The following is a 72,089-nucleotide window of genomic DNA, read 5'->3' on the forward strand; positions in this document are numbered from 1 at the left end:
TGTACGCAAGCCATTTACGCCAGTTCTACGCAAAGCTTTATAAATGAGGCCCCAGTGCTTTGTGGTAGAGGTTGGATTGTCTGAATTACTGTGGAGTCACTGTGTGTGTGTAAGTGTACATTTGTGATATAATGCCATTGAATTCTTGGCTGGATTTGAGCCAACCATTTCCGAGCCCCGTCAATGTCAAGTTGTTCTAAATCAATGAATACGTACAAACCCATCTGACCAGGGCTGTGTACTGCTGCTCTATGACTCAGTGCAGTTTTTTTTTGTGGTCTGGAACACTCACTCACACACACACACACACACACACACACACACACACACACACACACGCACACGCACACGCACACGCGCATGCACATGCACGCGTGCACACACACACGGAAGCACACACAGACACACACACACGCACACACTCATGCACGCTCACGCACACACACAGGAGGAGAGAGAGAGAGAAAGAGAGAGTGAGAGAGAGAGAGAGAGAGAGAGAGAGAGAGAGAGAGAGAGAGAGAGAGAGAGGGAGAGAGAGAGGTGACAGTCACAGACAGACACAGCAGAGTCACCGCTCGACAAAACAGACCCACAACAACCACACTTCTACCCACAATGCTTTGCAAGGTTCACTGCAGAGAATCGCTGAATACAATATGCAGAGAGAGAGAGGGGGGGGGGGGCAAGAGAGAGAGAGGGATAGAGAGGGGAAAAGAGGAAGAGATAGACAGACAGAGAGAGAGAGAGATAGAGAGAGAGAGAGATAGAGAGAGAGGAAGAGAGTGGTAGTGTTAGGGGGTGGTAAAGAGATAGAGAGAAGAAGGAGAGATAAGTAAGGAGGTTAAGAAAAAAAGAAAGAAACAAAGAGGCAGAAAGAGACATAGCAGAGAAGTTTGCAGCCGGGGGAAAGAGAAGGACAGACAGTGGGGGAAGTGTTAAATCTAGATTATGAAAATAAACATAAGCTTCTTCATTACCATAATCCCTCCCCTTCCATTCATAATACATATTTAATGATTCCCTGTTCAGAGAAAACTACTGAACACAGACAGACAGACAGACAGACAGACAGACACACACAGACAGGCAGACACACAGACATACAGACAGATAGACAGACAGACAGACAGGCACCCACACACACACATACAGACAGACAGACAGACACACAGATAGGCAATCAGACAGACAGACAGGCAGGCAGGCATACAGACATACAGACATACATAAATACAGACAGACAGACACACACATACACACACACACACACACACACACACACACACACACAGACAGACAGACAGACAGGCAAACAGACAGAGAGACAGACAGACAGGCAGACAGACACACAGACAGACACAACACATGATTGGTTTACTTTTGGTAGATTTTTTTGTGGGGGCGGGTGCTTCCAATCCACCAACCCCCCCCTGCCCCCTTCCCACCGCTCTCTTTTCATCCTCCAGGTTGCCATAGAAACCAGTGTGTCTTTGTTGTGGAAGGCATTTTGTGACCTATATTATTGCCACATAAAAAAAGACACATTTTGAAATTACATCATGACATCCATGAACTTGAACTGGTATGATAGGGGTTGAACTGGTATGATTTACTGAGTCATATAATCCATTCTTGAGCTTTCTTTGGCTGGCTCCAGGGCTAGCATTTAGCCATGCTGCTGTAAGGCTAGCATTTAGCCATGCTGCTGTAAATGGGGCAGGCTCCTTAAGAACATCCTTGTTCTATCCTATCCTATCTTGAACCTGTGGCTATCTTGTACCTGTGGTATCTTGAACAGCCTGACAGCTTGTTGATAGTCCTGACAGATTCCTGGGATGACTGTACCATCTGCCCTGGGTCATTCTGAACAGGTTCATCTAGCTTCCACCAGACTGTACCATCTGGGTTGATAAAGGGAGGGGGGAGGGGGTGGGGGGCTGTGATCAGAGACATCAAATCAGAGACACCATCTGGTGTCTTTTTCCATACATTGAAAACTGAGTAAATGGATGGTAAATGGTCAATTTGTGTGTGTGTTTGTTTTTGTGTGTGTGTGTGTGTGTGTGTGTGTGTGTGTTTGTGTGTGTGTGTGTGTGTGTGTGTGTGTGTGTGTGTGTGTGTGTGTGTGTTTGTGTGTGTGTGTGTGTGTGTGTGTTTGTGTGTGTGTGTGTGTGTGTGTGTGTGTGATAATCACATTGATTATCTCTCTGACCCTCTCCCCTCTCCTGTCTCTCCCTGTAGGGCACAGATGATTCTCTCGTCCTCCAGAGGTGAAGCCACATCTACAGAGTAACACAGAGACTCCACCTTCCCTCCACCTCTACTGCACCTCTACTCCTCCACTGAGGAAGAAGAGGATCCTCTCTCGTGTGTCTGTACGTGTGCCCCTCCCCTGGTCTGCAGAAAGGGGCGTGTCCCCTGCCCCTAGTCTACAGGAAGGGGCGTGTCTGTACGTGTGGCCCCTGCCCCTGGTCTACAGAAAGGGGTGTGTTTGTATAAGTGGCCCCTCCCCCTGCTCTGCAGAAAGGGGCGTGTCTGTACGTGTGGCCCCTACCCCTGGTCTGCAGAAAGGGGTGTGTCTGTACGTGTGGCCCCTACCCCTGGTCTGCAGAAAGGGGTGTGTCTGTACGTGTGGGCCCACCCCCTGGTCTGCAGATGGAAGGACAGCCGTCACCTGACACCAGCAGTGAGGAGTGTACCGTATTGGAGGCTCCGCCCAGCAAGGAAGTGGCCTGTCCCATTCACACAGGCAAGGTAGGGATAGGCTTACACACACATACACACACACGTACATATGCATACAAACACATACACACCACACACACCGATGCAGATTCCGGATGAGACCCCATTTTATGTTACGCCCCCTGGTGACTCGGGGTAGCAGTGTGCAACATAAAGCAACAGAATGGATGTGAGGGTGCAGTCACACAAAAACCAGGAAACCAAATATGCAATTGTTGAGAATATTTCTGGTTTCTTCTCAGTTGATATTGAAGCACAAGGAGATTGATCAAATAGCTTGAAGCCTTTTATTAATATTATTACAGAGAGTTCAAATCTACAGCATTTGCAAAGGCCATAGAGATAACAGAATGATCACGATCTAAACATTTTCCAAGTACAGTGGGTTTTATATCCCATAGCCCCCTCCTCCCAGGTCACACTAACCTTGGCACACGCATAGGGCTTTCACACCGCCAAAGAACCGTTCCAGTTGTTTTTATGGATAGAATATGACACACCCACTGATGACATCACGGTTCGTGTTTTTGGTTTGCGCTGAGAACCAACTTTACAGTCTTCGAACCAATTGAGTTTCGGTCTGAATGCGCCGGCCGGTCCAGACTTGGTTCGCGAACGCAAACGGTTCTTTGGCGGTGTGAAAGCCTTAAGAGTGATGACAGTTCAACAAAGTTTTATCAACTGCGACACTGAGAATTTAGGAGAATGACAACAGCAGGGGGAGACAAAAAACAACACACACGACAAGACACAAAACCAACCAGTAGGCCTACTTCAACATAAACATAACACAGAAGACCAACACTGTATGTAACACACACACACACACACACACACACACACACATACACACAAACACACACACACACACACACACACAACCACACACACACACACACACACACACACACACACACACACACACACACATACACACTCACAGTGACAAAGTCCCTCTGTGTGTAGGTAGCGGAGCTGTACTGCTCGGGGTGTGAGGGAGCGGTGTGTGAGGCGTGTGTGTCGGGGGAGCATGCAGGACACCCCACCCTGGCCCTCCCTAAGGCCCTGGAGACACACAGGACCGCGCTACAGGACAGGCTGGGGGCAGCACACAACAGGTGGGTCACACACACACACACAGATGCTGACACACACACGCACGAACATATGCATACAAACACATACTCACCCCCACACACCCCCACATATACACACACACACACACACACACACACACACACACACATTTTAATCATTTATTTATGTCCACATAGAGACAAGTATACAGGGACACAAATACTGAAGGCACAGATGGGATGCATTCACAAACAGACATGGACAATGTCTTTCACATACAACAGGACAAGACTCACGGGTACAAGTAACACCGTCTCCGCCATATATGGCGGCTGCCAATAATCGCAGAGACAGAGCAATACTTGCTGAGCCTTTTTGCTTCTCCCTTGGACATTCCCAGTAGACGTAGTCCTCTGACAACCAATCTGTGCACATGTCCAAGGCTGCCAAATATAAAGACTAATAGCGTACACCTATAGCCTAGCTCTGAGATGGTATCTACAAGCTGCTGGTATTTCATGACCTTAGTCATGAAGGCTTCCTCTAGGCTTATATCAAAGGTGCACGCTACCTCTAATACAGACACCTCTCTGGACTCTTCATCAACAACAATAACATCTGGTGTGTTAGCAGACAACTGTGAAAAGTGACATTGGTCATTACAGAAATTGAACATAGATGCATTGACACAAGCATGTGTATACATTTTCACTGTGACTGGGAAGTGGAGTGATATGTCCTTTACTATAAGGCTCACAATTCTGTCATGACGTGCTATATACATTCCTTTGTAAACATAACAGCCATTCAAGATATGTGATAGTGTTTCTGTAACCTGTTCTGTGGTGTGGTGCAAGCAATGAGGAACCTGAGTGGAAGGAAACCAAATAGAGAGGTTGAGTCTGGTAGGAAGGACTTGTAATCTGGCCTTGGTTGTGAATATGACAATGTCCTCATCGAGTGCAGTGTTTTTTAGAAAAGAGTGGGAAACAGAGTGATCAGCTGTGGGAAGATATGCCAGTTTTCCCTGGAGTTTCAGACCAGTCCAGTGTTGTTGTTGTTGATGTTGATGAAGGTCCATGAGAGTCCGTCTGGCCCCTCTAGATGTTAGCTGGTGGCTCTGTCCAGCAAAGGAGGCTGTTGCCCTGACCTGTGTGAGAGGGTCAGATATACAGTTCTCTGAGACCCGAACAGTCTCAGAGTCAGACCGCACCCACTCCAGGGACACCCCGGCTCGGACACAGAGGTCATTCAGGTCTGGCCACACACACACACACACACACACACACAGATGCAGACATGCATACACACACACACACACACACAGATGCAGAAACACACACACACACACACACACACACACACACACACACACACAGATGCAGACACACGCACATACATATGCATACAATCACATATACACCCACCCACACACACACACCCACACACACATACTGCAGGACAGAGCCCTAGGGCTCAACTTAACCCCTACACACCACCCCTCCCTCCCCCCAACCTCCCCCCATCCCCTTCTTCTCCCCTTCCAGACTGCCCCAGATCGTGGAGGCGCTGGCCTCGCTGAGGGAGATCCTCCAGCAGCTGACCAATCAGAGGGTCTCGATCGAGGAGGACGTCCACTGCAGCTTCCAGGAGCTCCACAAGACCCTCGACATCCGCAAGAGTGTCCTGCTGATGGAGCTGGAGGTCACCTATGGTCTCAAACACCAGGTAGGAGTGAGGGAGGGAAGGAGGGGAGGGAGGGAGATCGGCTGTGCCTCAGGAAGTAGAGTGGTTCGCTCCCCGGCTGGCCATGTGTCGAGGAGTCCTTTGGCGACAAGACACTGAACACCACAGTGCTCCCAATGAGCGGGTGTGTGAATGTGCATGTGAATGGGGGAATGAGAGGCCATTGTAAAGCGCTTTGGAATAAGACGTTATATAAGTCAGTCCATTTACCATTTAGATCACCTATGGACTCAAACACCAGGTAGGAGGGAGGGGGGGAGAGAACGAGAGAGAGAGAGAGACAGAGAGAAAGTGTGGGACAGCAGGTGACCTCACTGTCTCTCTCTTCCTGCTTCTCCTCTTCTCCCAGGTGCTTCAGGCCCAGTTGGACACCCTGCTCCGGGGCCAGGAGGGCATCTCCAGCAGCTGTGCCCAGGCAGAGGAGGCCCTGGGCGGGGAGGCGTGCGCCGCGAGCCTGCAGGCTGAGCGAGGCCTAGGGGAGAGGCTGGGGGAGATGGCCAGCCAGGGCCTGCCCTTCCAGCCAGAGGAGAACGACCAGCTGGACCTGGTGGTGGAGACTGAGGGGCTGAAGAAGTCCATCCACAACCTGGGGTCCATCGTCACCACCAGGTGGGGGGGTACACACACACACACACACACACACACACACAGACAGACAGACAGACACACACACACACACACAGATGAACACACACACACAAACACACAAACACACAGACACACACACCGTCATGAACATCACACACATGTATGGTATGCACACACACACACACACACACACACACACACACACACACACCTTTAGGGGGATGGAGACTAGCTCGCCCCGCTTCTGACATCCTGCGCCCCCAGAATGAGACAGACAGATATGACTGGTTTACGTTAATATGACATCACTTCCTCCCCAGCGCGGTGGCGAGCCAGAGCGAGGCAACAGGGACAGGGCTGGAGCAGTGCATCGTGGGTCTGCCGTCCTCCGTTACCATAACGACTAGAGACAAGGCTGGGGGACCCTGTAGGAGCGGCAACGCCATCCTGTCTGCCGAGGTACACACATACACAGACACTCGCACATGCACACACACACACAGACACACACAGACACTCGCACATGCACACACACACACAGACACTTGCACATGCACACACACACACACAGACACACGCACATACGAACACACAGTTGTACATGCACACACACACACTCGCACATGCACACTCACTCACACACAGCAGCTATGTAGCTATGTAGCTAGCTAACTGTAGTGTGTGTGTGTGTGTGTGTTTTTCAGGTGTTCACCCCAGACGGCAGTGTGGGGGATGGGGAGATCCTGGACCACAAGGACGGAACCTACCAGTTTGTTTACACGGTGCAGAAGGAAGGAGCCTTCTCATTGGCTCTGAGGCTGTATGACCAGCACATCAAAGGAAGTCCGTTCAGACTGCTAGTCACCAGATCCTCTGAGCCTGAGCTAACAGAGGTAATCTGTCTGTCTGTCTGTCTGTTTATCTATCTATCTATCTATCTGTCTGTCTGTCTGTCTGTCTGTCTGTCTATCTATCTATCTATCTATCTGTCTGTCTGTTTGTCTGTCTATCTATCTATCTATCTATCTATCTATCTATCTATCTATCTATCTGTCTGTTTGTCTGTCTGTCTGTCTGTCTGCCTGCCTGTCTATCTATCTACGGGTGCGCGCGAGTGTGTGTGTCTGAGGGGGAGGGATTTGACTGGCCGACCCTCCCTGCTGAAGAAGGCGCAATGTCAGAGGTCTGGTCGTGTTTTACTGTGTCGAAAGATGACACTCGAGTTGCAGTATGTAGTACGTGCACCGGTGAAGTAATGCGAGGAGGATGCCGTGTCAAATCTTACAACACCACTAATTTCATCACTCATTTAAGGAACAAACATCCAGAGGTTTACAAAGAATATGAGAAAAAAACTAACGTTAAGAAGCAGTGGACAACACCAACCGTGGCAGCTGCAGTTGGGAGCCCAATACAACAAGCACTCGATAAAACAAAGCCATTTTCCAAGTGTAAAGTTTTGAAATAAATCATCCAACACATTGATCTCAGTTTGATTGTTTAGTGAACGTTTCCACCAGGCCACCAGGCTATCATGGCTCTGCTTCTCTATGGCTCTGCTTCTCTATCATAACAAGTGTGTCTTGCTCTAGAGGAGTAAAACATATAGCGCCCTCTGTAGGTCGGAACTAAACATTACCAACTCACTGAATAGAATGAACATAATGTCGACTGTGAACCATAGACATTACACCAAAGACAGCGCAAAGGCTAAGTAAATTTCAAGCAAGATAATGGAGATGATCGCTCTTGATGACACTCAAATAAATAAATTTCAGTAAACACTGTATTATAGGGCTTTTCCAAATATGTTGTAATAAAGAAATTACTTTAAAATTACTTAAAATGTGCAGTGTTTGTTATGTATTTTTCAGTATGTACAAATTAATATTATCATAGAATTGTTTTTATACCGAATATCGATATTGGTAAATATCGGTCATCGGCCATAACAGCAATATTAATATCGGATATCGATATCGGCCACAATTTCCACATCGGTGCATCCCTACTACCTACCTACCTACCTACCTTTCTCTCTATCTATTCCCGCCCCCTCCCTCCCTCCAGGTGTCCCCCCCCACCACCACAGCCACCTCCTCAGTGACGGCCACCGCCACCCCGTCTACGGGCTCGTCTGAGGGGGCTAGGAGGCGGGGGAAGTCCCCGGGCAGCGGCAGCAGGGTGAGGAAGGGCAGGAGGACAGCCAGCGCCCTGGGGACCCCCAGACGCAGGGAGAACCCCATAGAGGACGACCTCATATTCAGGATCGGTGAGAGGGGGGGGCGGGGAAGGGCGGGGACTTCTCCTATCGTTCTTTCTCCTTCTCCCTCTCTCTCTCTGCCCCCCCTCTCTCTTTCTCTCTCTCCCTCTCTCTCTTTCTCTCTTTACCCCTCTCTCTCTTTTTCTCTCTCTTTTGCCCTCTCTCTTTTTCTCTCTCTTTCTCTCTCTCTCTCTCTCTCTCTCTCTCTCTCTCTCTCTCTACATGTTTCTTTCTCTATCATCCTCTCTTTCATTCTCTCTCTACTCTCACACTGTGTACTATTTACGGTATATAGATATCCAAAATTGTGTTTGTGTGTGTGTCTGTGTGTGTGTGTGTGTGTGTGTGTGTGTGCGTGTGTTTTGCAGGTACCAAGGGGAGGAATAAAGGAGAGTTCACTAACGTCCAGGGAGTAGCAGCGTCCTCTGGTGGCAGGATTCTGATAGCAGACAGCAACAACCAATGTGTCCAGGTGAGACCAGACACCACACACACACACACACACACACACACACACACACACACACACACACACACACACACACACACACACACACACACACACACACACACACGTACATTCAAATGTTTGGCATTTAGCAGAGGCCTTTATCCAAAGTGACTTACAACAAATACATTTGTCTAAGTAAGTGAGTCATCTATCCATCAGTCATAGCAAGAACAAGTAACCTCAGGGCTCAGGGCCATTGACAGTCATAATGCTAGAAGCAGGAAACATATTTTTACCTTCCACATGCATGCATGCATGCACACACTCACACACACACAGACAGACACACAAACACACAATGTGTTTTCACGCATGATTGTCTGTCTGTGTGTGTGTGTGTGTGTGTGTGTGTGTGTGCGTGTGTGTGCGTGCTCCGGCAGATCTTCTCAAACGAGGGTGAGTTTAAGAGCCGTTTCGGAGTCAGGGGTCGGTTGCCCGGGCAACTGCAGCGCCCCACAGGTGTGGCCGTCCATCCCAACGGTGACATCATCATCGCCGACTATGACAACAAGTGGGTCAGCGTCTTCTCCAGCGACGGCAAGTTCAAGGTGCGTGACATAGAGGTGACACACAGGTGACATACAGGTGACACACAGGTGACATACAGGTGACATACAGGTGACATAGAGGTGACATACAGGTGACACACAGGTGACATACAGGTGACATACAGGTGACATAGAGGTGACAAAGAGGTGACATACAGGTGACATAGTGGTGACATACAGGTGACATAGAGGTGGCATAGAGGTGACAAAGAGGTGACATACAGGTGACATAGTGGTGACATACAGGTGACATAGAGGGGACATAGAGGTGACATACAGGTGACACATAGGTGACATACAGGTGACATACAGGTGACATAGAGGTGACATAGAGGTGACAAAGAGGTGACGTACAGATGACACATAGGTGACACACAGGTGACATAGAGGTGACATACACGTGACATACAGGTGACATAGAGGGGACATACATAGACAACAAGTGGGTCAATGTCTTCTCAAGTTAAACGTGAGTGACATACAGGTGCTTGTCTTAGCTAGGGAGAAGACCAGGAAGTCATTCAGGTCACCCACTGTCTGATTGGTTCTGTCTCCCGTCTGTCAGGCCAAGCTGGGCTCTGGTAGACTGATGGGTCCGAAGGGCGTGTCTGTGGACCAGAACGGTCATGTGATCGTCGTTGACAACAAGGCCTGCACTGTCTTCATCTTCCAGCCAACCGGCAAGCTCGTCAGCAAGTTCGGGAGTCGTGGCAACGGCGACAAGCAGTTCGCAGGTGTGTGTGTGTGTGTGTGTGTGTGTGTGTGTCTGCGTATCTGGACTGTAGTGCCCTGAAAATAGAGGGATTGATGATGATGATGATAAGGAGGAGGAGGAGGAGGAGGAGGAGGTGGAGGAGGAGGATAGTGTTGCTGTTATTGAAGGATGTGATGATCCTTTGTTCTCTCCTGGTGATGATGATGATGATGATGATGATGATGATGATGAAGGATGTGATCCTCTGTTCTCTCCTGGTCAGGACCTCACTTTGCTGCTGTCAACAACAACAATGAAATCATAGTGACAGACTTCCATAACCACTCTGTCAAGGTAAGGTACACACACACACGCACACACACACACACACGCACACACACACACCCACACCACTGGTGTATTATGTTGTAGTATTAGGCATCTTAATCCTCCCCCTCACCATCGTATTCAAATCAAGAGCTGTTTGTAAGGAGAACCAACAGGACATCATCCTATCAATACTAGCCACGCGACACCATAGCACACATTCCAGGGGATTGTAGAGAACACAGTGTGGTCATTCTGACCATCGGGGAAGGGATCTCAAGATGGGGCGCGGAATTGATGTCTCCGCTTTCAAACTCATCCTCATAGAACTAACAACTTCATGCAGAAACTCTATTTTCCGCTTTAACCCCTTCTCTCGCTCCCTCCCCCCCTCCACTCCCATCCCCTTCCCTTCCCCCCTCCCCCTCTGTCTAAGGTGTTCACCCTGGACGGGGAGTTGGTGATGAAGTTCGGTTCTAATGGGGAAGGTAACGGTCAGTTCAACGCTCCCACCGGCGTGGCCGTGGATGTTAACGGGAACATCATCGTGGCGGACTGGGGCAACAGCCGCATACAGGTAGGGGTCAAAGGTCAGCTGCATACAGGTAGAGGTCAGAGGTCAGTTTAATACAGGTAGAGGTCAGAGGTCAGAGACAGTTTAATACAGGTAGGGATATTCCCCCCCAGAAAAATAAAACATAAACTAAACTCATCATCACTCCTCCTTTCTCTCACCCCCCTCTATTCACTCCCCTTTTTTTAACCCCCTCCCCTCTCCCCTCCCCTCCCCTCCTGCCCCCCCAGGTGTTTGATGGCAGCGGTTCCTTCCTGTCCTACATCAACACGTCAGCGGACCCCCTGTACGGCCCCCAGGGGCTCGCGCTCACCGCCGACGGACACGTGGTGGTCGCTGACTCAGGCAACCACTGCTTCAAGGTCTACCGCTACCTCCAGTGAGGAGGGGAGGGAGGAAGGGAGGACGGAGGTGGAGAAGGATGGAGGGAGGGAGGGAGGAACGGAGGGATGAAGAGGTATGATGATGGAGGGATGTGGAGGGAGGGAATGGATCGACGGAAGGATTGGGGGCGTAGAAGGACGGACGAAAAAAGGCGGTTGGATGAAAGGATGGATGGAGAGGCGGAGGACGGGACGGATGGACAGACAGACAGACAGACGGAAGGATGGACAAGTGTGAATTGAGCGATGGAAGGTTGGATTATCGGCCCCCTTCACCACACACCCCTCTGCCCCCCAAATGGGATGATGGGGTCACAGCACCCACTGTTCAGGCATGCTTGAACTTTGAACTGGAATGGGTTCACTCCTTCAATAGATGCCCTCAAACACAGGACGTGATTGGCCAATCAAATACTGTCCTCTCCCGTCACCAGAATGATGTCACTGTTTATTACAGCAGATCCTACTACGGGTGCATCTAATGGTGGGAAGAGGCTTCCTCTCCCCTTCTCCTCTCCTCTCCTCCTCTCCGAGTCTTCTCTTCTTGTCTACTCTCCTCGTCTCCTCTCCTTCTCTCCTCCTATCCTCTCCTAGTCTCCTCCTCTCCTCTTCTTGTCTCCTTTCCTTCTCTCCTCTCCTTCTCTCCTCCCCTGCTCTCCTCTCCTTCTCCTCTCCTCATCTCCTCTTCTTGTCTCCTCTCATGTCCTCTCCTCCTCTCCTTGTCTCCTCTCCTCTTCTCCTCTCCTCATCTCCTCTTCTCCTCTTCTCTTTCTCCTCTCTTTCTCCTCTCCTCTCCTCTCCTCTCCTCTCCTCTCCTCTCCTCTCCTTATCTCCTATCCTCATCTTCTCCTCTCCTCTCCTCGTCTCCTCTCTTCCTATCCTCTCCTCCTCTCCTCCTCTTTCTCCTCTCCTCTCCTCTCCTCTCCACTCCTCTCCTCTCCTCTCTTCTCTTCTCTTCTCTTCTCCTCTCCTCTCCTCTCCTCTGCTTTATTTGTGAGAGAGCTAGAGAGGTAGACAGCTCCCATGGTGGGTGAAGGACTGGTGAATGGGAGAGGACACTCAGAGAGGAAGCCACGACACACTATGGAGATGCACCCCTCGCTCAAATCTCTTAGGCCTTCTGTAAACACTAAGCTGTTTCTCATTCCTGGTCCAATGTGTGTGTGTGTGTGTGTGTGTGTGTGTGTGTGTGTGTGTGTGTGAGAGTGTGTGTGTGCGTGCATGCGAGTGCATGTGTGTGTGTGTGTGTGTGTGTGTGTGTGTGTGTGTGAGGGACCTGGATGTTGTACTCCCTCCCCTCTTCTCCATCGACTTCAGACAACAAGAATCATCTAGAAGGTTTGGATGAGAAGTTGTCTGCAAAATCAAAACTGTTCAGTTCAGTATATGGACGTGACTATGGCTGTTCTACTAACCTATACATACACGTCTTAATCAATCAATCAATCAATCAATTGATCAATCAACATATTGATTGACTGATTGACTGATTGATTGATTGAGTGATTGATTGATCGCTAGTGTTGTTCATGCTTGGACGAGGTATCAACTATCTATTTTTGCCGAGAAATTTACTGTTGCCAGACAAATGTAAGAGTATACAGTATATATATAAACATATATATATATATATATACATATATATTTGTGAAATTATCTTTAATAATTGCGTAAATAATGTTTGAAGAAGATGAATGATCATCAACTGCATCAGTGATGTCCGTTTCTTACCCCGTCTTGTCCATCTCGATAGGAAACGAAAAAAAGGAAAAAAAGACAAAAGACCAAAAAAAAAACTAGATACTAGACTTAAAGGTTGACTTGTAATTTTCTTGCCAAGGATTCAGATCCATCTGTTTCTCTGTGTGCTGTTGCCTGTCAGTACCAAGCGTTCGCCGCATCTGTCACCATCAGATAACAGAATACCAGATACTTCTAGAAGCATGATTCTGTGTGTCGTATTCACAACTTTAGCGCTCAACAAGCAGTGTTATGTGTCTCAAATCACACTCTCTCTCACTCTCTCACACTCTCTCTCACTCTCTCACTCTCCTTCACACTCTCTCTCACTCTCTCACACTCCCTCACCAGGGCAGGACGCTACCATAGCACTCCACAGTCACTCTAAGGGACTCTCGTCTAAAGTCTATTGACAATATCGATTAATGATTGCATTTATATAGAGAGCTTTTCTAGACATCCAAAGTGATCCCATTGTATGAGGGGGAATACCCACCTCATCATCACTATGGATGTGTAGCACCAAACCTAATGCACTACCAGGAGGGGGTGGCTGTGGCTCAGGAGGTAGAGCCGGCGTCTAATGATCGCAAGGTCGGCGGTTCGGCGGTTCAATCCCTGGCTGGCCACGTGTCGAGGTGTCCTTGGGCAAGACACTGAACCCCAAATTGCTCCCCTTGAGCGGGCCGGCGCCTTACGTGGTAGCTTGCCGCCATTGGTGTGTGAATGTGTGTGTGAATGGGTGAATGAGAGGCCAGTGTAAAGCGCTTTGGAATAAGGCGCTATATACTGTAAGTGCAGTCCATTTACCAGGAGGCTGACGAAGGTAGAAATCGGGCTCATTGTAATGCATGGGACGGAATGTCTACCTCCAGCAGCCTCCTCTGTGCACTGTGTAGGGGGTAGGGTGTGATTGGAGCCTCTCTGTTTAACCATACCGTACCACATCCATACTAACATTCTCGGTCGGGAAGCACAGGAAGAGGAAGTGGAGTTTCAGTTCAATACAGGAAGTAAACAAACCAATACTCATGAAAACAGGAGAGGCTGGTGGAGGTAGAAATCGGAGGACGGGATCAGTGAAATGCATGGAACATAATGAGGAATGGTATCAAATACGTTCCTCCGATTTCTACCTCCACCAGCCTCCCCTGTCACAAAACCAATATGACGGAAACAATATGTTAATAAGTTATTTCTCATGGTTTTAATTTATTTGTATACTATGTAGGCTAAGTTATCTCTAATTAATGTATTTGTGTCATTCATTTATTTATTTATCTTCACATTGTACATTATCTGTATGTATGTTATCTATCATGCTATGTGTTTAAGTTGACTGTGTGTACAGCCCCACTAAGGGAAAGCCAAGTGCCCATTATGAGCCTTAGTATCTTATCTATCTGAATGTCGATTCGTTTTTTTACGTCACAATATTGTGTCATTTCAAAACCCAGTTGTTCATCAGCGATGAACGGCTTCTCTAAGGATTGTTTTAAGCATCTTCTGTGCCGATACCTTGTTGAGATATTTAGTTAGGGGTGGGTGAGGTTGTACGGGACGGGTTTCTTATGTACAACTGAATGTTGATCTCCTGACCGAGACTCAGCCTTGCATTGTAGCCATTTCATACGAATGTTGGTTTAAAGTTATTTTAATCATGTTAATTCTAATGTTGTTTTAGCGGTTACGCAGTAGATCGCCTTCCCCCGTAAATCTGGATTTAGATTCACATGTTTTCTCCTCTGTAACCTACACACCAAGACACCAAGGTAGGATCTGCAAGGTAGGATCTTACCCTCTCCCAACTCAATGGTAACCATTACCATTTAGGAGACGGGAGACACAACTGACCTCAAACCAGTGTCTAACTGAAAGGTTAATATGCACTCATCGACAGCTTCCTCTGTCTCTCTGCAGAACATCCATAGAGGTAAAGGCCTAGAGGAGTCACATGCCATCTGGCCCATGCATTGCATTTAGGGAAGTGCGCCCTCTAGTGCTTCTAACTCTATGAGAACTGTAGCTGTACATCTCCTCATTGTCCCACCACGTTTCCTGACTCTTATACACAACACAGAATAAAAGCATTGATTCAAAACTGAGAATCTTGGTTGGCGTTCTGTGGCCTCTGTACTACCTGTGCACCTTTGGGGCGTCCTGGTGAAATCTACCTGTATTAGGATGTATGGGGGGGGGGGACTCTGCATCAGGGGACATTTACATTACATTTACATTTTAGTTACTATCTAACTACGATGCGACTGGCACCACCGCCTCTACGGGGATGTAGCAGTCACGCTACCCGGTCACGACTTTTCACCGTTCTGGCACCCCGCTGCTGGGAGGAGCTTCCCACTGCTGTCAGGACTGCAGATTCACTACCTACGTATGTTCCACCACGGATTGAAGACCCATGTCTACAGGCTACACCTTAACTGTCCCTCCTGAAACCTCTCTGTCCCCTCTACCCTCCTGTACAGTTTCTCTACTGTAAAAAATAAATAATAATAATCCTTCTTCTAGCTCAGCTCAGCTCAGCCCAGTACAGCTCAGCCCAGTACAGGGGGGGGGGGGGGGGGGGGGGGGTTGGGTGGAGTTAAGGGGGGGGGGGGGGAGTTGGGTAGACTTTAGGTGGAGTTGGTTCTTGTTTTGTCTTAGGATCTGGTAAGTAGCTCACCGAAAACTATCACTTCCTGTTTTTCACGCACTAGTAACAAAGAGGTACACACACACACACACACACACACACACACGCACACACACACACACACACACACACACACGCACGACACACACACACACACACGCACACACACACACAAACGCACACACAAACGCGCACACACACACACACACACACACACAAACGCACACACACACACACACACACACACACACACACACACACACACACACACACACACACACACACACAAAATCAAGGACCCCAATTGAAATAAGCCAGTGGCTTTCTTGGGTTTTTATCCTGTTAGTTGACCTTGTATGTAATATGTACTTTCATGTACCTACTTCTGCAAATCTTCTAATAAAGTTTTCAATCAATCAAAAAAAACACAGACACATGCACAGACACACACACACACACACACACAGACACATGCACAGACACACAGGGGAAATGCTAGAGCTGAGAACGGGACGGTTCAAAGCACTGTGTCTGTGTGTGTGGGTGGGGGGTGGTAGAGGGGGCTGTGTTTGTGTATGTGTTTGCACTTGCATCACTTTTATCTTTATTAGAATTTTGAATTTCACAACTTTACAATATGCTGGGATAATCATTTATGGAGGTTATTGAAAAGTAGTTTGGATATTATATATAAGTTGGAATGTCCAGGGAATGAGGAAACTGGCCAAACTGAAACAAGTATTAGACAGGATAAAATATCTCAGATCTAAAATAGTCTTTCTACAGGAATCCCATTTGGTTGCTTCAGACATGCACTATTTGAATAGAAGATGGCCAGGCCAAGTGTTTCATGCTTGCTATAATACTCATACAAGGGGAGTAGTTATCCTCATACACAAATCAATACCATTTCAAGTCACAAAAACTACCTAAGTTGAAAGATATATTATTGTTCAAGGTAATATTCAGTCACAAAAACGTAATCTTATAAATATCTATGGCCCTAATGAGGACAACGCATTTTTTTTTTTTTATGATCCAAGTTTAATTGAAGTGTGGAGAACGCAGAATCCAAACTCCCTCCCTCCCTCCATCTGGGTCCTGGACCTCTGCAGGTTCACCTCCCTCCTCCAGCTCTTCTCCCTCCCTCCCTCCCTCCCTCCATCCCTGGACCTCTGCAGGTTCTCCTCCCTCCTCCAGCTCTTCTCCCTCCCTCCCTCCCTCCCTCTCTCCATCCCAGGACCTCTACAGGTTCATCTCCCTCCCTCCCTCCCTCCCTTCCTCCCTACCTCCCTCCATCCCTGGACCTCTACAGGTTCTCCTCCCTCCTCCAGCTCTGCTGACGCCTGATGATTCACTTACTTAGTCAGATGTATTTGTTGTAACCGGTAAGTTGCTTTGGATAAAGGCGTCTGATAAATGCCAAAAAAAGTCAAATGTAAATGTAATGAACAACCCTTCCCTACCTGCAATCGATGGTCAGTCCCCAAACCCACGTCCCGATCACTCTGTTCTTCCACCTCTACTGACCATTTTACTGATGATGACTGTGTTGTATAGTTGATTGACTTACTTACTAGACAAATGTATTCATTTTAGACACTGATGTAGATTCTAGATTCCTAGATCACTGCACACTTTATCTGGAAGCAGGACGGCCATCTTTAACTCTAAGACAATACATGTTTGTGTATGTTGTATCATTCTAGGGCAGATGCTGTCTTACACAAGCACCATACTCCCCCTCCTAGGCTTGCTCAGTACAGACTGACATCACACAACCATGTCCTATTGCAGCAATGTCCTAAACGTCATACAGTAACGTCCTGAACACACAAACAGACTAATCATTTTATTATTATTATTAGAATCTTCAGGAGTTCTCAGATTCATCAACATCTCATCTCATCTCAGGTATGTGGCTGAAGGTACAACCTCAGCTGCAGAGTTCAACTAGTCAACAACCAATATATCACACCTGTTCTCTACCTGAGGAGGTTGGGCTGGCTTTCGTATTTGCATCTCTCTCTCTCACACACACACACACACACACACACACACACACACACACACACACACGCGCACACACACACACACACACACACACACACACACACACACACACACACACACACACACACATTGTTTGTGTAATAACATTTGCATTTTCTGCTGCTATTGTTATTGTCTTTTTTCTTTTCTCTTCTTCTTCTTCTTCTTCTTCTTATTGAATTGTACTGTTAATTGTCGATTTTTGCATTGTTGAGGAGTTGCTTGCCCTAAAGCATTTAATTACGCTCTGTCTTGTATATTGTGTACTTGACCACTAACATTTGATTTGGGTACCAGTCACACCTGAAAAAATGTCAATCACTGTCAGGGTGAGGCAGTCTCAGTCACACCTGCATATTCAAAGTTATAGAGAGACATGAGATGTTACCTTGTCACAAACCCTCCTCTGGCTGAAAGGTAGGTGCTCTGTGTCTGCTTCTCCTGTTGTGCGGAACTATAATATATAGAGTTAATATACTGTGTAATACCTATATTCAGTTTATATATAATACATATATACAATTCATACAATAACTCTAATAAAATTAACTCTAAAGTATTTCCAGTTATTCACAATTGATGATGTATTGTAGAAGTTTCATTTATGTGGACTCTTTACCCTAAAAAATAGACATATTTCATCTTATTTCACTTTCTGGAAAGATAGTTAGATTAATACAATTATTATAATTATTTCAGATTTCTCAGGTTCATCAACTATCTTGTTCTTATCAGCATCTCATCTCAACTATGTGGCTGAATATACAACCTCAACTGCAGAATACAACTCTGAACTCTACTAACTCCACTGTCTCTGGGGACCCAGGCTTATTTAATGTTTGTGGTGACATGAATGAAGGTAGTATAATCTGGGCTGTTGTCGGTGCCGTCTGTTTCCTGTTTGGGGTCCCTGCATGTGTCACCGTCCTTTGGGAGCTGTTGCAGAAACTCAGGAAAGGCACCCCCATCACCCCCAACCACGTCTTCATGCTAAACCTCACAGTCATGGACTTGGTCTTCTTGAGTTTCATCCCCCTTAACATCTGTAACTATCTCGTCTGGCACAACATGACCATGGAAAATACATTTTATTTCATCCAAGCTCTGAGTATAAGTGGAAGACCTCTCTTCATGACCTGTATCTGTCTGGACTGCTACCTGGCTGTGGTGCATCCAATCACGTACTGCGTCAGAAAGGGCCTGACCTCCAGGGCTCTGATGTGTGTTGGTGTCTGGGTCGTCACGGTAACCTACGGGATATCCTTTACAATGACAGGACCGCATAACTATATCCTCGTCATCATCCTCTGCGCTGTAACTATCCCGACCATCAGCCTCTGTGACTTCGTCATCCTCAGGGCTCTGAAGAGATCTGACCCTGGAGGGCGAGGCCTCCACCCTCAGAAGAAGAAGGCTCTTCAGATCATCGTCAACAGCCTGGTCATGGCGTTTTTTTCCTACCCATGTTGGTGTTCTTTTTCACCACCCTGATGCCCATCAGTGTCAAAGTGATCAAATGCATCTTGCTCATCCCTGTTATGATCCCCCCCACAGTAGGTAGTGCTGTCATGCCTGTTCTCTACCTGAACAACCTGGGGAGGCTGGGCTGGCTCAGGTGTGGGAGGGGGGCGTGATTCATGTTTCATCGATTCAGTTCGATTGGTTGTCTTTGCAAGTTATGAGGTTGTTGTGATCCATTGAATTACCTTGAGTAAGATTACAGGCTTTTATGTTACTAAAGGGATTCAAATCGTGAGCTTAGAATTATAGGGTTCTATCTCCGTTTAGGGCAGTTCAGAGATATTGAGCGTCAAAGTTTTTACATTCCATTATGTTTTCTGAGATGGAACCTTTGTATTTTATTAATTACTAACAAAAAAAAATCAACATTTAAAAAAATAAATAACACCACACAGGCATTAATAAACACCTAATGGATCAGATTATGTAAAAAACTCAATTTTGACCAGAAATGGATGGAACCTTATAATTCTAACGTCACGAAATACTTTCAATACAACATTCAAATTCATAGCGACTTCTGTTGGTTTCAAATGAGTGTAACTAAAGTAGAACAAACATAGATTTGACCCTATATGCTTGATTTGTTTATGTATGTCCCTAGCTCATTCTTAGATGTTATGTTTGTGAAGGGGGAGGGGGGGTGGTGTCAATGAAAATATTTGATCTGTCTTATCATGTGCATTGACGAGTCATTAGGCTACTGATTAGGCTATAATTCTATATTCATAGAAACATTTCCATTACAATGTGCTTTTAAAGTGTGGAGAAACTAATAAAGGATTATTTCCATCATTGCTGATGTATGCTGTTCTTCTGAACATGTGGACAAATGTGGAAAAATATCACTGGTACAGACTGATAGAAAGGTTCATTATCTGTGTGATTAAAAGTTAATCATAATTAGGATTGTGAGTGACAAATTTCTGTATTATTGTAAAACACAGTATGTCTGTATATCATAAACTTAAATCCTTTGTCCTCTGATCTTAAATCTACTATTGACAATAACACTGTTAGCATTGTCCTTTGACCTTCCATTCTAGAACACCACCATAAAGCTGTAGGCTGTGTTCGTAAATTCCCTCTGGAAAATCTGATCAGCACTCATGGAATGCCTCTTGTCCAATGAAATTACTTGGTCCCTTTATGACATAACCTTCCATTCTAGAATACCACCATGAAGACCAGCGTTTAGCTCAGGAATAAGATATGATCTTCTCAGTGACACACTATTTTGCCAAAAGCCTAATTCGTAAACAAACAAATCAAACACTAAGATCTTGGCTCTTAATTTTCTTTAATCAACATTGGGATGAACAGAAGGATGACACAACAGCAGTTTCCCAGTGATACCACCCTCCCGTGCACAGACACACAGACACAGACACAGACACACTCACACTCACACTCACACTCACACTCACACTCACACTCACACTCACACTCACACTCACACTCACACTCACACTCACACTCACACTCTCACACACACACACACACACACACACACACATATTTGGCAACAACACAACGTTTTCTTGTGTTTTGGAGTGCTGAGGCATAATGTGAACATCATCATCATCGACAAACTCCCAATGTTCATCTGTTGACTATAAAAAGACAAAGGTTATGACTTGATCATTATGACAACCTAAATGCAGCATACATGTGATTTGGCTGATGGGTCAAACCCAGTTGCGGTGTGAATTCAACTCATGTCATCTGGTACACAGACCAGTCATCTGGTACACAGACCAGTCATCTGGTACACAGACCAGTCACCTGGTACACAGACCAGTTACCTGATACACAGACCAGTCATCTGGTACACAGACCAGTCACCTGGTACACAGACAAGTCATCTGGTACACAAACCAGTCATCTGGTACACAGACCAGTCATCTGGTACACAGACCTGGTCACCTGCTACACAAACCAGTCATCTGGTACACAGACCAGTCACCTGGTACACAGACCAGTCATCTGGTACACAGACCAGTCATCTGGTACACAGACCAGTCACCTGGTACACAGACCAGTCATCTGGTCATTTTGGCTAAAGCATTGACAGCAATGACAGTCAGGAACAGTCAACGCCCGGTGGACATAATCCCTCGTATATCCAAGGCCCCAGGAATTCAAAATGTTTAGTTTTTTTGCTATTCAGGAACAGATCGAGCTGGCTGATTTCCCCAATATTTACTCCTCCAAATCTGTTAGATCTGGATCCTGGATCTCAAATAAAAGAAGCAGCATCATTCTGACCTCAATTCGGTTTTGAACTCCTGGGGCCCAGATGACCACAGCCCAGTATCTCAACAGATTGAGCACATTATCTTTTACTCTGCAGGATCAGATAGAGCTGGCTGATGTCCCCTATACTACTGCTCTGATCCTCGAAAAAAAAAAAAAAAAAAAAACTGGATCACTCTAATCTAGATACGTGTTTGAAATACTGGGCCGTGTGACTTCCCTGTGAAGTGGGACATGTGCTCTTTTAAACACACAGGCACAAGTTGTTCTGTGGTATGTGCTAACTATGGTAAGTGTTCTGTGGTAACTATGGTAAGTGTTCTGTAGCATGTGGTAACTATGGTAACTGTTCTGTGGCAGATAACACAACAATCTGAATATCAAAAGATTGAGACAGGACGAAAATGGCTGTTTCTACTTCTGCATGGTCCTCATCGCTGTGAGGGACACTCCACCCTGGTACAGAGTACAGACCAGTCACCTGGTACACAGACCAGTCACCTGGTAGACAGACCAGTCATCTGATACACAGACCAGTCATCTGGTAGACAGACCAGTCATCTGATACACAGACCAGTCACCTGGTACACAGACCAGTCACCTGGTACACAGACCAGTCACCTGATACACAGACCAGTCACCTGATACACAGACCAGTCACCTGGTACACAGACCAGTCATCTGGTAGACAGACCAGTCACCTGGTACACAGACCAGTCACCTGGTACACAGACACGTCCATACTAGAGCTTGGAGGTTTCAGCCACATGATTAATGGTAACATAGATGTCGTAGCATTGATTGTACCCCATACAGGCTGTTATAACAATAAACAATAAAAAAAAGTGTGCTAAAAGTATTTCTAAAGCAGCATCTGTGTGTCGGAGTTGACTACTGGTGCACTATGGAGGCGGCAGTCTTGGCGGAGCGCAAACCGCTAAACAAAACAAAAAAACGTACAAAAACCGCCATCAATTATCATCCGCTCTTTTTTATAATAAAGTACAGAATTTACAAGTAATAAATACAATAGTACATAAATACATGCATTGGGTGTTCTAGAACACACACAGCGAGGTTCCGTTCGGTTCTAGAACACACGCACAGAGTTACAGTTATGTTCTAGAACACAAGGTTCCGGAACGTAACAGGGCGTGTTCCATGGTTCCATTGTCTCCGGGGGTTCTATTCCAGGCCCAAGGAGAAGTTGATGCCATGGACGACGCCGATGATGATGGGTTGCCAAGCAACGAGGTACCTGAGCCAGTCCAGCAGCTGTCCGTACAAAACATGTGTCCTCTCCCACCTGGGGAAGACATTAAGGAGCACACCAGTCAGAGGACAAGCCGGTCTTGGTCATGAAACAACCTCCAGGGAAGGTGTTAGGAAACGTGAAAATTGCTTTAGGCAGCTTAGCTTCCTCAAAACTGAGGAGAGGAAAGAGAGGAGAGGAGAGAGAGGGGAGGAGAGAGGAGAGGAGGGGAGGAGAGGAGGGGAGGAGAGAGAGGAAGGAGAGGAGAGGAAAGAGAGGAGAGGAGAGAGAGGGGAGGAGAGAGGAGAGGAGGGGAGGAGAGAGGAAGGAGAGGAGAGGAAAGAGAGGAGAGGAGAGAGAGGGGAGGAGAGAGGAGAGGAGGGGAGGAGAGAGAGGAAGGAGAGCAGAGGAAAGAGAGGAGGAGACGAGCGGAGGGGAGGAAAGAAGAGAAAAGAGGAGGGAGAGGAGACAAGGCGAGGAGAGGAGACGAGGAGAGGAAAGAGAGGAGGGCAGGAGACAAAGAGAGGAGACGAGGAGAGGAGACGAGGAGATATGACGAGGAGACTAGGAGAGGAGACAAGTAGAGGAGACGAGGAGAGGAGACTAGGAGAGGAAACTAGGAGAGGAAACTAGGAGAGGAGACGAGGAGAGGAGACTAGGAGAGGAAACTAGGAGAGGAAACTAGGAGAGGAGACGAGGAGATGAGACTAGGAGAGGAGACTAGGAGAGGAGACAAGGAGAGGAGACAAGTAGAGGAGACGAGGAGAGGAGACTAGGAGAGGAGAAGAGGAGAGGAGACGAGGAGAGGAGACTAGGAGAGGAGACTAGGAGAGGAGAAGAGGAGAGGAGAAGGTCTGCAGCACAAAGCTCAGCCAAAGGAAGGATACGGATTGTTCATCATCCTCTTGAGGTCAACCTTCTCGTTGCAGTATGGACACGTCTGCTTCTTACCCACAATGCACCAGCCTCGGATACAGAACTCATGGAATCTGTAGTCAGGTCAAGGCACAACCTTGGAGGAGTTGACAGTTTCCACTAACTAAGTAACTAAAACACGCACTCGCGCACGCGCACTTGCACTCGCACACACGGTTGAGGAGCCGACAGATGCCAGTATATTTGATTTACTCTAACAAGTGTTAGTTAGCATTACATATTACATTAAAAGTCAGTTGGGTGCATTCAAATCAAACACACTTCAGTACACTGAATGAAGGTGATTGGACGATCCAGGACAGACACATTTACATTACATTTTAGGCAGTTAGCAGCCTTATTCCAAAGCGACTTACAATCTATACATTTGACTAAGTAAGTGAATCATCAATCCACCAGTCGTAGCAGGAAAAGTAATCAAGTTCAGGCCAGCAGCCATTGGCAGTCATCGTGATAGAAGAATTATTATTATTATTATAGATTTTTTTCAGTCAGTTGTTTAGATGCAGCACGTTCAAGGGTTTTAGAAGGGATACCGGTCTGTAGTTGTGAACAGAGGATGGATCAAGGGTTGGTTTCTTGAGGAGAGGATTGACTCTGGCCATCTTAAAGGCAGCCGGGACAGATATTGTAGATAAGGAGGAGTTGATTATAGTGGTAAAGAAAGGAAGGATGTCAGGGGAAATGGATTGGAGAAGAGGATCGAGAGGACAGAAGGTTGCCCGCTTAGATGTGATCAGTGTAAGAATCTCATCAGGGGAGAGGGGGGGGAAAAGGATGATAAGCCACAGACAGACGGTAGTGCAGAGGGTCTGAAGGGCTGTTAGCTGCGTTGGTGGGAGGAGGGGAAATGTTATCAACCTTTTTTTCGAAGTAGGTGACAGACAGGGAGGAAGGAAGATGGGGAGGAGGTGAGTTGAGGAGTGTGGAGAATGTGGAGAACAGTTTCCTAGGATTAGAGGCAGAAGAATGTATTTTGGAATGATAGTAGGTTGCTTTAGCAGCTGATGCAGAGGAGGCGTAGTTGGAGAGGAGAGAGTGATAAAGATTCAGGTCATCAGGGAGGCCGGAGACACTGATTGGACGATCCAAGACTACAGACTGCAAAGCAACTTACAAGACAACAGACACTGATTGGACGATCCAAGACAAGAGACACTGATCGGACGATCCAAGACAAGAGACTGCAAAGCCACTGACAATAAGTACCTTATTTCCCTAAATTAAGTGAATCAACTACATGTCAAGTATAAGTAAGTAAAACCTCCGATAAGCACAAGTGCCGTGGGCAGTCGCAGTGCTGGAGGCAGGACATTCGCTCCACAATGACGATGTCCTCTCTTGAATGGTGGTATTATGTTTGACGCCCCGGCCGAGGAAATTCTTTGCCACCCCATTTAAAACATCCTAGAACCGCCCCGGCTCTCAATGGAGACTCTCTCCTCAGAGTGATGCATCTTGATCTGGGAAACTTTCCCAGAGCCAGGGTAAGTATATTTAGCCTTGTCACCTCACACCCCCCCCCCCCCCCCCCGGCACCGATCTGAGATCAGCCGTCGCCATTTCTGGCAGAGCCACTGGGGGGCTGTATCCAGGTCAGACGGGGGGGGCGGGGGGGGGGAGACAGAGGGGGGATTTCGCTAATTCCATTCCACACCTTCATTATCACACACACAGTGTGTAGCAGGATACATGTGGTTGCAGGAGAGCTGGTAGGTGTCCTCTATGATGCCCTCCTCATCCACGTCCACCAGGATCCTCTGGCCGCACACAGCACAGATGTCATCAGTCAGGCTCCTGGACGGCATACCACCTACATTATAGTACTGGGACACACACACACACACACACACACACACACACACACACACACACACACACACACACACACATCAGTCAGGCTCCTGGACGGCATACCACCTACGTTATGGGACGGGAACGGACAGACGGACGGGCACACACGCATGCACTATAACAACAGTTAATAAACAGCATAGTGAGTTCTACCCCGATGGTAGAGGCCATGTAGTCAGAGCAGATCTCAGCGAAGTCTCTTCCCATGACGCCGTAGTAGAGACCATAGAACAACATGACCACACCCACATCCATAGAGTCCTCTGCCTTGATCCTGGGGGGTGGGGGGGAGGGACAGAGAGAGAGAGAGAAAGAGAGAGAGAGAGAGAGAGAGAGAGAGGGGCAGAGAGAGAGCGAGAGACAGAGAGAGAGAGACAGAGAGAGAGAGAGAGAGAGAGAGAGAGAGAGAGAGGGGCAGAGAGAGAGCGAGACAGAAGCAGAGACAGAGAGAGGGAGAGACATAAAGGTTAAATCCTGCAAAAATCAATAGTCAACTCTGTCAGACATGTTTTTTTCGACCTGATTGTTTTGAAGATAAGGCAAATGTATTAGTATAGCAGATATTCCTACAACTGAATTCATAGTGCTTTACAGAAAGATAAATACAGTACAGGCCAAAAGTTTGGACACACCTTCTCATTCAATGCGTTTCCTTTATTTTCATGACTATTTGGTACATTGTAGATTCTCACTGAAGGCATCAAAACTATGAATGAACACATAGGAATTATGTATTTAACAATAAAGTGTGAAATAACTCTAAATATGTCTTTAGATTCCTCAAAGTAGCCACCCTTTGCTTTTTTGTTGTTAATAAAATATATAATAATAATATTAAATATAATATGCGTTAATAATAATATGTTATTATATATATATTTTATATTATTATTATATATTTTATTAACAACAACAAAAAATATTTTATTAACAACAAAAAAGCGAAGGGTGGCTACTTTAAAGAATCTAAAATACAAGACATATTTAGAGTTATTTCACACTTTTTTGTTAAGTACATCATTCCACATTTGTTCATTCATAGTTTTGATGCCTTCAGTGAGAATCTACAATGTAAATAGTCATGAAAATAAAGGAAACACATTGAATGAGAAGGTGTGTCCAAACTTTTGGCCTGTACTGTATATACAGTGGGGGAAATAAGTAGTAAATATTTTGTCCAGTAAATGCATTTCCAATGAGCCTATTCAAGTGAAATTTGCACCAGACTTTGGTATTAAGTCAAACCAATCCAGACAAAAAATCTAAACATTAAAGTCCATATGTACACTACCGTTCAAAGGTTTGGGGTCACCCAGACAATTTCATGTTTTCCATGAAAACTCACACTTTTATTTATCAAATGAGTTGTAAAATGAATAGAAAATATAGTCTAGACATTGACATGGATAGAAATAATGATTTTTATTTGAAATAATTATTTTGTCCTTCAAACTTTGCTTTCGTCAAAGAATGCTCCCTTTGCAGCAATTACAGCATTGCAGACCTTTGGCATTCTAGCGGTTAATTTGTTGAGGTAATCTGAAGAAATTTCACCCCAAGTCATTACAGACAGAATATCAGCTGCCTGCTTCTTCCCTAAATAGTTCTTGCATAATTTGGAGGTGTGCTTTGGGTCATTGTCCTGTTGTAGGAGGAAATTGGCTCCAATCAAGCGCTGTCCACAGGGTATGGCATGGCGTTGCAAAATGTAGTGATAGCCTTCCTTATTCAAAATCCCTTTTACCATGTACAAATCTCCCACATTACCAGCATCAAAGCAGCCCCAGACCATCACATTACCTCCACCATGCTTGACAGTTGGCGTCAGGCACTCTTCCAGCATCTTTACACTTGTTCTGCGTCTCACAAATGTTCTTCTGTGTGATCAAAATACCTCAAACTTCGATTCAATCCAATCTTCCTCTGTCCAATGTCTGTGTTCTTTTGCCCATATTAATCTTTTCCTTTTATTGGCCAGTCTCAGTCAGATATGGCTTTTTCTTTGCCACTCTGCCTAGAAGGCCAGCATCCCGGAGTCGCCTCTTCACTGTAGACGTTGACACTGGCGTTTTGCGGGTACCATTTAATGAAGCTGTCAGTTCAGGACCTGTGAGGTGTCTATTTCTCAAACTAGAGACTCTAATGTACTTGTTTTCTTGCTCAGTTGTGCACCGGGGCCTCCCACTTCTCTTTCTACTCTGGTTAGAGCCTGTTTGTGCTGTTCTCTGAACTGACTAGTACACACCGTTATAGGAAATGTTCTGTTTCTTGGCAATTTCTCACATGGAATAGCCTTCATTTCTAAGAACAAGAATAGACTGTCGAGTTTCATATGAAAGTTCTCTTTTTCTGAACCATTTTGAGAGTATAATCGAACCCACAAATGTGATGCTCCAGATACTCAACTAGCTCAAAGGAAGGCCATCTGTATAGCTTCTCTAACCAGCAAAACCATTTTCAGCTGTGCTAACATCATTGCACAAGGGTTTTCAAGGTTTTTCTAATCATCCATTAGCTTTTTAACGTGATTAACAAACACAATGTACCATTAGAACACTGGAGTGACGGTTGCTGGAAATGGGCCTCTACACACCTATGTAGATATTCCATTAAAAACCAGATGTTTGCAGCTAGAATAGTCATTTTCCACATTAACAATGTATAGAGTGTATTTCTGATTAATTTAATGTTATCTTCATTGAAAAAAAAAGTGCTTTTCTTTCAAAAATAAGGACATTTCTAAGTGACCCCAAACTTTTGAACGGTAGTGTATGTCCAGGAAACTCGCAATTGGTTTCAGAGAAAGAAAATCTACTTGTTGGAATGGCCCAGTCAATCACCTGACTTAAACCCAATTGAACATTTGTGGAAGCATCTGAAGATCCAGATTCACAAGAGGCCCCCCCGCAATCTTCAAGATTTAAAGACAATCTGTGTAGAGGAATGGGCCAAAATCACACCTGAATACTGCAGGCGATTAGTTACTTCATACAGAAAGAAAGCGCCTTGAAGCTGTCATTACAAACAAAGGCTTCTCCACAAGTATTGAATTAATTTCAGTTAGTGTGTTCAATACTTTTTTCCTGTTTCATTCCACTTTATTACACATAACTTTATTTACATATGGACATAAATGTTTAGAATTTTTGTCTGGATTGTTTTTGGATTGTGTTCAATACTTATTTCCCCCCATGTATATACAGTATATATTGGTTTTTGCCTGTACCAACACTGTAGCACACTCTCACCTGAAGAAGACGTTGAAGCCGAACATAGTGAACATGATGGCCAGGTAACCTACCACTCCCACAGCATAGCTCAGCTTGTAAATCAGCAGGAACCATTTATACACCATCCTGGAGGGGAGGAGGGGAGAGGGGAGGGTGAAACAGCGATGGGATTTAAAGCTGTCAGGCAGTGTTCCTCAGGTTTTTATGTGAGTAAAAACATTTCATTGGTCCCTGTTTTCTGGGAGTCTTACTTTGGTGTATTTGAGCGCATTGAGGCTATACTGTGTGGGCCACACGTTTGCAGTGTAAGCTGACTGGTAAGGCTCAGGATATCTGGTCTTCTCTCCCTATGGAAGACAGCCTCGACACTTTTATTCAAGTGTGACAGAACTCGCAGCTAAAAAACTACTGCCCTAATTTCCCAACACGGTGGCTAGAGATATTCTGCTAATTAGTACAGTGGAGGGGAGCTACCACGGACAAATTAAATTCTATTTAATCTTTATACATTTTTGGGGTATTTGGCTGTCTTGATTTTGGGTAGGCTACAGCTATAGACTATTGGTAAACATTGTAATTGGAAATGGCTGGACAACTATACAAAATGCACGCATCGCTCTAATACATGTGCAGGGTATTAGCGGCATGCCTTTTTCCTGTTCTGCATTATTGTTATGTTAGCCTAATTTAAGTATTCTGAAGTAGAAATTCATGAGGATTAATACCAGAATAAATTAGATGTTTCACTGTTAAAGTTTTTTTTTTTTTTTGTGTTTAAGATATTATGGCTGGGTTGCACCAACCTGGTTTAAATTTTAAACCGGTTTGAATCAAGGCTTATCCACTAATCCTGTTGCACCAAACTTTAATCCTATCTTAAACCTAGTTTAATTTAATCCTGGTTTAAATCTGGCCTCTGCTAATCCAGGTTTAAACCTGGTTTAAATCAAGTCTGTTGCACCAGTCATTTTAAACCTAGTTTAAACCTGGATTAGCAATTATACTTAAACCACCCCTGAAGGAGGTTCATGGTAGGCTTATTTCAGTTTTAATGACAATATGGCTGCATATCTTCACTGGATGGGAATAAAGGAAAGAGTTTCTCACAGGAAAATTCAAGACAGATTAAACCAATTGAATTTTATTACATTTTAATGTTAATAATCATTTTATCGTGATATCATTTTATAGTGATATAATAAGTTAATAATTCAATATGCGTGTGCACATATAAACGTGTGGCACGAACACACACACACACACAGACACAGACACACACACAGACACAGACAGACACAGACCTGGGCGTCCTACAGGACAGCGGTTTGCGTGTGGCCCTGAAGATGACGTAGCTGGTGATGACGGAGAACATCCCCCACATGGAGAGGAACCTCCACCAGTACAGCTTGATGGTGAAGTACAGAGGCACCGCCCACATCTGCAGCAGGGTCACCAGCTACACCAGCACACTGGGTTAGGTCTACACACGCACGCACAGGAACATGCACACGCACGCAGGCATGCACGCGCACACAGACACACAGGAACACACACACGCACACACACACACCCACACACAGACAGACACATACAGACACACACACACACACACACACACACACCAGATGCAGACGTACACACAGAGACACAGACACACACCCACACCCACACCCACACCCACACCCACACACACACACACACACACACACACACACACACACACACACAGACACACACACACACATACACATACACATACACACACCCCCAGGCCCAGGACTCACGTTGTAGGAGCGTGTGTGTCTCTGCTTCCACTGCACCAGCAGGACCTGGGCCACCGCCAGCGTGGCGACGAGGATCATCACCATCTCAGCATGCATGGCCTCATGACCCCGGTGCTTCACATGGAGACGCTCATGCTGCACCCTGGGGGGGTGGGGGGGGAGGGAGGGAGGGAGGGGAGAGATAGAGGGTGAGAGAGTAACCCTCAGAGGAGGAGGAGGGGGGGAGTGAGAGACAAAATGGGTTGAGAGTTTCAGGAGGTGACAGAAGAGGGGGAGAGAGAGAGAGTGAAAGAGAGGACAGCGGGGGGATGTGAGAGAGATAGAGGGTGAAAGAGGGAGTAGGGAGAGAGAGAAGACAGAGCGAAAAGAAAGAGGGAGGAGAGGAGGGATGGGAGAGGGATGGGAGAGGGATGGATGGAGGGAACAAAAAAAGAAAGAAGAGAGTAACAGATTGGTCAGACAGACAATGAGAGAGATGGGTTGAGTGTTTCCAGAGGAGGTTGCAGGGGGGAGGGAGAGAGAGCAGGAGAGGGAGAGAGAGAGCAAGAGAGAGAGAGAGCGAGGGGGTGAAAGAGAGGACCGAGGAGGAGGTGGCAGGGGAGAGAGAGAGCAGGAGAGGGAGAGAGAAAGCAGGAGAGAGAGAGGATGAAAGAGAGGACAGAGGAGGTGGCAGGGGAGAGGGAGAGAGAGAGAGGGTGACAGAGAGGACAGAGGTGGTGGTGGTGGTGTTCTAGAATGACCTCTCTCTGCACCTCTCAGCCTCGAGGAACATCAGCCAATGAGCAGACAGAAACCACCCCCACCTTCATGAGGGCTTTAGACCAATAAAAAGGCAGTTCCCTCAACCTCCCTCAACCTCACCGCAGGGGAGGCCGGTGGAAGTAGACATCCACGGATGCTTTGCTGCCTCTGGCATTGGAAAACTGCAGCATGTGGAGGGCACGATGGATTCAGTCAAGTATCAGGAAATCTTAGGAAAAAATATCATGCCGTCTGTGAGGAAGCTGAAGCTTGGATGTCATTGGACCTTCCAACAGGACAACGATCCCAAGCATACCTCAAAGTCCACCAAGGCTTGGTTTCAGAAGAAGAAAAGTACGATTCTGGAGTGGCCGTCACAGTCGCCTGACTTGAACTCCATAGAACAGGGGTCCCCAAACTACGGCCCGCGGGCCGAACACGGCCCACCCCCACACTTGGACCGGCCCTTTGAACAATGTGTAATTTCTAACTGCAATTGCGGCATTGCACCGACGTGGTGGCGGGGGCACTGTTTCGCAAATAATTGGAAATACATTTCCACTATAAATTGATGCAGAAAGGGCACAAATTGCATCTAAATTCACCAGAATGCAAGAAATTAAGTGTTTGATGCTCGTTTAAGGACCCCCAGACAGCCCTGCTTCATGGGTCCCCCCGTGTATGATGAGGGTCCTCCCTCAAGTATCAGACTGTAAAACTGATTATATTTTATTGACATATCACTATAGGTATAAATTCCATCCAAATTCAACTGTTTAGACTTTGTTTGCATCCACCAGTGCTCTCCTGCGCGCAATTGCTTTGCGCAACCGCCTCCATTCCACTCCGTTCCATATTATTTTATGTTAGAGACCAACCCAGGCCCCCCATCACAGAAAGGAAAAATGATGTGGCCCTCACAGAAAAAAGTTTGGGGACCCCTGCCATAGAACATCTCTGGTGGGATTTGAAGAAGGCGGTTGCAAAACGCAAACCCAAGAACATTACTGAACTGGAGGCCATTGCGCATGAGGAATGAGCTAAGATTCCTCAGGAACGCTGTCAGAAGCTGGTGTCTGGCTATGCATCACGGTTACAGCAGGTCACGACAGCAAAAGGGTGCTCTACTAAGTACTGAAGATGCTTGTCATGAAGGGGTTGAATAACTTTGAGATTGCAGTAGTCATTAAAAGTAGCATTTTGTGTTGAATTTGGATAAAAACCCTTGTAATAATAGTTTCATCGAACTACTTAAACAGTTCTTGTGTAATTTGTTTTATTGTTAACAGCTGATATATATTTAGCCGATAAACCTAATGTGCAATGGGGGTTGAATAAAAAAAAAAGATATGCCATTTAGCTGACACTTTTATCCAAAGCGACGTGAGTTCAAACATGTTTCAGTATTATATACACGTACTGTAACATAAGATACCTTAACTGTACATAGCTCATAACTGTATATATCTCTAAACTACCGTACATGCCTTACTGACTGTATGTATCACTATCATTGTCATGTTTTTTATACCATGTTCTTATATCACTATTTGCACTTCTGGTTAGATGCTAAACTGCATTTCGTTGTATGGTACTTGTACTCTGCAATGACAATACAGTTGAATCTAATCTAATCTAATCTAATCTCATCTCATCTATCAATTCTTCACAGGCTTGCGTGTGCTTATGTCAGTGAGCCATACCACACTTTCTGTTTCACTCTCTCTCTCTCTCTCTCTCTCTCTCTCTCTCTCTCTCTCTCTCTCTCTCTCTCTCTCTCTCCACACACAGTCCCAGATGCCCCACAAGACAGGAGAGAGAGAGAGAGAGAGAGAGAGAGAGAGAGAGAGAGAGAGAGAGAGAGAGAGAGAGAGAGAGAGAGAGAGGTCCTCTGTGGTCAACAACACAAGTAACGACAGGGACTTGGTAAAGTAAACATATCATAGCAGCTTTTCCTGAATAACAACTTACTTCCAGTTCTCTCTGTGAGTCATTTTCAAGAGGTCCCCCTGCTGAGAGAGAGAGAGAGAGAGAGAGAGAGAGAGAGAGAGAGAGAGAGAGAGAGAGAGAAAGACAAGAGAGGAGAAAGAGGAGAGATTGAATACCTGCTGTTACAGCTACAATAGAAGCTTAGCTGCACAGTACACGCTTCAGAAGTAGCTAAGTAGATGTGCGACACACGCACAGAGAGAGGCTGATATTCCGTCATTCATAAATACCGGTGGTATTTAATAATATGCCGTTTGGCAGGCAAGAAAGCTGACATCTACATAATTAAACTGAGTAGATAGAGTAAATAGTCAGATATAACAGCAAGATTATTTAGTGCCAAGTAGAGTGAGGCTCATCCACCTACACACACACACACACACACACACACACACACACACATATACACACACACACACACACACACACACACACACACACACACACACACACACACACACACACACACACTGTGTGCCACGTTCACTTGCTTGGCAACAGACACGCCACTGGGCAATGCTTGCTAGCATCTCGCTAACCTAACGTACAGCAATTCTACAGCCCCTCTTTAACTAAATCAACAACCATGATGTGTCCCCATGCAGCCTAAGTAGCTAAGCAGAGGTTCTCCATCTGCGGTGCTGTTACCTGGGGTTGGACCAGAGCCATGCCCTCCTCCTCCCCCGTCTGGTCGCAGCTAGCCTGCTAGCTAATGACGGTCAGCTGAGCTGAACACCGACAGCACAGCTGATGCATCCTACGCTGGCGGCGTAAACTAGCGAACGTAACCTACGTAATTGGCGTAAGACCGTGACGTAGGGTGTATCTGAATGAATGAAAGCTTTATTTCGAACATGTGAAAAAAGAAATAGTTATAACAACAAAAAACAACAAAAAAACAAAACAAAACAAAAAACACTATTTACTTAACATGTCCGAAAAGGAGTAGGAAGAAGCATAAGCTTATTTAATCCTACCCCTTCTCCAATACTCAGAGATTAATAATTAATAATCTTCAGTTAACTTCAATATTAATATATATATATATTTTTATTAAATCAAATGTATTTACGTATTTAGATATTTACCAACAATAGAAAACAGATAATGTAAATAAACGTAAATCAACGTAACCTACGTCATTTTTGTAAGACCGTTACGTGAGGTAGGGTGAATCTCAACTGTCCGAAGTAGCGTCCTTTCCTTGTCCCCTCTCCTAGCTCCCAGCTCCCTACACGCTATTATACTTTCTGCCAGTACAGATTTGACTGAAGGATATCAGAGACTGGTCAGAGGACAGAGGACCCCATCGATGACGTGTTGAATCTGGTTGTACTGCTTCAGCAGTGTGTCTGACAGATTTAACGAGCAATCCATGATTTGTTTTGATTAAATGGTAATACATTTATCTTTGGACTTTCAAATATAGATATATTCATATTATAAAACGTACAACACGTTTGTGGTTGATGGAATCCCAGATTGCCCCTGTAACTACTTAAAAGACAAACAGTGTGGTGAGAATACACTTACATTAAGCTTACCTTTTATAAATAGAACGAACGTGTTTAATTGAAAATAGAAATGTTGGACTGTTTAGGTTAAGGTGTTTATTGTTAGGGTTAGGTGCTATTGATTGATTGATTGAAAACGTTATTAGAAGATTTGCAGAAGTAGGTACATGAAAGTACATATTACATACAAGGTCAACTAACAGGATAAAAACCCAAGAAAGCCACTGGCTTATTTCAATTGGGGTCCTTGATTCTCAATTCATCGTTACATGTAAGACAGACAAAAAAACTAGTACTATCTACAAGATAATACAGTCAAATAACTATTACTATCTACAAGATAAACATACATCCATCATGGGAAGAACAATACAACAAAACATAAGGTATGTACATGTGTTTTAATCTGATTTTTGATTTAGAGGGTCCAGTTACGGATTGCAGCCTCCTGTAAATGTTTTTTGAGAGTGGTTTTGAAGGTGGGCAGTGTTTTGCACTCCTTTAAGATTATAGGAAGGGCGTTCCACATTTTTACTGCATAGTTTGCAAACGAGTTTAACCCCTTGTTTGTGGTGCAACGCGGTTGAACGTGGTTCGTGGAGCTTCCTCTGGTGTTGTATGTGTGGACGTTGTTCACTTTTTGGAAGTATGTTGACAGGTACTTGGGTGTCTTTGTGGTGTAGCGTATCTTGAAGACCAGGCCCAGTGCAAGCTGCTGCACTCTGTCAACTACTCGTAGCCAATCAAGGCTAAAAAAATGAGCAGCGGTTAGATGTGTCCTAGGGTTGAGGCCTAGCAGAAGCCTAACCAGTTTATTTTGGGCTGTCTGGAGTCTTGTTTTATGGGCCTTTGTGGTTCTATAGTACCATGATGTTACGGCATAGTCGAAGTGACATTGAATGAGAGCTCCTGATAGGGTCCTCAGTGTGTTTTTTAAGTGAGGATATCCTGTACAATAATCTAGTTCTATGGTTCACTTTTTTGATTACTTTTGCTGCCATTTTATCTCCGGAAAGATTTGCCTCTAAGATGGAGCCCAGGTATGTAATATCCTCTTTTCTTGTGATATTAATGTTACCCACTTTTATTTTAAAATGTTCAGCCTTTCTGAGTTTAGATGGGGATCCGTATAGGATGGTTTCAGTTTTACCTAGGTGTATTGATAGTTTATTGTCAGCTAGCCAGATGCAGATTCTACTCAGTTCAGTGCTTAGCGCTTTTTCCACCTGCAATATGTCCCTGTCAGAGACCAGCAGAGCCGAGTCATCCGCGAACAGGAACAAATTGCAATCACATGCTGATGACATGTCATTCACATATATTAGGAACAGTAAAGGTCCCAATATGCTTCCTTGTGGAACGCCGCAGGTCACTGGGAGGGGGGGGGACAGTGTTCCGTTCACACTAACCACCTGTTCCCTCCCCTCTAAGTAGGATTGCATCCAGCTCACCGATGTTCTATCGAACCCAATTGCTTTCAGTTTATCTAACAATATGTGGTGATCTACTGTGTCGAAGGCCTTCTGGAGGTCCAGCATGACCATGCCGCAGTACTTGCCCGAGTCCACCTCATGGTTGATGTGGTCGTTCAAATAGAGAAGGCATGTGTCAGTGGAACTGCATGTGCTAGGGCACATGTACCGTAACATATAGACCAATTAGCATTTTTAATAGAAAATCTCCATTGAAGATGCAATTTAATCCAGAGTTAGGCTTAATCTGTGCCCTAGATCCCACCCTTAGGTCTACATGTTTATCTCATGTTAGTATGAACTTACATTGGGGGAGGCTGGTGGAGGTAGAAATCAGAGGAAGAGCTCATTGTAATGCATGGAACGGAATAAGGAATGGTATCAAACACACATAACGAGGGAGAGAACCAGATGTTGTCAAATAAAGTCCATTGTTAATAATTACATTTACCATTTAGCTGACCCTTTAGCCCAAAGCGATTCACAATTAGAGATTACAGGGACAGTCTCCCTGGAGTCATTTAGGGCTAAGTGGCTTACTCAAGGGCACACTAGTGGTGGTGTTCCAGGTGTTCCACCATTTATAGGTGGGATTCGAACTCATGACCTTTCCGATCACCAGTCCAACTCAATATCCCCTAGAGCACCACTACCCCATTCTTCACAAAGACAGTTCATGTCAAGAACACACACATACAAAAATAACATATATACTGTATATTTTTTATTTATATAATATATTTCAAGAACAAAGTTATATTTATGTTACACAGAAAACCAAAAGAATGTCCATGTCACCGTATCAAAACAAAAATAACCCTTCAACTTGACTTAAAACCCAGATCCCCCCTGCCACCGTCCCTCCCTCCCTCCCTCCCACACACACGCAGGGTAGTGGGGCACACTGGAGGACATGGTCTCCTGATTTGTCTCTCTTGTGGGGCCTTCAGGCACCGTGGTGGGGGGGCTGGCGATGGTGGTGGTGGTGGTGGTAACCAGGATAACAACCCCCTCACTGGTGCTCGCGATGGGGGCCTTAGTGGCGTTCTGACAGGGTCGAGCAGCTGTAAGTACAGCAGTGTCGTTACTGGGGACAGGACTGCTGGCTGGGGCCTGCACAGTGGAGCTGGAGGGGACTTGTTGTGAGTCTGAGGAGAGTCCCACAAACAAAACACTGTCACTCTGCTCACTAGGTGAGTCAGGAATCAGAGAGTCAGTTGGGTCGCTGTAGTTCGTTGCCACAATGTCCTCCTGGCTACGATGAGTAGTAGGACGATCGTCGTGGTAACCATCCACTTCTTCAACCGCCTCAGAGGAGTCCATTTGACCTACGGATGACCTCATCACAGGTGCTGCCACTGGGATGATGTAATCGGTCCGATAGCCAATCACATACGCCGCAACGGGGCGGCGCTCTTCCTGGTTCTCAACGTCATCAGCCTCAGCGCTAGCCTCTTCCTCCGCGGGAGAGGAGGTCACGTGACCTGGACCACCTCCACCAATGGCTGACGATGTAGCCTCAACAACCTCGCTGACGACATCACCGCTCAGGTTCTCATTGGTTGGGACAGAGTAACCAGACACATTGTAGCCAATGGCGGGAGAGGGAGAGGGAGAGGGAGAGGAAGAGGGAGGGGGAGAGAGAGAGAGAGAGGTGTGGGGTAAGGTGGTAGCGTCCTCCTGAATACCGTCATAAACAGTCGTGTCTTCAGTCGTAAAGTCTGTCAGCGCCATGACAAGGCCGCTCCTAGCGACTGAGGATGAGGATGATGAGGATGAGGGGTCATCGTCTGTCTGCAGGGGCGCTACGTGGGTCACCTGATCCACAGGGCCAATCAGACGGGCTGAAGAAGGCGAAGCATCCTGGGTAATGTAGTCACCGCTGGCCTCCTGCTCTCCGTCTGCTCTCTCGAGTGTGACAGGTGTCACAGGGACAGAAGTGTTAGTGTCGGGGGTCGGACTAGTGTTACCACGGTAACTGCCGGTAGAAGAGACCACAACAGTGTCTGTCTGACTGGTATAGTCAATATCAGGGGCTGAGGTAGCGTCAACATTCATACTCGTGTCTGTCTGACTGGTATAGTCAATACAGGGGGCTGAGGTAGCGTCCACATTCATACTGGCGTTCCCATCACTTCCGATGTGACTTGTGTGCCTCTGGACTTCACGGAGAGAGGTAGTTTGGTAGGTGTAGGGGAAGGTAGTAGGAACAGAGGAAGAGGCAGCGGCGTCAACATCACTCTGGCCACTAGGTGTCACCCCAGAGCCTAACGGGGAGACACGGCCATCGCTGGTACCGTAGGGTGCTGAGAGTTGACCGGTAACATCACATTTTCTAAACCCTAACCCTAACCCTAACCCTAACCCTAACCCTAACCCTAATCCTAGCCCTAACCCTAACCCTAACCCTAACAAGTCTGAGGGGGGGGAGGGGGAGGGAGTGGCAGGCAGGGTTGAGTTGTGTTCATGTGGTTGGTGTGGGTCCAGTGTGTCTGCAGGGATGTATCTCACAGACCCTAGAGAAGAGAAGGGAGGAAAATAAGGCACTGTAATCAACTTCAAGGCCACACAATTGTAATTGTTTTGACACAGTAAGTAAGTAGCCTAGAACCGACGGTTCTCGAGCCTAATGGCCCATAGGGCAGGAGCCTATATCTCCTGTTTCCGTAGCGTGAGGCGGCTTGATGTACAAGTACACCCCCTGGACATGATGCTGGTATGTCACAGGGTCTTTTGACACAGTAGAGGTATCTTGATAGAGATGACATTCACACACTAGGCTTTTTGCCTGTCTTTTTACATTGCATTATGTCTGTGAATCTAGTCTAGTCGAGTCTAGTCTATCTCCACCATGCTGGAAACAAACTCCACCAACCTCAGTTGTATGGCAATAAAACATTAATCATTCTTGCATTTTGTAATGTAAATAAAAGGATATACAATAGTCACGACTCCTATCTTGCTACTTTTTAATAGGCCTTATTACTGCTAGTTGGTATAAATCCTAGAATGTCACTGCAGAATAATTCAACTGTAGTGTAAGTAGGCCTAATAGCTAGCGACAGTGTAATAACTGCCTATTCAAAACAAAACGTAATGTGGTCTATTCTATATCATATATTCAATAATGGGAGACGATGGGAGATCGATGGGAGATCGGGCCTTCTGCTCGGCTGCTCCCAGGCTGTGGAATGCTCTCCCTGACCACCTAAGGGCACCACAGTCTGTGGATGCTTTTAAACGGGGCCTTAAAACCCACCTTTTTAATAGAGCCTTTTTTTTAGCCTTTTAATTGAATGTTTTTATTGCTTTATCTACTGTGTTGTAAGCACTCTGAGATTTTATATGTAAAGTGCTTTTATAAATAAAATGCATCATTATTATTATTATTATTATAATAATAATAATAATAATAATAATAATAATAATAATAATAATAATAATAATAGTAATAATAACCGTTATTTGTAGCACTTTTCCTGCAAACGTTGCAGCTCAATCCGCTAGTTAGCAGCCAGAAACACGGATATTTACCTTTCTGAAGCAGTAAAAAGAGGACAAAAAGTGTCAAATGACGAGGGCAGCCCATCATCATCGTTGTAAAGGTCAACTGAGATGTTCGCGGATTGTGTAAAGTGATCTCGTACTGGAGGAAACTATAATTTTAACATGTTATAGAAGATGCTTCGTTAGCTGCTGCTGTGTTTTCTAAATTGAATAAACTACTTTTATTTGAATGCACCTATGAAATCAAAGATAAACGATATTGTGCGTTTTTATTGGTTACTCCAGGGATTCTAAATACACTAGCAACAGTCGCTATGCGCTCAATATCCCTGATTACAATGACGTAAGGTAATTTTGTTAATAAATAATAATAATAATAATAATAACCTTTATTTGTAACTAAATACATACAATATATACAAATATATAGATTAATCAACTTAAAATATACATTTAGAAAATAATACAGTAATTTAAAGGCGATGAGTTTTCAGTCTTGACTTGAACATATTATGTGATGCATGTCTCTGTATCTCTTAATCATCTTAATGCATCTCATTAAACGATTGACTTTCCTGACAGTATTTAAAAAATGACTCGAAAGCGATCTTTTGAATTGGTTCATTTTTATTTGTGTACTCATAAATTGTATCGTATTCCTTCGTATGCATAAGGAGTTAATAGCACAACTTGTGGTTTAAGTACAACCATTTAATTAAAAAATAAAACAAAACGAAAAAAGTTTTACAGACAGTTAATGACAGTTTACAGTCTTTGATAACAAACAAAACATTTTCCCTGAACAATATATATTTTGAGTCAGGCACATAATATTCCCTCTCTCACTCCCTCTGCTCAGTCCTTTAGTTCTCATTTGAACATGACTTCAACACTGGGGAAAGAGATGGTTCAAACGGTTTAAATCACCACTTAAAACTATCTGTCTTTGGTACAACACTAAGATAGATCGCGTACTACTACGACCACCATTGCACAATGAGATCAGTGTCGTTCTTGAATCAGTCCTGGATTTGACCAATAAAGAGTTGCCATCGATGTGTCTTCAGATCAACCGTGTGTGGTGGACCAGAGCATTATGTGTCCCAGAGTCTGAGACCTTCATTCCGTGGTCTACCATGTCCCCAGTTTCATGTTTAGGAAAAGGTCAACCTAACGTAACACTCTGGGGACACGTCCGATAGGCTAATGACCTAGCACATGTACACAATGTATGACGGTATTGACAAATAGGCTACTGTTGCTATTTTCAAAAAACACGTTTTACAGTATAACCACCCAACAATAATGGAGATAGAGGATTATATTGATCCAGCCAACTTTCACAATCCAAATGTCATAAAAGTCTCCCATCTCATCCCAATTGTATGTATTATTATTGATCATTATTATATGATCATTATTATATTATAGGATCATATTGACATTATTTTATTTTTGCGCTATATAAGTCTAATGTATTATTATTATAATTATTATTATTATCTCCGATAGTAGTGCTCGGTGACGTCATCATCGTGCGACGCTCTCTCTTACCCAGCGTTCGCCTCGTAACAAAACAAGCGGGAGCTGATGTGTGGGTGTTGCGTGTATGTTTCTGGGATTTTATTATAGATGGAAATCAACAAAGGTGAGTCAGTAACTGTAACTAATGTGTGTGTACTTTGTAAATAACAAAAAAGGCGTTGCAAGTTGTAACAAGCCAAGGGGTCCGAAAGTAAACAAAACAAACTACATCGCTAGCATACAGTATGAATGGTCTGAATGACGTCACCACTACTGCAACTGAAACGAGAGAATGATTCTCTCTCTCTCTCGCTCTCTCTCGCTCTCTCTCTCTCTTTCTTAGTAACAGAAATGAAATCAAATGAAACCTGATAATCAGATGGAGTATGTGATGTATTCACCGTCAATCACTCAATGCTCGTCTCGTTCACAGAACAGCGTGGGTTGCTTGCACTGTTTGATTGCGTCTTTAAAAAAACGTGTAGTAAAAATTCGGTCTTTTCACACCGAATGGCTGAATACCGAATGTGCTTATTTAGCTATTTTCGGCCGAATACATTCGGTGGCCGAAATTTCGGTGCATCCCTAGAATGTATAGTTTACCCTGTTTGTGCCTCCTTTGTTTCCAGCTGCAGGTCCTCCTCAGCCCATGTAACCATGTATGAACCAGAGTCCACAGAGTCCCCCGGATATGACTGTGGTTCTCCAGACCTGAAAATCACATGGTGGGGTCCAGAGATGGTGGCAGTGAAGCTGGAGGAAGAAGATGTAGAGGAGAATGGTGTGATGGTGAAAGAAGAAGAAGTGGAGGAGAATGGAGCGATGATGAAAGAAGAGGAGGGAGATGTAATGCAGAAGGGTGTGATGGTGAAAGAAGAGGATGGAGGAGAAGAAATGAGGGAGGAGGTTAGTACTTTACTACTAGAATTCCAAGTTTTTCAATGGGCCGTCTATGGAGACATGGAAACCATCTTTTTGGAACATTTTCAAATAACCAGGGCGGTCTATGTTCTTGGTCTATGTTCTTGGTCTATGCTCTTGGATTCTGTCTCGGGCTTAGACCCAAAACTTGGAATTCCCAGATCCACTTTTTGGAATGTCACCTGATCAATTCATTAGCCAATCAGAAGTCTGTATCAAATGGTTAATATGGAATATAATATCACACTTTTTGAATGTCACCTGAAACAATCAGCATCTCTCTCTCTCTCTCTCTCTCTTTCTTTCTCCCTCCTCAATCTGCTGTGTGAGGATGGATAATTAAAACTTTGTTCCCTTTCCTTTCATATCCCCTCTCTCTGTAGATATTTCTAACGTCATCCACATATGAATCATGACAGAAACCCTTGTACGATCTTTGATGTACAATTTTCTGGTCCAGCCGTTGAAATTTTAGTCTTTCTAATTATGCCCATTAAATTATGACCACTAAAGCCAATGGGAACAGACACAGCTTTAGAGCAGAGTTCAGCAGTGTTGGTGTAAATGTGATCAATGCATGTTGATGATTCAGTTGATGATTTTGTTAGTGTACACCCTGGTAGGTTGGTTAATAACCTGAACCAGATTACAGGCACTGGTTATAGTTAGAATTTGATGCAAGCTTGATGCAAGAAAATGTGTGTTTAGGTCTCCCAGGAAATGTTCATTGTGTGCGTACAAATTATCAAGATACTTACTGTTAGAGTTTGGTGGTCTGTAACAGCATCACAGCAATATAGGCTTGAGGTGGGGTACGTGAACCTGTAACCATAGCATTTCAACATCACACAACATAAGATCCTTTCTGAGTTTAACAGGGATTTGGCTCTGAATGTACATTGCAACTCAAGGTTCGATGGGAGTCTGTGTACTGACGTACAATGATTGCTGGATGGCGCTGCTTGTACATTAGTCGCAGCCTTAACCCTAACCCTAATTGAAACGCTGAAACTTGCAATAAGGAGGTCATGGCTGAGGTCCAAGTGTGGCTTCATGTCACAAGAAAAATGACAACATTGCTACATAAAAAATGCATATGTTCCTATGTGCAGGGAAGCGGGGGAAATTATTTGTGCAATCTGACATGAATAAGTGTGAGTCGACCGAAAACAAAATTTCACGCAACATGGAAATGAAATGAGATATATATAAATAAACGTTATTTCGGTCGATTATTCCTCCCCTTTAACTATATTTTATATAGTTGGAAAGCCTGATTAGTCACCTTTACAACTAGGTACAACTTGTTAGGATCATTCATTCGTGAAATGAGCAACACAGCTAAACGTGTGGGTAGCGGCCCCCAAAAAATTGCCAAAATCCCCTGCAATATTCTTCTGTTGGTATTCACTCTTGTTTATATATAATAATACAAATGTAACTTGAATTATCTGTCTCTCTGTCCGTGTTTGTTTGTTTGTTCACTGCACATTGTAACCTACTAGTTCTTACTTACACGTTTATTTGTCAAATACACGCTCTACATGTTTCTATTCATGATGATCATTTCTGTGTTTCTGTGAATTCATGTATATAGCCTATTGCATTATTTGAAAATTGACAGCTGTAAATAGTGTCATTCAATGCACAACGCACATCATTTCATACGACTTTGATCGACTTTATGCGGCATCGGAAACAGCAAATACATGATGACAGACATAATCAAATGTAGGCTACTGCAATTACTTGCTGCGTTGGGTATGGCATGCAACACTCAACTGGGTGACATACTGTACAGTTTATCATTCATTACTGTACATACACATATCATAATATCTTATCACTATTGCGTATGTAATTTGGGTAAACCCCCCATGGAAAGCCAGCTTCAGCTCTGACATTTGAAATCCAAAGGGATTGGGAGACATAATGTACAGTTTATAATTTTCAGAACTGTCTGTACATATGCATATTTTATGTATCACTATTGCTATATAGCCTATATATAAACACATTATGTTACAAATATCTAGCTTATTCACTGAATCTAATTCAGCACTGAAGCACATGCAGCACAGTGTGTGTGTCCCTGCGACCTCTGCTGAATTGGAGAATTGCAGCCTTGGGGACAAAAAGATGAGCCAAATACTAGCGCAAATACACAGAAACACAGAGAAATACTGCAAAATCGCTTTACAGTATACTAGCTAGATTTTGAAAATGTAAGGATACTGGGTGGTAGAACGCACATATCTAGGAAAAGTAATGTAAGGAGGGTCCTGAATTGTGATCGAGTGTTCATCATGCATCATGTCCAGGGGTAGCCTACATCAAGCCGCCTCACGCTATGGAAACAGGAGAGAGACTCCTGCCCTATGGGCCATTAGGCTCCAGAACCATCGTTTCTCAAGGCTGCTTACTTACTGATTTAGCCCTTTTTGGGCGGAAGTGTTTTTTTAGGGCGAGGCACCGTATTCTGTCATTTTTGTGGACATCAAAAATGGCTTCTCCCATGCTTCTCAGTGAGGTGATTTTTGTGATTTCTTCCAGCCAATCAACAAATATCATGCCCTGTCACAGACAGTGAGTGACAGTGAGACATCAGGGGGAACTGTTTTTCAGGAAGGGGAAAATTCGCATTTTTGCTCCTACCTTCTCCCACACAAAAGTTAATAACTTTGAAAATAACCATGGTAAGTTGATGAAACTCACATAATATACGTTTGAATGATGATGCTAAATGGTGAGATAGGTGTTGTTTGCACAGGATTAGTGAAATCAGTGAAATGTTTGGCATGATAAATGGTGATCCCATATACGATCATATGCCCCTGTGTGGTAAAACTAGTGCAAGTGACTGTGTCCTTTTACAGGCATACACCTGAAGCATCTAGTAAGCCATACTTCTTTTTTTTCTTATTTACAAATAGCGCATTAAGGTAGGACAATAGTGCATTGGATGTTGCCACATGTTTGTATAACATTATACAGTGATCCAGTGAGAAATGTAACCCAGTTGGAGAACATTTCAAGCTATAAATGGTGAAAAAATAAATGGTCAGTTTTATGACCTTGGTGACATGACACTGTTAGTGCTGAAATAATGAGTTGACTAATCAGTTAGTCAAAAACAGAGAAGCTACACAAATCTGGGTATATTGGTGTTTATTTTAACTGTGAATCTTATTACTGCTGAAATTGATTTAGTAATTCAATATTTGTGATTTATTTCGTTTTTTTCTGATTTAATTATTAGAAAAAATAAGTAATAAGTCATTCTAATGCTATTTTTCACTTCTTATTATATATTTACAATTTATGTCAATATTCTTTGTTTTCAGTAGATCTACACTTCACTGTTACTGTTTTCCTTCACAAATAATTCAAAATGGGCTTGATATTCTCTCTTTTGTACTCTCTTTTGCAGCTGTCTACTTTTGCAGCTGTCTACTCTTCTAATTTGTACGGAGAGAAACAGAGTGTTGTTGTGCCAGCCCACCCCGCCATCAGTGACGATGAGGGCTCCGAGGTGGAAGACGATGATGTGGCAGACCTCGACTTCATCCCACCCACCCACAACCTGGACACTCCAGGCCCGAGTGACATGGGCCCCTCTGCCAAGAGGAAGTGCGTGTGTTCTGCATTGGAGGTGCTTGAGGACGAGGACGACAATTATGACGAGGATGAAGACCAAACAGCACCACAGGCCAAGAGGCCCACCAAGCAGAGGAAGCCAGCAACCAGACCAACCACTTGGAAGAAGGTTGACCTGAACAACCCAGCCCTGCCTGAGTACCAGCACTCTCCCCCTGACATGGTTGACACTCCATTCCAGTACTTCAGCAGGTACTTCAGCCCCCAAGTCATCGAACACATAACGTACCAGACCAATTTATATGCAACCCAGATGGATGTCAACACAACCTTCACCACCAATGAAGACCAGGTGATGACTTTTGTGGCTATCCTGATCTACATGGGGATTTCTGTGCTGCCCTCCCATGATGACTACTGGGCAATGGACACCAGGGTCCCTCAAGTTGCAAACCTCATGTCATCTAAGAGGTTCAAGCTGATGAAGAGGCTTGTCCACTTCAACGACAACACTCAGATCCCTGGCACTATCGACCGATTCTTCAAGATCCGGCCACTGTTCAGTTTCCTGAATACCGCCTTCAAGAGTGAGCCACAGACCCCCATGTCCACAGTCTACCGGTACTGCAGTGACACCAAGAAGAAGGAGCAAATGAGCTGCCCTGCTGTCATCAAAAGCTACAATGTCAACATGGGGGGTATTGACAAGAGTGACATGCTGGTCCACCTCTACCGTACCCCCCTGAAATCCAAGAGGTGGTACATGCGGCTGTTTGCATATGCAATTGATGTCAGCCTCACAAATGCCTGGCTCATGTACAGGCGGGACTGCAAGGCTCTTGCTGTGGATGGCCTGCCACTAAAGCACTTCAGGATCCAGGTGTTCAAGGATGCCAGCAGCGAGAAACCAGTCACGTCTCGCCCCCGAAGGAGCGCAGCAAGCAGCCCCAGCCTCATCGCTGCTGAGCCTGTCCCTAAGCCTGTCCATGGACACCGCAGCCACACCCCAGCCAATTCAGTGCGGTTTGACAAGTCCCTGTTCCATGCCCCTGTCTACACCAACCGCCAGACTTGCAAGAACTGCAGCAAGAAGGGGAATATCTTGAGGTCAAACCTGGCCTGCTTGGTCTGCAAGGTCCACCTGTGCCTCAATTCTGGCCGCAACTGCTTCATCCAGTACCATGAAGCAGTCGCCTAAGTGTTAAAATAACATTGTGTTAAAATAACCCTGGAGAAAGCTCCATAGCTCTCCATACTTGGATACTTGGAGTTGTAGGACTCTGAATGGATGAAAAAGAGATGGAGGAGCAATGGAGAAATGTCAAGATTTTTTTTTAAAATAAAGTTTAAGTTGACAAAGTTTAAGTTTATATGTGTTTTTCTTATTTTTTGATATATACAATTCATAGATACAATTTTACCCGCGATGGGCAAGGAACCATATGTGACAGGGCATGGTTAAAAAGTCCTCAACTAGGGCAAAATCTTTTTTCTGTTTTTTCCAGATTATGAAAGGGTAGATTGTAAGCTTTAAAATGATGTGTCATACATTGAAATCTGAAACAAGTTGAAGAAGTCATGGATAGTTTAATGGTGATACCCCCTGAACCACCGTACTGAGATATCTAGCCTCAAACTTCTTCAGAGACGTTTTTCACAGAGGTAATGAGTGGGAACAATAGCTGGTTAACTCCACCCTAATCACTCCCTCAAGACAACCACACCTCAAGACAACCACTCCCCCATTACACTACCTGTCATTATCTACCTGTCATCTGTCAGTGGGGTTGTCAGCTAACCCTCAGGAAGCAAAATTGCAGGGCTGACACGTTTAAATAGCTAAATAATAATAATAATAATAATAATAATTCAAGATTCATGATTCATCATCATTTTATTGCCATGTGTGCCAAAAGTTTATTACGTCCCATTACAAGTACAAGAGAGTAAAATTCATGGCAATGGAAAAAATTCGGCAAGATACAATTGAGCAATACAATAATAGAATGGTCAAAAATTATAATGTTGTGTCTGTGTGCATGCATTTATCATTATAGTCCATAAAGCATCTAGTGGGACTTCGGTGTAGTTCCTTCCCATCCCATCTGGGCATCAAAGCTGTAATAAAAAAAGAAGACAGTACATTTAAAATGATTGCCCACTGTTACCAACACCACTTTTACAAAATAGCCTACTACGGTACTATCTTAATAAAATAGAATTGCATACAACGACAATGACAAATACCTGTATATATGTTTTTTTCCTCTTAATGTCGCATTTTTTGACTGATGCGACTTATACTCCGGAGCGACTTATAGTCCGGAAAATACGGTACTATCTTAATAAAATAGAATTGCATACAACGACAATGACAAATACCTGAAGTGCTGGTGACTCTCATCAAGGTGTCATCTCTCAGAACCTCTCACCTCCTCATTCTGTAACACAGATGTCAGGTCAGAGGTGTGGACACACTGCTACTGTAGGTTTTCCATAGACTCAGTGTACTGTACTTGTACTGAAGACATTTCAATTCACAGTATTATTCTACAGCAAATCTACATATCAATGAATTAATCATTATTTTTGATTCCACATAACATTATCGTTCATTACAAAAGCATTTACTTTTTCTATAATCTATTACATCTCTAACAAAGCTAGCTAGCTAGCTAACAAGCTAACACTTGTTTGGCTAGCTGGTACACACACACAAACACACTAAAATGGTGCATGAAACATATTACACTATGTTGCATGTTTAGTAGGTCTGCAACAAATGTATTTATTCATTATGTTTTATCTTTGACAACCTATTTCTTCCTCCCACCATCTCCTATTAGTGATGGTGGGAGGTGGTCTGATAACTAGGGATGTCCCGATCCCACTTTTTCACTACCGATACCGATACCGATACCTGGGCTTCGGGTATCGGCGATACCGATACCGATCCGATATTTGTATAAATGTTTTGACCCCTGAAATTTTTTTTTTTTTTTTTTTTTTTCCTAACACCAGGGGAGCCACCCCTCCTAAATTTCGTTGTTTGGTACCTGTACTGTAGCAATGACAATAAAGACCATTCATTCATTCATTCATTCAAATACCTCCCCAGTATATAGTCCACACCAACAACAGTTAAATTAAAGACTGCCAGCCTTTATTAAAGCAACAAAAATAGTACTCTGCAGTACTCAGTGACCACCTCTCTTAAAACGACATGGACTTTGCTTTTGTTAATTTTCACAAACAATTTTGTGTGTGTGTGTGTGTGTGTGTGTGTGTGTGTGTGTGTGTGTGTGTGTGTGTGTGTGTGTGTGTGTGGTCAACTTCGCCTTACAAACTGGACCAGAAACAGTCAAAAACATCAAACGTTTTAGCTTTCGCTGCTATTGTTGTTATTGTTCTTTATTCCACTTAGCCAGGTTGAAAGAAAGGACACAGCTAACGTATGTAGTGAGCCTTAGCTGCCTTCCTTCAGGCTCGTTCCTCTGTTGTCTCTGCTGTGATCTGGTGGGACCAGACCGCCTGTCTGTCTGTGACCCTGCATGGTGTTTTGGCTAGCCGCTAGGAGAAGCTAGCTGACATTAAGCTAGCCCCCCCTTCGGTATCTCTAACAAAAGATTACGACATAAATGATGTTCTAACTAACCAGATTATTTTGGTTCCGTATACTTCTATTGAATAAGTAGCTTAGCGAACCTTATAACGGTTAAGAAACGGTTAAAATACTCACGTATATCGGTAGCGGCCACGGGTAGCCAGCGGCTTGGGCTCCGACCGGTGACTTCAGTTTGAGTTCGAGCCTCTCACTCATTCTACAACCACTTTTTCTCTATGGTTCTCTATGGTGAAAGCTAAAGTTTAGCTAACAGTTAGCCTAGCCTGGGGGTTAGCGAGGAGAGCTACAAAGTGTAACACAAAACGTAATACGGCACATGTCGTAAAGCCCAAACTGTCGTAAACACAGACGTAACACAGACGCGGATCGGGCACGCGGATCGGAGCCTTTTTTTTTTCTGGTCCGATCTCCGATCCAGCATTCAGGACCAATATCGGGTCGATATCCGATCTCAGTATCGGATCGGGACATCCCTACTGATAACTGATGCTAACAACGGGGCTGATGCTACCTTACTCACAAAACAACAAATAACTGTTTGGCTATCCTAAGTAAACAACACAAAATCCTAGTATACAACACATGTAACTCACTAAAACTTACCCAAGAACACAGCAGAAGGTCTGTCTGCAGACGACTGTCCCAAGAATAGTGAACTGATGTGGAGATCAATGTCTGAAATTCCGTTGTCATCGTCAGATTCGGAGTTCCCGTTCAGAGTTCCCATTATGTATAGTCCAATATGAAGGAGTTCATTAATTGCCCACGGTGGATATTTCTGCCTGCTTTTGAAATTCTGTTGATAGCATTTAGCTTCAGCATCCATCTTGTAAACTTGTAAACAGATCCACATCGCACATGGCTCCTTACATACAGCTGGGGTGGGCGTGGCTACACACACAGCCACACGAAAACGAAGAATACCCCCCTCCCGACTTTGCTAGCTAAATGTAGGTATTTAGTGAATGTAAAACTGTTGGATATGATATCGAGTGGGTTCTTCATCGCTTCGTTTGTCGTCCTATGCCAAAAACTGGAAAACAATTTTTTTCACAACAAGACTTGTTTGGCTCGATTGCGAGGTTTCAAAATGGCCGAGATGGGGACCTATTAATCAGACGCTGTCACATATGGTAACTTCTTTGCCCTTGATTTGCAACATAAAAATGAAAAAAATTATAAAAGTCAAACTCAAAAAATAACTCTGGTAGCCACCAATAACACTCTAGGGGTGACATTTTAAATGCCCAAGTATTTCAATGAATACTATAAAGGGTTAATATGGTGTAAGAAAGTCAACATTCAGTCCAGTGTGTATTCAGAATCAGAATTCTGAAATCATCAGAATCAGTACAATTCTTTGGCTTAGGTTCTTCAACATTGGCATTACAGCATGATACAAAATCACAATAATAGAATATAGTAAAATATGTCTAGTAATGATAAAGTAGGATAAAGTCATGGTAGTCGTACTACAGCGGGACCAGTTGTACTGCAGTAGAATCAGTAGTGCAAAATGTACAGGGTGCAATATGATGAAATGCAATATGATACAATATTGTGTGCAGGAAGTCATATAATATCATATTCTTTTTGTGGTTTTGTTGAGTGTGTGGATGGTTTGGGGGAGACAGTCTTTTTTTGCCAGGGCATTTACCCAGGAGCCTGATTGCTTAAGGGAAATAGCTGTTTGACATCCTCTAGGTTTTAACCCCAAGGCTCTGGTACCGTTTCCCCAACTCGGTAGCTTGAACAGTTTCTGATTGGAGTGGCTGGGGTCCCTAATGATTCTGAGGCGCTTTCTGACACACCAGTCACTGTAGGTGTCCTGAATGGAGGGACGCTCATACCCACTGATCTTCTTGGCTGTTAGTCCTACCCTTTGCAGCGCTTTGCGGTTTTGGGGAGTGCAGTTTCCGTACCAGGCAGTGATACACCCTGTCAGGATGTTCTCGGTTGTGCCTCTGAAGAAGGTTAGGGTTAGACGGCCCCTTGTATCTTAGGCCCTAAGCCGAACTTTTTCAGCCGTCTGAGATGGAAGAGGCAACGACAAAACAGTCCTGAAGAATGGCATCTGATTCGTCAGACCAGCATCGACTCGTTCGCATGATTGGTAGAGACGTTTTCAGCTTGTGCTTGTCGACAGGCACAAGTGGGATAGTAGAGCGATCTGATTTGCCGAACGGTGGGCGGAAGAGGCGTTTGTAGGCTTCCCGGAACTGCGTATATGCATGGTCCAAACAGCTAGTTCCCTCTGTGTTTACATTTATGTGTTGAAAGAATTTGGGCAATAACTTTTTCAGTAACGCTCAGTTGAAGTCTCCGACCACTATTAGAGCTGCCTCTGGGTGACTGTTCTCTATGTTGCTGATAGTTCCATACAGTTCCTAGAGTGCGACGTTCATGTCGGCTTGTGGTGGTATATAAATCGCTATGCACACAACGGCGATGAATTATCTTGGTAGCCAGTATGGCCGGCATAGCGGTGCTAGGTATTGTGTGCATGCGTGCATGTGTGCTTGCCTGAGATTATGAATCCATATTCTTGACTGATCTTTCCACTCCGACAGTCCTTTGGGAGGCAGGGTGGACAATAAGTCTGTCGTATCGCCGGAATGCTATGTCCCCACACTCGCGTGCTGCCCTCATGGCTGGTAAGAGCTCTTTACGCTTTTGTCGCACAGCATCCGAATAGTTCTCGTTGATGTACACATTCGTTCCTTTTAAATCCATTGCTATCTCCATAAGCCTAACTTTGTCTTTAAATTTGAGAAATGTTGTGACAATCTGCCTGGTTGTCTCTCCAGTTGGGGATTTTGCGCTTGTCAGAAAGGAGCTTCTGGACTTTAGCATCCAACTCAACTCAGCTCTCATTATTAGACTCCTGGATCCCGTCAATCACAATGTTGTTTCGTTGTGACTGGCCCTACAGTCAGAAAGCTTCAAGTAAGATTGCCTTTCCTTAGGGGTTTAGCTCATCCACATCATTTTGGGTGTAGTGAAGGCTTTCGCGCAGTCCACTTATTTCTTCTGCGAATTCGTCATGTCTCTTGTTGTTTGCATTTTCAGCTGTTCCATCAGCTCACAAACCTGTGTTGTAGTCATATAGTCCTCGTCTCCGCTTCACTTTTGGCGGTTCACCGTTATTAGGTCATCAGGTGTAAAAAGTTTAATGAAAAAACAATAGGACAAAATACAGTCATGACCAAAAATATTGGCACCCACACTTCTGTCAGATAATGCATCACGTCTCCCAGAAAATTGTTGCAATTACAAATTGGGTGCCTTCTCCAAACTGGTGTTTGAGATTGCTCCACAGGAGTTCTATGGGAGATAGATAGTTAGATCTGCACCCATTGCTGAACACTTCAGTGCTTTGTCCAGCGCTTTGCACCATTTCTGGGTGCTTTTTGAAGTATGCTTTGGGTCATTGTCCTGCTGGAAGACCCATGACCTCTGACGGAGACCCAGCTTTCTGACACTGGGCCCTACATTGCGCCCCAAAATACTTTGGTAGTCTTCAGATTTCATGATGCCATGCACACAGTCAAGGCATCCAGTGCCAGAAGCAGCAAAGCAACCCCAAAACATCTGTGAACCTCCACCATGTTTTACTGTAGGGACCGTGTTCTTTTCTTTTTCTTTTTCTGTAAACAATACAAAGATGTGCTTCACCAAAAAGCTGTTTTGGTCTCATCTGTCCACAGGATGGTCTCCCAGAATGATGTTGGCTTCCCCAGGTCATTTTTGGCAAATTCCAGTCTGGCTTTTTTTTTTATGTCTCTGTGTCAGCAGTGGGGTCCTCCTGGGACCCATTTCATTCAGATGCCGATGGATAGTGCGAGCTGACACTGTTGTACCCTGTGCCTGCAGGTCAGCTTGAATTTGTTTGGAAGTTGATCATGGTTTTTTATCCACCATTCAAACAATCCTTTGTTGCAATCTTTCATAAATGTTTCTCTTCCGTCCACGTCCGGGGAGGTTAGCGACAGTGCCGTGGGCTGTGAACGTCTTGATGATGTTGTGCACAGTGGACACAGGAACATTAAGATCTCTGGAGATGGACATGTAGCCTTGAGATTGTCCATGCTTTTCCACAATTTTGGTTCTCAAATCCTCAGACAATTATTTGCTCTTATTTCATTTCTCCATGCTCAGTGTGGTACACACACACACACAACACAAATATTTAGTCAACTTTTCTCCATTTTAACTGGTTGAATTGTGTAAAGTGACTCTGGAAGAAGTGAACAATATTATTATCTATCAAAAATTAGAAACCACCTGGTATTGACAACCTGGATGGAAAGCTATTGAGGATGGTAGTGGAGCATATTGCCACTCCCATATGCCACACCTTCAGTCTTAGTCTTGACTGTAATATGTGCCCACAAACCTGGAAAGAGGCTCAGGTCATCCCATTACCAAAAATGCAAGTGCTGCCTTTTCTGGCTCTAACAGCAGACCAATCAGCTTGTTGCCTGTTACAAGCAATTTTTTACATTTTATTTGGCCAGATACAATGCTATTTCTCTATTAACAAGCAACTACCAGCAGGCTTATAGGAAAGGGCACTCAACCTGCACATTGCTCACTCAAATGACAGATGATTGGCTAAAAGATACTGATCACCAGAATATTGTAGGAGCAGTTCGACTAGACTTCAGTGTTGCCTTTGATGTTAATGATCATAACTTGCTATTAGGGATGTCCCGATCCGATACTGAGATCGGATATCGACCCGATATTGGTCCTGAATGCTGGATCGGAGATCGGACCAGAAAAAAAAAAGGCTCCGATCCGCGTGCCCGATCCGCGTGCCCGTTCCGGCGTGTCGCTCAAGTGACGACAACAGTAGTCGCCAGTGGTCACGTGCATGACAGTTGGCTAGTAGCTTTGTGAGAGTCATGTCAGCAGTGTGGGAATACTTCAGTCTTAAAGACGAAAAAAGTCCATCAGCGGAATGCAAGATTTGCAAAATAACAGTTTCGAGGGGCGGCAGCGATGCTAATCGGTATAACACCACTAATGTAATTAAACATTTAAAAAAACACCATGTGGAACAGCACCAGGCCTACCTGCAAGCGTCTGCTACAAAGAAAAAGCCCCTGAAACAGCAGACATTGCTACAGTCAATGCAGAGGCGAGAGAAACTCCCCCCAGACAGCAAAATTGCAAAAGCAATAACGGAGAAATTGGTTCGGTTTATTGTGCTCGACGACCAACCACTTTCGGTGGTAGAGAATGTGGGGTTTCGGAGTTTAATTGAACACCTAGAGCCGCGTTATACTTTGCCCAGTCGGCATTATATAACCGAAAATGCCATCCCGAAAATGCACAATGAAGTGTGTGAGTTCCTCGCCAAACTATTGGAGAATGTCGATGCTATTAGCTTCACAACGGACATTTGGAGCTCAGACGTGTGTCCCATGTCGTTGTTGAGTCTCACAGCACACTGGATAGACTCTGATTTTACTTTCAAGAAAGCGGTGCTGCATGCCCGTGAGTTCCGTGGCTCACACACTGGGGATTCCATTAAGGCAGCCATGGAGGAGATGCTGCTCGAATGGAAAATTAACAAAAGCAAAGTCCATGTCGTTTTAAGAGACAATGCAAAAAATATGAAGAAGGGCATGGACCAACTTGGAGTGGCGAGTCTGGGATGCTTTGCGCACACTATGCAGCTTATTGTGCATGAGGGACTGTTGTCGCAGCGCAGCGTGAGTGACGCACTGGCTAACGGGCGGAAAATGGTAGGCCATTTCAAGCACTCGCCTTTGGCATATTCACGGCTGCAGGACATACAACTAGAACTTCATATGCCGCCTAAGCGTCTGCAGCAGGACGTTCAGACTCGGTGGAACAGCACCCACTACATGATTGAAAGCCTCATCGCGCAGAAACGGTCACTCTCGGCGTATGTGGCTGAACATGACCTGCCAGCGACGCTAACAGCAAACCAGTGGGGGCTGTTGGAGCGGACTGTCACGGTGTTGGCCCCTTTCGAGGAGATGACAAGAGAGGTGAGTGTAGGGATGGGACGATTATCGTTTTTATCGTTAATCGCGATAAAAACAGCCGCGATAACTTTATCGTGGAGAATTTTAATTATTTGAATAATCGTCATAATCGTATGTTATGAATAAACTGTGTTTAACAAATGTCTGGCGCTATTTTTTCAGCCTAGTCTACATTACTTTTGCAGTCAAGTTAGCGACTGTTACTGTAATATAATTGCAATTCCTCACATGAGCGTGCGCGAATATCCTCACAGAACTTGTCTCGCGCTATTGTTCATGACATTTTCTAATCGTCCCACCCCTAGGTGAGTGCCTCATCGGCATCACTAGCTGATGTCATCCCCATCGTGTGTGTCCTGAGACGTGTCCTCAGTCGGGAAAACGACACTGACCAGGAGATTAAAACGATGAAAAGCACCCTCCTCGACGCACTCAACAGGCGTTTTGACAACTTGGAGTCTGAACCGTTATACTCGGTTGCAACCCTGCTTGATCCACGGTACAAAGACAGGTAAGGGAATTTCTGTTAACTTTATTTAGCCTAATCTGATTCAACGTTGTGTGTGTGTGTCTGTGTGTGTGTGTGTGTGTGTGTGTGTGTGTGTGTGTGTGTGTGTGACAAGTAACTTGATTACGGAAATTATTTGACTAATATTAGCTATTTTATTATACAGGTACTTCACAAATGCAGACAGTGTGAGGCTTGCAAAGACAGCACTAATGGCAGAGGTAGGGAAGATGGAGGAAGTGTTGGAGGAGGGAACTACAGCCTCTGAGCCAGCAGACAAGACTCCACGGTTGGAGGCGACAGGCACCAGTACCAGCAGCAGCAGCCTTGCCAACATCTTTGATGAAATCCTGGAGGAACGCACAGTAGGCCTACCTGATCCTGGGATAACCACAAGCGTACAAGTTCAAGTGCATACCTACCTCAGTGAGGCACCTATTCCACGGTCAGACAATCCCTTGCTTTTCTGGAAAGTCAACCAACCTCGACTGCCCTCCCTGGCAGCCACAGCAGCTAAATTTCTCTGTGCTCCTTGTACAAGTGTAGAGAGTGAGAGGCTCTTTAGCACAGCCTCAATTATTATTGATGACAGAAGGAACAGGTTGACTGCACAGAATGCTGAAAAGCTAATCTTCCTGAAGAAGAATCTCTCCCTCATGCTTGAGTGAACAATGTTCAAGAGCTTTGTTACAAAGAAACGGCACATAAGAAACGTGTGTGCGTGTTGTTGTTGTTGTTGTTTTTTGTTGTTGTTTTGTTTACAATTGTCAAAGCAGCTGTTATTCTTATTTATTTGGAATACTTTACATATTTATTTGGGAAGTTATATTTAACTTGTGTTTTACAGCCATTTTGTTTTTACTGTTAGTTGGCTACACTTGAAAAAAGACTTATCAGACATAACTATTTTTTCTACAATGCTGAATGCTGCTGTTTAAATAGTTTTAACTTTAAACCAGTTACTGAGTACTGGTCACTGAGTACTGCAGAGTACTATTTTTGTTGCTTTAATAAAGGCTGGCAGTCTTTAATTTAACTGTTGTTGGTGTGGACTATATACTGGGGAGGTATTTGAATGAATGAATGAATGAATGGTCTTTATTGTCATTGCTACAGTACAGGTACCAAACAACGAAATTTAGGAGGGGTGGCTCCCCTGGTGTTAGGAAAAAAAAAAAATGTAAAAAAAAAAAAATATTCAGGGGTCAAAAAATGTATACAAATATCGGATCGGTATCGGTATCGCCGATACCCGAAGCCCAGGTATCGGTATCGGTATCGGTAGTGAAAAAGTGGGATCGGGACATCCCTACTTGCTATTAAGGGAACTCAATTGTTATGGCTTTACTCCATCTGCCTTAGCATGGATAGAAAGCTACCGGACTAATAGAACATAGAAGGTTCTCTTTAATGAAAGCCTCTCAAATGCAAGGCATATACAGTGTGGGATTCCGCAGGGCTCTTTACTTGGACCACTGCTCTTCTCGATTTTTACAAATGATCTCCCACTTGTAAAAAAAAAAGCATATGTGTCTATGTATGCAGATAATTCAACACTCTACATGTCTGCACCAACAGTTAAGGAAACCACCTCAGCCCTCAACAAAGACTACAGATCATATTTAACTGGATCACTGAAAACAAACTTGTCTTGTCATAGTGTCAACTTGAACATATCTAAGACTAAGCATTGTATTTGGATCAAAACAGTAATCAAGCTATAAACCACAGCTGAATCTGGTAATGAACAATGTTGCTATTGAACAAGTACAAGAAACAAAGCTTCTTGGTGTAACTTTAGACTGTAAACTAACGTAGTCAAGACACATCACCTTTTTTGCAGACCCTAGTATTGTCACAATTAGATTACTGCCCGGTGGTCTGGTCACGTGGTCTGGTCAGGTGGTCTGGTCAGGCACCAGTAAAACACATCAAGGGAAGCTACAGCGGGTTCAGAACAGCAGCCCAACTGTCCTTCTGATACCGTGGTATTACCCAACTGTCCTTCTGATACCGTGGTATTACCCAGTGGTATTACCCATTAGCAGAACTTGTCCCATCAGATGTTTGGCTATAATGTATAGCTCACCCCGTGCCTCCTTTGTTTCTAGCTGCAGGTCCTCCCCAGAGCAGCAACCATGTATGAAGAGTCCACAGTGTCCCCCGAATCTGGCTGTGATCCTCCAGCACAGAAAAGCACACAGTGGGGTCCAGAGATGGTGGCAGTGAAGCTGGAGGAAGAAGATGTAGAGGAGAAAGGCGTGATGGTGAAAGAAGAAGTGGAGGAGAATGGAGTGATGGTGAAAGAAGAGGACGGAGGAGAAGATGTAATGCAGAAGGATGTGGTTGTGAAAGAAGAGGACGGAGGGCAAGTAGAGATGAAAGACAGTGAGATGGATGGTAAGTAGGGTTGAGTGGTAATACCGTAATACCGTATTCCGCAGTATTTGAAAATAGCAACGGTGTCTGTTTCAATACCGTTATATAACAATTCTGCTGCCCAATGTGTGCATATACAATGGGGGAAATAAGTATTAAACACATCAATATTTTGTCCAGTAAATGTATTCCCAATGAGCCTATTCAAGTGAAATTTGCACCAGACTTTGGTATTAACTCAAACAATCCAGACAAAAAATCTAAACATTTATGTCCATATGTAAACAAAGTTATGTGTAATAAAGTGGAATGAAACACCCTAAGAAAAAGTACACAGTAAGGAAGGCAAGGAACCAGCTGAAAACCCTAACTAATTAGGAGGCTACTCTACCTCCAATCTGTGCTAATTATTGTCAGCTGCGTTAGAATATATTGATGGGCTATAAAAGGTTTTTTTGTTACCACGGTGCCACACAACAAACATCTAATGATGGGTAAAAGCAAAGAGCTGCCTCAAGACCTTCACAACCAGATTATTGGGAACATGAAAATGGAATTGGCTACAGACGTATTTCACAACTTCTGAATCTTCCAATAAGCACCATTGGGGGCAGTGGAAGCAACATCACTCCACCATCAACCGGCCACGCACAGGAGATCCTCGCAAGATTTCTGATCAGGGAGTCAGAAGGATACTTAGAAGAGTAGCCAAAGAGCCACGGACCACTAGGAAAGAGCTTCAGAAAGTCTTGGAGGCAGCAGGTACAACTGTGACAGAAAGGACAGTGGGCAATACACTCCACCGCCATGGCCTCTGCGCAAGACTCCACTACTGAAAAAAAGACATGTTGAAGCTCATTAAAGGTTTGCCAAACAACATTTGGACAAGCCAGTGAACTATTGGGAGCATGCACTCTGGTCAGATGAGACCAAAACGTTTTGGCTGTCACACAACACACCATGTTTGGAGGAGAAATGGCACTGGACATCGCCCGAATAACACTATACCAGGGGTGCCCAATACGTCGATCGCGATCGACCGGTCGATCGCAAAGGTAGTATGGGTAGATCCAGTGGTGTGCCGTCAGGGCCAGCAAGGCCTTCTCTGCTGGCCTAAACATCATCAGAATATACATTTTATTTCATATATTTTTTCCACAAATATGTATTAATGATTCCCCATAGTCTATTCTCTTCATTTCATAGCTTTCCTCTTGGTTGCGCTGCTTCCAGTCTCCAATTGAGATTTGGAGGGCTGGCCTTTATGTTAGAGCTTTTATCCAATCAAAATGTGTTGCTAGGGGGCTCCCAAATCTGCCCGCCTTCACAACAGACGGTGCCGCGAATTCGACCTGTAACTTAACGTTGGAACGAGAAAACCTGTGGCGTTCCTAGTAAACCTACGTAGATGCGAGCAAAATCAACAACGGCGCCTGCTGGAAGGCTCAATCTGATGTCAGCACCCAGCACGTCTTTTGATTGGATACGCACTATTGAGATGCGTAGCAAGGTAATTTGCGTATCTTTATACCGTCTGCAATCAGCTACAATGGCGGAAGGGGGAGAAGAGGCAGATGTGGTGGCAGATCTTAAAACAACGCCATTTTCTAGAAGAACTTTCCAGGAAAAGATAGACATTATCAGAGAACGGCCAACCCCGACTCTTGCGAGCCTTTCTCAGCGGGGAAAAGGGTTTGTCCGGCACTTTCAGATCGCTAACTACGAGCGGTACCCCTGGCTCACAGGCTCCGAAAGGCACTGCAAATTGTACTGCTGGCAATGCCTGCTATTTGCAACAGATCGATCGGGTGTTTGGAGCCACACTGGTTTTGCAAACTTCAGTTGTCTAACCAAGGGAGCAACGAGACACCAAAGCACGGCTGGGCACTTACAAGCAACGGTGCTTTTGAACACCTTTGGGGACACTCGAGTGGATTTACAGCTCAACGAGCAAGTGCGCAGGGAAACGGAGCTTCACAACGAAAGGGTGACCAAAAATAGGGACATACTGAAAAGACTGATCGATTGTGTCCTGTTTTTGGGTAAACAAGAACTTTCATTTAGGGGACATGATGAAACCTCCGAGTCCACAAACAGAGGGAACTACGTTGAGCTTCTTTCTTTTCTGGCTGAAAACAACCCAGATTTACATTACCACCTGTCCACAAACAAAGTGTTTACTGGGACGTCAGGCAAAATACAAAACGACCTGATTTTTGCTATTTCTGAAGTGATGGGAGAAGAGATCAAAATGGAGATTAAAAGGGCACCCTATGTCGCTATTATGGTGGACGAGACGACAGACGTGGGTAATGTAGCACAGCTGGCACTTGTCCTGCGTTATGTGACGGACACAGGTGTCAAGGAGCGGTTTGTCAGATTTGAAGACGTTACAAGCGGCCGAAATGCAGATTTATTGATTAAAAATGCTTCGGAAATATTAATATAACTCTGTTGTACTTGTCTGACTATGTTAAGGTGATGCAACGCCCAGTTATACTGTGTTTCTGTCTAGTTTCTAGAGCCATGGCGTCATAATGATGGTATTAAGAGGTAGAATAATTCAGGTAGGACTGTGTCGGACATCACTGAAGGCCTAGGTGTGAAATGCACCGCCCGCCACTGGGTAGATCGCATGGCATTGAACAAAACCCAAAAGGAGAGAAAAAGAAAAAAAACTAAGTTTGCCTATCATCCATCCTCACTATGGCTTTTGCCACTTGATTGACGTACAGGTAAGCCAGTCTGAGATCTGATCTTTTCACCTAACACACGGTTCACCACGCATGCGCAGTCAACAGCGCCAACTACAAAATACTAAATACTGGCGAGACTAATTAACTAGTTAGCCTTCCAATTTCTACTATTTACTATATAATACTAAAGAAAGGGTATACAAATGAGTGGAGGGTTTGTGCTATGGCTCCCTATGCAGACTGGCAAATGTGTGTGTGAGTGTGTGTGTGTGTGTGTGTGTGTGTGTGTGTGTGTGTGAGTGAGAATAGCAAAGAGGGAGGGTTTGTGATGGTCTTCTCCTGTGTGGCTGTATGACAGAGAGAGAGAAAGTGTGTTGTGAGTTTACTATGCAGGCTGGGAACTGTGTGTGTGTGTGTGTGTGTGTGTGTGTTTGTAGTACGTGTGTGTACGTTTGCGATGTTTAAACTAGACTGGTAGATCTTGTGGGAAGTGTGGGTACCCCTGCACTATACCAACAGTGAAGTTTGGAAGTGGAGGTATCATGGTGTGGGGCTGTTTCTCCTCTCGTGGTACTGGCAGACTTCATGTCACTGAAGGAACAATGAATGGAGCCATGAACAGAGAGATTCTTGAGATGAGCCTGCTGCCATCCACCAGGATGCTGAAGATACGTGGGTGGACCTTCCAGCAGGTCAACGATCCAAAGCATACAGCAAAGGAAACTTGCAATTGGTTTCGGAGAAATAAAATCAACTTGTTGGAATGGCCCAGTCAATCACCTGACTTAAACCCAATTGATCATTTGTGGAAGCATCTGAAGATCCAGATTCACAAGAGGGCCCCCGCAATCTTCAAGATTTAAAGAAAATCTGTGTAGAGGAATGGGCCAAAATCACAACTGAATACTGCAGGCGATTAGTTACTTCATACAGAAAGTGCCTTGAAGCTGTCATTACAAACAAAGGCTTCTCCACTAAGTATTGAATTAATTTCAGATACTCCCAACTCTTGACCCTTCTACTGTCCACAACTACAGATTGGTCCCTTCTCTCCTTCTTATCTATAACCCCTGAATCCTTCTGTTACGCTTGCCTGGCTCTTGACAAGGTAACAAAAAGGGAGACCACACATGGTTAACAATAATAAGAGATTTATTAAAGAATATAATGTTGAATGGAAATAATGATAAAGAAAATAGTAACGACAACCAAAAACGGCTGCTGGTCGACAAAGGAAGAGAGCGAGTCCATAAATCTGACCCACTCTTAAGGTTCCAGGGACAATTAGCATCATCACCCACACCTGAGCCCATCTGGAACACAGAAAGAAGGTAGACCGGACAACAGGTGTAATAGCGCCCACTATAGGTTCTGGTGTGGATCGTCACACCTTCTCTAACCAACTATCTCACTATCTTCTTCAGAACGACCTCCTTGACCCTCACCAATCCGGCTATAAGGCTGGGCACTACTGAGACTCTCCTTGTTTGTGTCTTACCTGGCTGATCGCTCTTACCAGGTCGCTGTCATCTCCATGAGCCCTCACCCCTGGGGTCCTCAAGGGCTCTGTCCTTAGGAAAGCTAGCTGTGTCTCAGAACACTGTTTATCTTTTGAACCTAGCTCAGGGCTGGTTAACTAGCTAGCACTCTGTACTATAAGGGAAAAAAGGGGTGTTGATTAGATCGCAAACAGGATGTTCATTCACCTGTGACAAAGGACAGTTATTGTTTAGATTTATGGTAATATGAACTTATGGTAAAAATATTAATTTGCATAATTTTCTTTTTACCATGTTAACTCATTGACTGCCAAAGACGCCAATTGGCGTCTTATAGAATAGTAACGTTGACTGCCAAAGACGCCAATTGGCGTCTTATAGATTTTTTTTTTTTTTTCGCGGGGATCGCGTTATTGACATGTTCTACACCTAGCGAGTGAATTTCAGACTTGGGTGTAATGTATTTCGGTCCCAGATGGGAGCAGTAGTTCGATAAAAGCCTGGAGAAGGAAGTGGCTTGCTGTGGGTTGTAGTAATGGCGAAACGGATCAGGGTATGTGCCAAACGCGGCGCGGAGCATTGCGGAGCATCGCGGAGCAGCGCGGCCATCGCGCGACTCTTCAAACAGTTCAGAGTCGGATGATACAGAAAAAGTGCAGAAAAAAAAAAAAAAAAAAAAAGTTCTGCAGAAAAAGCTCGTTTTCTCTGTTTATTGGTCAAAATCAGGTGTTTTTGCTGAAACCACCCTATGTTCTACGGCCGATTTCTAAACACTCAAAGAGGCTAGAAACAAACTTTCTTTTTCTGATGAAAGAAGAGAGTCTAAAGTTTTGGTAGATATGTTCAATGTTTATGTAGTCCGAAAAGTCAATATTTGGTGGGTCTTCAAAGTTCAGCGAAAATGCCCCAAAAGTCTGGCAGTGTGGAGCTCTCCGCTCTGAACATGGCTGGCAGTCAAAGAGGTTACCAACGTTACTTTTTACTTTCTTTTTTAATGACTGATGGGTAGATGACTTCACTTACTTAGACATACTTAAAATGTTATCTCCAATCACATCAATTTGAAATATTATAGTTTTTTTACTACTTTTCTCACGGTTTTGCATGAGGAAAATGTGTTTGTAACCCTATATATATTCCTATTCTCACAGACCAGCAGAGCTCCAACACAGATTCAGACAGCAAGCCCAGCTTCACCACATCAGGAAACCATAAACAACAAAGACGGAAAAAACACCATTGCATGGACTGCTGCAGTAGTTTCTCTGAGCCAGAGGGTTTGACAAGACACTCTTGCAGGCCCCGTCATCTCTGCATAGTTTTGACTAAGAGTTTAATTTGTCCAACTCACCTTAAATCACACCCACAGACTCACACAGGAGATAAACCGTACCACTGCTCCCAGTGTGGGAAGAGTTTCCATCATGGACACCACCTAAAGAGACACCAAAGAATACACACAGGAGAGAAACCACACCAGTGCTCCCTGTGTGGGAAGAGTTTCAGTCAATCACACAGCCTAAGGGAACATCAGAGAATACACACAGGAGAGAAACCATACCACTGCTCCCAGTGTGGGAAGAGCTTCAATCTTGCAAGAGACCTAAAGAGGCATCAAATAATACACACAGGAGAGAAACCATACCAATGCTCACAGTGTGAGAAGAGTTTCAGTCAAGCAGTATCCCTTCAGCGGCATCAGAGCATACATACAGGAGCGAAACCATACCAATGCTCCCAGTGTGAGAAGAGTTTCAGTCAAGCACACAGTCTAAGGGGACATCAGAGAGTACACACAGGAGAGAAACCATACCACTGCTCCCAGTGTGGGAAGAGTTTCAGTCATGCACACAGCCTAAGGGGACATCAGAAAGTACACACAGGAGAGAAACCATACCACTGCTCCCAGTGTGAGAAGAGCTTCAGTATTGGAGCATCCCTAAAGAGGCACCAGAGAATTCACACAGGAGAGAAACTACACCACTGCTCCCAGTGTGGGAGGAGTTTCTATCGGGCAGGAGACCTAAAGAAGCATCAAAGAATTCACTCAGGAGAGTCACTAAATGAGCCTCTTACAGGGTAGATTACATGATATATCTACACAAGCCTGCCAATGTAGAGTAGCAACAATCCACTGCCACATGTGTTAATTCAGAATACAATAACTTATATTAGAAAAAATACTTTTCATCAGGTGATTTTGTGTACAATTGTATAACCATAATGAATTACTGATTTAAGTCATCTAATTACTGCAGCTTGTAATCCTGTGAATATTAGCTTCAGCACAGACACAATCTGAATGGGCTGTTGCATATCGGCAAATACTCCTTTACAGGGTTTCTCTCTTACCTGCCCCCTTCTCTTTGCCCCTCCTGTTTTATGATTTAATTCCCTTATTCTCAATTGTTTCTTTTATTCTAAATGTTTTTAACATTTGAGCTTTTAGCAGTTTAGCTGTCCATACCGAAGCTGGAATTATCAGTAATGTTTTCCCCTGGTTATCAGATTGACCAACGACATGGTGTGAACTCTATTGACTCACAACCTGAGATTGTGAAATAAAACAAGATAGGATCACGGGTGAATTCTCTCTGCATTGGCAACCTGCCGTGGCTGGACTTTGGCATAAGACTTTTTGGCAACTTTTCTAATAGTTTTGCACAAGGAAAATGTGTTTTGTAACCCTGTATATGTTCCTATTCTCATAGACCAGCAGAGGTCCAACCCAGGTTCAGACATCGAGCCCAGCTCCACCACATCAGGAAACCATAAACAACAAAGGCAGAAGAGCTCAAGATTGAAAAAACACCTAAAGAAGCATCAAATAATACACACAGGAGAGAAACCATACCACTGCTTCCAGTGTGAGACGAGTTTCAGCCAATTAGGATCCCTTAAGCGGCATCAGAGCATACATACAGGAAAACCATACCAATGCTCCCAGTGTGAGAAGAGTTTCAGTCAAGCACACAGCCTAAGGAGACATCAGAGAGTACACACAGGAGAGAAACCATACCAATGCTCCCAGTGTGAGAAGAGTTACAGTCATGCACACAGCCTAAGGGGACATCAGAGAGTACACACAGGAGAGAAACCATACCAATGCTCCCAGTGTGAGAAGAGTTACAGTCATGCACACAGCCTAAGGGGACATCAGAAAGTACACACAGGAGAGAAACCATACCAGTTGTATAACCATGATGCATAACTTTTTGTTTTTTTCAAGCGCCCGGTGTTTTCGACATGAATGTATTCTAGTAGTATAATAGGCCTCCATTATTTCAAATTGGCAGCTCAACAATGTCATTTTGAATCCTGGTTAACCGAGAAATCGCAGTTATTTTCGTCAACGGTTTCTCGGTTAAAAAAATTGGAAGCCGTCCATCCCTAGTCCCCTGAAAGGCGCTATATAAATTTAAGTTATTGTTATTGTTATTATTATTATTTAGTCAGTAGTCTGCAGCTACTGTGAATATTAGCTTCAGTACTGCCTGATTGATTGTTATAAAGTATATTTGCTTGCTTAACATATAATCAGGAAGTGAAATGCCAGAAGCATGTAATCCGACAGTAATCAATGTACTCAAAATGGCCACTAGATGGAGTTCATTGTGTTATAAGGAAGTGTGATGTAATTGTTACAACCATACATATGTAACCAAACATCAGAATGTTTAGAGAAGCTAATATTAATATGTTTACGATATGGTCGATGATAGGACTTGAGATATTGATTTAAAACAATGTCTTATGTTGAAAATGTAAACAGAACCTAGGGACAGTGCTAAGAGAAAGGGGCTTCCCCATTTAGCTTTTAGCCATTAGCCAAGATGGCTTCCTCAAGAGAGGTTAAGTGAAAACATAGCCTCTGCAGGTGCAGAGCCAGGTACTTCCCCACAGGGAAAGTTTTGTACTTTCCACGAAAAAGGGAAGTGAGATACTGAAAGACCATTGACTGTTATGGGTTTGAGAGAGAGAGAGAGAGAGAATACTGTGTGGATCACTCTACCCCCCAATGCAAAGTCTATGGGCATGACAGTATAAATAGAGATAATTGGAGTGTTCCCAGCTGAGGCTGTAAACTTGGAGGGTTTTCTACCAAATAATACTTATTGGTAGAGGGCTGAGATTGATTCTGATGATACATACTGGAGGCTGAAAGGGGAACCGAGTGTAGGCTGAGGCCGATCGGAACATCTCCATTATTAGAATTACAGAGGATAGACAGAGCATGGTTGGTTATTTTCATTTATTTGCTTTTGATTCTTTTTAAAACGGTTTGTTATGGTTTTTAGTTTGCCTTGTGATTTTATTTCATTTTTCTTCTTTTCTATTTTTATACATATTACCCACTTAATTGGATGATGTATATCCATGTATTGATTTATCTATGCTTTTTCAATCCTTAATAAAGCAAAAACACTTCCATTTGATGAGGGTTTCAATAATTCAATAAGGTTTTCAGGGTTTCACAGGTACAATTTAATCCTATAAAAGTGTGGACTGAGTGGACTGAAAAGTTTCAATAGGTATAAAGTCTAGGTAAAAGGTTTAAGGTTAAAGGTATACGATTTAGAGAAGGGTACCAGGTATAGGGTATAAGGCAGAGGTCTGTGCGCGCTAGGGCTGCCACAAACGATTATTTTCATAGTCGACTAGTCACCGATTATTTTAACGATTAGTCGACTAATCGGATCATAAATTACAGCTTATCGCACAATTACTCAATCGCTCTTATTTAGCTATCAGCTTCTAAATCAGCTTCTAAATGGAGCTTGAAGTTGTTAGTTGTTGTTGTAGGCATGTGCTAACTAAAAATAAAGACAATTAAAATGATTGTTCACTCAAAAATAGATATCTTAATGAACTTTGCAGATTTATTTCTGGCATCACTTGCATGTAATGTAATGTAAAGAGTAGTAGAGGGTGCAAACTGCTGAGTAAAATGAGGTAGGCTAGGCACTAGGCAACTAAAAGAATACAAAAACAAAAATAAATACTTGTACAGAGTACAAAAGTTTTGCTTTGCTTCACTCATCTCATAGTAGAACGCGCCTTCTTAGCACTGTAACGTTAAGACAACATTTTTTGCTATTTGATAAGTATCGCTTTGATGACAACGTATAATAATTTAAGAAGGCTTTTAACGTAACGATATTGTTAGCCAATAACAAGCTAACTAGCTTACCGAGACGAGCCATCGTCTTCCTCGTCATCTGCCACAACGTGCTTCCTTTTTAGATGCTCGCGCATCATAGACGTGCTGCCATGATAAGCGAGTTCAGCTTTGCAAATTTTACATTTTACATTCTTTTTTTCAACGTTGTGGTTGAAATGCTCCCACACTTTAGAGGTACGAGGACAGGAAGACATTTCTCTGTTTGTTTTTCCGGGGAAGTCACGTGTGCCCCGGATGACCGACACTGCGCATGTACATCAAAGACACTGGGAGACGCTAGCCAGTGGCAGCTTCAGGGAAGAAAAACGAATGCTTATCGAATGAAATGAATGGTCTTTATTGTCATTGATATAGTACAGGTACCAAACAACGAAATTTGGGAGGGGGGGCTCCCCTGGTGCTAGGCAAAAAAAAACAAAAAAACGCTTATTTCAGCTCCCCAAAAACATGCGACTACGGCGATTACCAAATACGATTTTGGTAGTCGACGTCGTCGTGACTAGTCGACTAATCGTGGCAGCCTTAGTGCGCGCCTGAAATCTTGGCCCTAGCCCGGCCCAAGCCCCGACGAGCTCAGCATTTACCCCAGCCCGAAAACTATTTTCACGCTGTGATGACACATGTCGCTCGCACACACACACACACACACACACACATACACACTCTCTCTCTCTCTCGTTCGAACACTGCACACACACACAAACGAAATGCTATAATGTAGCGGCTACATTACGACAAAAAATGCACAGTACAAAAACTGGAAATTCCGCTCTCAATGGAGAAGGAATCAGGCCAAACAGGAACGAACGTGGTTGAAAATGTAATGAACATTAGGTGGAATCATCAGAAAACATAGTGTACATTTTCATAGTTATGCTGATGATACTCAGCTGTACATATCAGTATTGCCTGATAATTCACATGCACTCAGCAAGCTGGAGAATTGTCTCCGAGATATAAAACTTTGGATGTCCAAAAATGTTCTACAACTAAATCAGGACAAAACTGAGATTCTTGTCATTGGACCAAAACCACAAAAAGACAAATTGTTAAAGCTAAGAATCTAGGTGTGATTATAGATTCTGACTTAAGCTTTGAGCCTCAAATCAAATCTATCTCTAGAAATGCTTTTTGTCATCTACGGAATATTGCAAAAGTTAGACATTTTCTCCGGCAAGCTGATGCAGAAGTGTTAATGCATGCTTTTGTTATTACCCGTTTGGACTATTGTAACAGTCTCCTTTCTGGTCTTCCGAAGAAAGCTATTGGCCAGCTGCAATTAGTCCAAAATGCAGCAGCGAGAGTTTTAACCAAAACAAGCGGAAGAGCTCATATAACTCCTATTTTAGAGACTCTACACTGGCTTCCTGTTAAGTTCAGAATAGATTTCAAGATCCTTCTGCTTTATAAAGCTCTCACTGGCACAGCACCAGAATATCTGAAAGACCTTTTGCTAGCATATCAGCCCAATAGAGCTCTCAGGTCTTCTGATGCTGGCTTTCTCTGTGTACCACATGTACAAAAGAGGAGATTTGGTGAGGCTGCATTCTCATTTTATGCACCCAAAATGTGGAATGCACTGCTAGTTTACATTAGGAATGCAACCTCAGCAAATATTTTCATGTCAACACTAAAAACCCATCTTTTTAATATTGCTTTAAATTACTAAATAATTAAATTCTGATTATATAATGATTGGAGCACTTTGAGCTGCAACGTTTGTAGGAAATGTGCTATACAAATAAAAAGTATTACGTTTTATAGTTTTTATTATTATTATTATTATTATTATTATTATTATTATTATGGAAGGTTTAACTGACGATCACTAACGTATTGTTGATTCACCTACTGAGACAAATGTAAGTCTCTTTGGACATAAGAGACATTTCGAAATAAGCTTGGATTTTCCTTTAGCGACATTGATGGAATACCCCCCTGGTCAAACACCATGGTCAAAGTAACAACACTGACTCACCAAACAGTGATTCACAGTTCATATGTTCAGTCCTTACTGCTCCTTCTGACCCCAGCTGATATTGATCTAACAGATTCATTCAATGGATCAGGGTTAGGGCTAGGGCTCTGAATCAGAATTGCTTTTATTACATCAATGTACGCGTACACACGGTAAAATGATTGGGTTCAGGTTCACTTGACATTGGCATGGCAGCAGAATACAAGATCAATGATAAAATAAAGCAGGATCTAAAAACAACAAAATCAACAATCAATAAGCCTAATAGAAGAACAACAAAATCAACAATCAACAATAGCATCAATAGTATCAGCATCAAAAGCAGCAGAATGCAAATAGGAAGGCAACAGTAATCGAATAAAGTAAATGAGTAGGGTGATAATAGAAACTACAGCAGGACCAGTCGTGCTCCTGTAGAACAGTAGGTCAAAAAGCTGTGCAGATTCCAATGACATGGGATGCCATATCATGCGGTATGCAATATTTTACAACAGTTAGTTCCGACTGAGTAATTTGATTGGACAAGAGGCATTCCATGAGTGCCGATATACAGTATAACAGCACTGGGACTTTTAACTATATGTATCACTCAATTATCACTCTAATTAATTAGACTTCATGTTTGTGTTCAGGTTACTAGGCAACAGTCCATTTGAAGTTCAGTTGCGGAACTATTTTTTGTTTTATGATTAAATAAACAAACAAATCATAATCTGTTGTCGCTTATTACTGTTAACTAATAAATGGCGCTGTAGAACTGGCTTGGGCCTCGTACCTACGACCGAATCACAGCCGTGCTGATATTCAGTATAACAGCACTCCCTCTCGTGTGATATTGCTTAAATATAGTTCAGGTATGATACATTGCAGGGCTAGGGCTAGGGTTACGCTTCTCTGCTTCAGTCACACCGGCTTAACCACCTTGTACCAAGGTAGAGCAGGGGAGGCTGGTGGAGGTAGAAATTGGAGGCCAGGTTGATTGTAATGCAGGGATACTATCAAACACCATTCTTCATTCCTCACACCATGAGCCCATCCTCCGATGTCTACCTCCACCGGCCTCCCATGGTATGTAGTAATCAACAGTAGTCATGGACTGAAGCACAGACCTAAAGCTAACAAAGTGTTGCCTCACAGAAAGGTGCTGTCTCATGGTTGACCTTTGTCAATACACATGTTGTTGCATCACAGGTGTATCAATATAGAGTTAGAGCTAGGGTTAGGGCTGGTTTTAGGGTTAGGGTTAGGGCTTTCTTACTATCCTCCTCTTCCTGTATTTTTCTTTAATGCTGTATGTAAAACACTTTGAATTGCCCCTGTTGTATGAAATGTGCTATACAAATAAACTTGCCTTGCCTTGCCTTAGGGCTATTGTTAGAGTTCGGGCTGGTGTTAGGTTTAGGGCTATTGTTAGGGTTATGGCTGGTGTTAGGGTTAGGGCTATTGTTAGGGTTAGGTTTAGGGCTATTGTTAGGGTTAGGTTTAGGGCTATTGTTAGAGTTAGGTTTAGGGCTATTGTTAGGGTTAGGTTTAGGGCTATTGTTAGAGTTCGGGCTGGTGTTAGGTTTAGGGCTATTGTTAGGGTTAGGTTTAGGGCTATTGTTAGGGTTATGGCTGGTGTTAGGGTTAGGGCTATTGTTAGGGTTAGGTTTAGGGCTATTGTTAGGGTTAGGTTTAGGGCTATTGTTAGGGTTAGGTTTAGGGCTATTGTTAAGGTTAGGTTTAGGGCTATTGTTAGGGTTATGGCTGGTGTTAGGGTTAGGGCTATTATTAGAGCAAGGCTTAGTGTTGGGGTTAGGGCTGGTGTTTGGGGTGAGGTTTAGGGCTAGATACACATGTTGTTTCATCACAGGTGAATCAATACACATTGCCACATCTCCATTGCACCTTTGCATTATTACCATAAATTATTGCGGCTAAATACTCATGACAAATGTATTACTGTTGTTATTACCACCATTACTGCTGCTACACTACACCCTTATGCACTAGTACTGTTACTGTTTTATTATACTATATTATATTGTTGATTGTTGTTGACTGTTGATGCAACAGCATTTCACTCACTATGTCAATTACACCGGTATGCGATGTCCGTGACAAATACAATTTGATTTGAAGTTGACTTGATGTTGCACATAACCCAATGCGTCATTCTAAACAAATGAATGATGAACATGTTTCTGTGTGTTCCCTGACCCCCCCC

At 44.1% G+C, this 72,089-nt stretch overlaps 2 protein-coding genes across 2 annotated transcripts; one reads left to right on the forward strand and one right to left on the reverse strand.

Annotated features, from left to right (window-relative positions):
* Nucleotides 1-2,655: 2,655 nt before the first annotated feature.
* On the forward strand, nucleotides 2,656-11,456 carry trim2b (tripartite motif containing 2b; the record flags this gene model as incomplete). The annotated part of the gene is made up of 13 exons (XM_080544266.1): nucleotides 2,656-2,754; nucleotides 3,712-3,863; nucleotides 5,370-5,550; nucleotides 5,918-6,177; nucleotides 6,477-6,615; nucleotides 6,861-7,049; nucleotides 8,227-8,428; nucleotides 8,788-8,891; nucleotides 9,311-9,478; nucleotides 10,044-10,212; nucleotides 10,456-10,526; nucleotides 10,936-11,076; nucleotides 11,304-11,456. 13 exons carry the CDS (start codon nucleotides 2,656-2,658, stop codon nucleotides 11,454-11,456), a joined length of 2,028 nt encoding a protein of 675 aa, XP_080400392.1.
* An 11,064-nt stretch (nucleotides 11,457-22,520) lies between these two features.
* Nucleotides 22,521-34,133, reverse strand: rnf175 (ring finger protein 175). Its single transcript, XM_080543937.1, has 9 exons — nucleotides 34,110-34,133; nucleotides 33,444-33,484; nucleotides 30,732-30,873; nucleotides 30,249-30,403; nucleotides 28,966-29,073; nucleotides 25,871-25,991; nucleotides 25,556-25,689; nucleotides 23,815-23,916; nucleotides 22,521-22,981 (listed from the first exon to the last, which is right to left on the reverse strand). Exons 1-9 carry the CDS (start codon nucleotides 34,128-34,130, stop codon nucleotides 22,861-22,863), a joined length of 945 nt encoding a protein of 314 aa, XP_080400063.1. The 5' UTR covers nucleotides 34,131-34,133; the 3' UTR covers nucleotides 22,521-22,860.
* Between the last annotated feature and the right edge of the window lie 37,956 nt (nucleotides 34,134-72,089).

Source organism: Nansenia antarctica (genome assembly GCF_963989245.1).
Source record: "Nansenia antarctica genome assembly, chromosome: 13".
Taxonomy (NCBI): Eukaryota; Metazoa; Chordata; class Actinopteri; order Argentiniformes; family Microstomatidae; genus Nansenia; species Nansenia antarctica.

What these genes read in the sequence shown, in the direction of transcription:
- rnf175 (XM_080543937.1), bottom strand. Translation starts at nt 34,130, where the DNA reads ATGGCTCTGGTCCAACCCCAG. An exon ending in TGGCTCTGGTCCAACCCCAG is followed by an intron (nt 33,485 to 34,109) that starts GTAACAGCACCG and finishes TCTCTCTCTCAG; the next exon opens with CAGGGGGACCTCTTGAAAAT. An exon ending in GGCTTCAACGTCTTCTTCAG is followed by an intron (nt 25,992 to 28,965) that starts GTGAGAGTGTGC and finishes CCCACCCCCCAG; the next exon opens with GATCAAGGCAGAGGACTCTA.